The sequence below is a fragment of the Bidens hawaiensis genome, unplaced genomic scaffold, assembly GCF_021521415.1.
Source record: "Bidens hawaiensis isolate Kalapana, Puna unplaced genomic scaffold, B.hawaiensis_p1.1 tig00017953_1, whole genome shotgun sequence".
NCBI classification, from domain to species: Eukaryota; Viridiplantae; Streptophyta; class Magnoliopsida; order Asterales; family Asteraceae; genus Bidens; species Bidens hawaiensis.
The window spans coordinates 280,926-353,014 of record NW_027492712.1 but is presented as its reverse complement, the minus strand read 5'-3'; the positions used below and the strand labels follow the sequence as shown (position 1 = coordinate 353,014).

At 33.5% G+C, this 72,089-nt stretch overlaps 1 protein-coding gene across 1 annotated transcript; it reads left to right on the top strand.

The window, feature by feature from the left end:
• Positions 1-36,206: 36,206 nt before the first annotated feature.
• On the top strand, positions 36,207-39,564 carry LOC143555095 (protein FAR1-RELATED SEQUENCE 3-like). Its single transcript, XM_077044721.1, has 7 exons — positions 36,207-36,237; positions 36,890-37,019; positions 37,759-37,863; positions 38,301-38,316; positions 38,365-38,683; positions 38,804-38,865; positions 39,202-39,564. The coding sequence occupies exons 1-7, from the start codon at positions 36,207-36,209 to the stop codon at positions 39,562-39,564; spliced, it is 1,026 nt and encodes a 341-aa protein (XP_076900836.1).
• Positions 39,565-72,089: the final 32,525 nt, after the last annotated feature.

Sequence of the window (72,089 nt, the reverse complement as noted above, 5' to 3'; positions counted from 1 at the left end):
ACGACATTTTTAATTATACTACATTATATAATACACGTGGTAGAATTTTCGCTACCCAAATTTATTTTCATAAAAACTTCCATCATGCAACCTTAGGCTCATCATAAATTTTCGCAAATAAAAATTTACATCATACGATTTTCCGCGTTTTAAAATTTTTATGATAGTTTTGCCATGATTTCTCAAGAAAGTCACAAACTTATAGCTTGTAATCTTCTTGAAACTCTCATGCAAAACTTCATAGAAATTTTACTTTAAAGACCAAAAATCGTTTGCTCGCGATATCTCGATTTACAATGCCGGTTATTTTAACTTACCATGATATTTCTTCATTACACAATATTAAGTAACAAACTTGGTAAAAAAAAATAAAAATTTAAGCAACTTTGTATTCCCAAAACGACATTTATCATTCAATATCGAGACCTCATAACAAATTTTAACATTCAATTTACTTATTTTAAATGTCCTCATAAGCAAAAAAAAAAAAAAATCTATTGTAATCTTTATAAAAATTTGTGTGATTCACACGCTCGAATCTCAAAAAATCTATTTATATAATATATATATATTCATATATATAATATATTAACTTGTAATTTTTATTATTAAAATTTTCATGGATGTTTCAAACATTAGTTATAAATTATGATATTTTCAATTTATACTTATTACTAAATCTCCCTATACAGAACCACAAGTTCCCAAACACCCGCATCCCGTCTCAAACTACCACCTTAAGTCAAACCACCCTTCCATTTCAAAAGTTTCCCGAGCACTCAAATCTTTCCTCAATATGAACGAAACCTGAACATCCAAAAGTATACCCTCACCAACTCAAGCCCCATGGAAAATCCAAGATGTACAATATTAACTCAACAAAAAGCCTTAAATACCGACACCTTTACGCCATAAAAACCTCTCAAACTTACCATCCAAATGCTTCAAAGACACGACAAACACATTCACCAGATGCCTTGAACATATACAAACCAAAGCTTACCCAACTATGACTCAAATCATTCGACCAATGCTATGTCAATTCACCAAACCATATCGCCATACCGTTCACATCCAGCCATAGAGTTTGATATCCATATAGTAACCCAAACACTCCTTACAAAATACATGTATAAACCAAATCTTAACCCAAACTAGCCAAGATCAAATTATCCAACCCACCAACTTAGCCCGAGCTCAAATGAGCAAAACCTCACCTATTAGCCCAACCACTACTCACACAAATCATCCAAGCCTAACCCACTCAAAAGACCTAAACTCAACAGACCCCATCGATTCAACTCAAGAAAACTCAACTAGGCAAGCCAACCGAAACATACTCACTCTTCACCAAATTTCCAAACCATTCACCATTCGAATCCTAAAAACCTCTCCATACACACGCGAGCTCCATTTTTCCCTAATTTTTTTATATATAATATATATATACACAACTAGTGTACGTATAACAACCTCATGTGTTCGAATAATCACTTTTAAATTTATAAACTCAAAATAATAATAATAATAATAATGGTTTACGTATTATGCTCGTATTCCATGAGGCATTTTTAATATATATATATATATATATATATATATATATATATATGGTACTGTCATGACAACAAAAAATTGATTATGAGGATTTGCTTTCAAAGATTATTAAACACGATTATATGAGTGATTTCAAGATTTATAAATATTGTCACTTAAGGTGATAAATCTCATAAATACTTTATAAATGCAAGGTTTCATTTTGAATGTTGAATGCGGGATTTATTTAGTAACAAATTTCAACTTTCACCATATTGCATAAACTCAATGACCATGGCTTTGTAAATCTTTGGGACGCGTTTATAAATATTCTATATTGTTACACAAATTTTTGCTCAATAACGATTTACGCAAACAATTACTTCTTATTATCGCAAGCATTATTTTATAAATATTTTTTTATCACAACCGCTTTATGTATACAAATTCCTTAATTGGGCTTACAAGATTTACACTTGACTATAATCAAAACGTTTCTCTAGCTACGCGTTACCGCGATATATTGATATAATTATATTCATTTTCTTGGAAACGATTGAACGACTTTACTTGAGACCTCATTTTCAGTTTTAGTCTATTATACGCTATGCGATTTACATATCTCGACATTAAATTCAAGTTTCACAATTATTGCGATTTTATTTTCATTTGATGAGATGTTTCGATGAAAATATTATGCACTTGAGATTTCAATGTTGTGTTTTGATTTTCGGGACCGAATACAAACTATTCAATAACAATTTGTGTAATACTTTCAAACCTTAACTTCGCCAAAAATCTCGTTTATCTTTTAAACGATATTTTTATGACTATGTTATTTATATTTGAGCATTTATGTAAACACGATTCTATACATTATTCTATACCATTTCATCTAATCTATTAACGGCCTATGTGTGGCTGTCTACAAGTTTTGGCGCTATTAGAAACCGTTATTATAATGACGATTATATAAATGGTTTCACAATAGTGGCCGTATTCACGTTTTATCACATTTCATCGATAGTTTTGGTTGTTAACTAAATACTATTTTATTTATATTGATACACGTATGCGTCACCCCAAAGAAACACACCTCATTCTCATGTTATTACATTTCATGTAATCATATCCTCAAATACTTATAACCTCAAGTTTGTTCACGTGGTGAAACTCATCGTATGGCGTTATTGCAAGTTGTATAATCGTTTATCCCAACCTCATGTGATCATTTATTGGACTTTCCATTTCTATTTATCGGGTTTCATCTTATCAATTTTATTTAGTACCTCGATTTATAGACTTTGGTAATTATCTTGATGACTTATGATTTCGAATCTTATTTCATATTATTTTCCCTAAATTTTTTTTATTTAGTTGATCGTCTTTACTTAATTTAAGTCGAATTGTTATTTTCGCTTTGGTTTATATTCTAAGACTTTAAACTGTTTCATTTATGTATCCCATTTTCCTACTTATTAAAAAGTCAATCCCGAAATTCTCAACCGCTAGTACTGTTTTGTCAATATTGGTAAAATCCAACAAATTTATTTACACATCTATGTTACATATTTCAAAATAAATGTCTCTTAAACCACACAATGGACGAACCATGTAGACTATACGACGATCTAAATAATTTTGGGTGCACACTTAATTATCTAAATCCCCGTATGGAAGTCATAGCTAGTACCCTTGTGTGCGATAACTCAGACCCGAGAATGATGGCAGAAAAACGATAGAAAGACGAATCATGATAAGGGCACGGTGGATACGCCACCGGTACATCCTATATATAAGTGCCTTTATTATGTTTCTCATTTGTAGCGTTTTTTCGAGTCATGCAAGGATTTGACGTTATTCTTTTGCTAAAAAAATTGTTCATGCAATTATCTTACTAAAGACAATATTAATTAATAATTACTTTTCCTTGATTTTATTTTAATTTCGGGACGAAATTTCTAAAAAGTTGTGGATGCTGTGACATTCGTCAAATTTGAGTCTCGTTTTATATTCATTTTGTAATCTGTAACATGTCGATCTTTTTTCCGCGTTTTATATAATAAATTATCCTTCATAGTTGTGGTTAGGCTTGTAAACCCGAACCGGCATTTTATCAAATTATTGATAATATAACCCTAGTGTGTGCGAGGTTTGTCAAAATACCGTTAGTTTTAATTTATAAGTTTGGTTAAACAAACTTAGGGACTAAAGTAGATTTTCCTTAAAGCTACACAAGGTTTAAATTATTTATAACTAAATATCAAACTTGAGGGGCCAAAGGGGAAACATTTATACCCACCTATATATACAAACAAATCCTAAACCTAAACCATTAACGACAGCCGCCACCCCCTCTCCTTTGCCGTTTTCCGGCGGATCCGATTCCGGCGACCCCGATTCCGACCACCCTCTCCCCTGTAACCCGACATCACCACACCTTTTCCCTCTCTCGGTTCCCCGGTGACCCCAACCTAGCCGCCGACATCCCCCTCCCTCTCCATTCGTTTTCTGGCGACCTCCGGCGAGCCCTCCTCCCCTCTTGCTCATTTTTCCGGCAACCAACGAAAACCATACATTCTCCCTTTTCTTTCTCTCTTACTCTCGGCTATCTCTATCTCTCTCGTCTCTCCGGCTCACTTTCTCTTCGGCTCTTTCTCTCTCAGCCGCCTCTCTCTCTCTCTCTCTCCGGCTCACTCTATCTCTTCGGCTCTCTCCCTTGCACCCGCTTCTCTCTCTCTCAGACGTTCTCTTTCTCTCTCTCTCTCCCTCCGGCGTCTGTTTTCCGTCTCCGATGGGATCGGCTCGGGTTCTTCCCGGTGTAGAGCCGCGACCTCATATAATAGGTAAATATAATTTGGGTTTGGTATTGTTAGTTTTCGTATAGAGATTATCAGATTTAAACCGTTAATAATTGGTTATATTGTTGGTTATATAATTTGCAACGGGTTGGATTGAGTATGGAGTTGTTTTGATTTGGGAAAAGGATGAACACCCGAGAAATGGATATGTCACTACTAGAAAATAGGTCAATTGTAACTTTTTATTAGCAACTTTTTTCAAATGAGTTGCATTTGACTATAATGCAACTTTGTTGAACTTAAAGGTTGCGTTAGAATATCTAAAGCAACTTTTCTATAAAAGGTTGCAAAATTAAACTAAATTTGCAACCTTTTTATTAAAATGTTGCAAATTTTACTAAAAATTGCAACCTTTTTCTTGAGATGTTGCAAATATCAATAAAAATTACTATCATCACCTTCATCGCTAACCATGATTACAACCATTTCCCACCATCACCACCAACAACTGTCATCCATCTTTGTTGACCACCGCTACCACCAACCACCATTACTGCTCGCCACTCATCGCCGTCACAATCATCTACCATCGCCACCTTTTTTATATTATTTATTCGTCATTTTTTGTCTACCAAACAACACAATTTAATGATTTATTCAAATATCATATGGTATATAACCGAACATCTCAATAAAATTATAGTAATTCATTTCATTTTAAATTTTTTTGTCAATTCCATCTCCACGTAACAAACAAACCTAACTATATTATTATCCACTTAAATTATTTGAATTTGTACAATCAAACCTTTTTTTTATAATAAAACTAATCTGGCAGAGTGACGGTTCTTAATTTAAGAGTATTAGCGGGCTCTTAAGATTAAAATTCATTTTCCCTCTCAATCACTCCCAAACTACAGCATAGCGACCTAATTTCCTGGAAGCAGTTCAATCGCCAAGAGTTTAGTCCGGTAATCGAAAGGAACCGAACACCAGAAGGGTGACTAGAGGTGTGATCGCAACTTCAACTTGCCTTTAATCCTAGGTATGTAAAACAAAACTGATTATGCTCAATTGAAAACAATCTGTGATTGTGTGTCTATGTGCAATGATGGAACAAATTGTTCCAGAAAACATATTATCGTCCACTTGAAAAGCCAGTTTCAAATACAAATTAGTTAAAAATCATCAGTGGTGTTGGAATTGGATTAACCTCCCGCCTGACTGTAACTGAACGAATTAGTTTCTGCTAGTTGTTACACAAGTTCCGTTGACAATGATAGTTTGTCATTGTGTACTATGTATCTGTCTTTGACCTAAAGACACATGTTTTTGATACATATATATATATATTTATAATTGTCGTGTATTCACTTGAAAAATAACAATAGTTGTTGAGCAAAGATCACAGTTTGGGAAGAAAAGAGGGGGATTAGTTATCAGTATATGATAATGCTAGTCACTATAGAAACTAGTGTATCTATTCAATGAATGCTTTTTAGATGTGAATTCTTATTTATGCATTTGTTGGTAACTAGAAATTTGCATGTTTGTGAATTGTGAACATAATGCGTTTTATGTATTGATTCTAGCTTATCGGAATGCTTATTTCTGCATATGTTGGTTATTAACTTAGTATTTAGAAGTTTATTTACATGTTACCAATAGTTTGTGTTAGGGGTGTTCACCGTTTAGTTTATGGTAAGGCCAAAAAGCCGGCCATATAAATCGAACAGGACTGTAAGGTTTGATTATATATATATATATATATATATATATATATATATATATATATATATTACTATATATAATACATATTGGAGAGAGAAGTTGAAACTTAAGAGTTTTATAATAGATAGTGTACAAGTCTTAATGCATAAAGTCTTGAACATGAGTTACTATCCCGCCCAAATCCAGTGCTTACCAGGTCTCGCATGTTCAAATTTTGAACTCAACAAAGTAGTGACAGATGTATATAGAGACCTGGTAAGCACTGGACTTATTGTAGCAGCGGTGGTGTTAATGGTGGCAGCAGACGGTGACGACGACTAATATTTGGGTTACCCAAAATCTGACAGAATCGGTTACATTCCCGGTGGTTGAGGTTAGAGGATACATCATGTTATACCTTTTATTTATTTATTTTGACTGTAAATACATGCTATTGTTAGACCAATGGGATCTGATACATCATGTTATACCTTTTATTTTTTATTAACCAAAAATGCACCAGGTTTACTGTTTTTTGTTGACTATTAGGATTTTTCAAATTGTTCGTTGATGTGTTAAATGTTAGAGTGGTGTTTTTCTGAGATTTTTTATATTGATTTTAGGGTGTCAAATTCATTATTAATTAAGCAATTTTTATGAATAAGGCTAATATATTTAGATCTTAAGTAGGGGTGTGAAAAAAACCAAAAACTGAAACAATCAAAAACTGAACCGTATCCATAACAAAGAACGATCTGAAATTTGTATTTGGTTTTTGGTTAGTATCTGAGTTCAAGATTCGGTTTTCGGATATACATGATTTTGAAATCGGTTTGTTCGGACTTTTTGGTTAATCGTAACCGAATAATGATATGTATGTTTGTAGGTTTCCTTATGAAATTCGGATAATATGAATATGTTTGTTCATTTCATTCACTGTTGTTATGTATTTGGGGCGGCTTGAAAGTTTTGCTTTATAACAAATTTCACATGTTTTAAGCTGCAAAGTTGACTTCATTATTTATTTTCAATAGGGGAATTGTTGGATTTGTTATTGGTTTTAAGAATGCTATGGAGTGTGAGAACTCTTTTGAAGCTGCTCGTCACAGTAAGAAAGACCAGAGTGTTTATGAAAATCCAAAAGGTTCGAGTAATTATGTGTGGTTAATTACTCATCAAAATTTTATATACTAATTCAAAATATTGATGGTTATCCAAGGGTCATGGCACAAAGTCAGCTAAATGGAACAATCCCGAGGATGATATACTAGAATGAAGTCCTGCAGTATGTGTAAGTGTCTAGATCTGGATATCTTATTGTTTGATGATTTATATTTATGCATTTTCACCAAAAAATGATCTTATAATAAGAGAATTGAGGAGCAATAATATGGTAGGAGATCTCTCACCCATTATCTATCAGTAAACGGGCCTGTGGTATTTGTGAGCCACCATCACCAAGGGCTGCTCACATAGCTGCTGTTGTGGGAACCATGGTTGCCTTACAAGTGATAAATGAGTAGATTTTTATTAAATATATTAGATTACACAATTAAATATAATGCATTTCATAATTTTTACAAATTACTATGAAAATGTATGCATAATTTATAATTTTGCTTTTAATTATTTTGTAGGGGTGATGGGTCTTGCTGGGCATTTGACGGATGATCTTTACGTGCTTGAGTTGACCAATGACAAATACCAGTGGCATAGGTAAGGCGTTTAAGGTATTATGTTTTTGAGATGCTACTTGTCCTTAAGTGTTGTTTTTTTTTTCTTTTGTTTGCAGGGTGGTTTTAGATGGTAGGGTCTCGGGCCCGACGGTTTGGTTTCATGTTTTCGTAAAAGCTGAATTTTTGGTTCATAAACAGGTTAGATTTTGCTCATTTTATTTAACATTTGATAACCGCATTCAGGTTTGTATATGGTATTAAAGTCAGATATATTGTTTTTTTTCTCAAAACTGATAAATTCTTAAAAAAAACTGATGGTTTCGTTGACCCACCAGAAGACATTTTCACCAAAATATTTGTTTTCATCTTAATTCAAATGAATTTTTTTGTACGGACACGAACGAACACATAAACAAACACATTACCGAACTAAGTGACGAACACGTTACCGAATGTTCACCAACACAATTGACTGAACACGACCTATGTTAAATGTTTGTTTATATAATTAATTCAATGGGTTTCATGTGAACGTTAGGTTCTTTCGAGCTCGAGCTTGAAAAAATGACTCACAAGCCAAGCTCTCTTAAGAAGAGAGCCGAGCTTGAGCTTGAAAAATGACCCAAGAGCCGAGCCCGAGCATTAGAGAAATGACTCAAGATCCGAGCTCAACTTTTGAAAAAAAAAAAAAGTTCGAAACGAGCCAAACTCGAACTCGAGCTATCATAAGGCAAAATGAGCTAAGCACGGGGCTTGGCTCATTTGCTAAACTAGGGAGTACATCTTTTGATAAATATTGCTAATAGGCAGAGATTGAAGGTCATGCTGAACTAGGGTCTATGCTGATTTTAAGTTTTTGGTGTTCGTTAAATTAAAGAGTAGTTGTAGCCGCTTGACTTCGCGGGGTAGAACCGGTTGCAACCAAAATGAGTTCGGGTCATTTTTTAAAAAAATCAATATTAATTAGGGTCGAAACGTGTTAGTTATAAAATCTAATCCTCCACTTATATAGTTATATTATCTTTGGCTGTTAGTTATATGCTCACAAGTGAAAGACGAATTGGATAATATGAGAGATGTCAGATAATAACATTGTACAACCCGTCTCCAAACTAGATGATGGTAAGTAATTTTGTTCACATATTTATCATGTTTTTGTTACTGTTATTGATTATAAGGATTTATTGAGTGGGTTTTCTTGGGATGGTAGCTCATTGATGAAATCTTAAATGAGAGTTAAACATAAAATAGTCAAAGTTGGACATGCAAGTGAGTATTGTATGTATGGAATATTTTGGTAGATTACATATGCTTGCATCATTGAAACCAATGTAATCTGTAACATGCTGGAAGTATTATATGCATATTGTATGATGAATCATTATAATAATAATTAAATGCTAAACGATATCGAGCCCCGCCGTATAGCGCGAGTCTCCACCTAGTGTGTGTATAAATATATATAACCTTTTAGATGATATTATATTTAATATTTAATTAATTCCATATAGCTTACTTGAATTCTTGCAATAAAATTTCTTTGCCTTTCGTGTTGATATAAAATTAAAGGTTAATAATGATTATGTAAGCAAATGATCCTAAACTTAATGTTACGTTGTTATCAGATTATAGATAACAAAATCTCTGTTATTTTAATTAATAAATGTGTATACTAATATTAGTTTATTGAATGTATTATTAGATAATAATGCATTATAGATGACAATGGATTCTCTGTTTATACATGCATTTTATTTTTTTATTTAACACATTAGTAGCAACATCTTTTAATTAAAACATTTTTATATTATCTTAGTTATTTACGCCTTTATATGTTAATAGATTAGATATTGAACCAAATGGTTTGGTAAATGATGAGAGTGTAGGTGATATCAAGGGATTTCAACATGTTAATTTTCTAACTGATGCATGCATTCATGAATACAGAGAAATGAATACCCAAACAAGGAATCGCCTAGTTTAACCAAATTATTTGAACGCACACGTAAAAGGACCGAAGGGCGTGCATATCGTTATACATATGATGACACTGCAAAGAAAATTGTAAGTTCTTTCTGGTTTTTCTCGAATACGGGTATCGTACTTGTACACCAAACCGATACATACAATACTGTATTCATATTTAATTTATTAAAGTTTGAAGTAATAATAGATTATTTATGGGTCAAAACTGACCCTTTAATAGGTTAATGTAGTGTATTTTTTAATCAGTTTTAACGCGGTAACTAGTAACGGGCTAATTTTATGTACTTGTTTAATTTGAACTTCAAACGGGTTGTTGCGTCAAAATAACCTGATAACTTAGTGTAGTTTAATATCAAAGTTTATCTTGGTAACTAGTAATGGGTCCTACATTATGTCCATATTTAATTTGAACTATTAGCTGATCAAAATTTTGAATTATTAACTAGTTATTTACGTGCCAAATTTCCAGTTGCAGGTTTAGTTAAAAAGCGCAATTGATTGAAATGCGAAAAGATATTAAAGAGTGTCATCAAAGGAAAAAGGATGAGCTAGAAGCTATGTGGAAAATTATAGATAGCCAACAAGCAAACTTTGAAGCTACGATGCAGGATATTATGGACAAGTACGAGAGTACTTGAGGATCGATCTTTTAGAGAAAGTAGGTCTTCAAGACTTTTTATAATTGTAATTGACAACTTTATTATGATTATGTTGGTTGGTTTGTTTTGATTACGTTGTTATTATGAGATTTGACATATCTTAAATTTTGACATGAAATTATCAACTATATTTTATTATCATTGTTTGTGTAATTGAGATACAATTTCATATTAGTAGAAGTTTTAGTACTCCCAATAATGAGCTACATAATTGCACTTTCATGTAAAAAGGTTGCATTTGTTCGAACTGAATTCTTAAAAAGTGTTGCATTTGATGTAAAAGAAGGTTGCATTTGAGGCACTGAAGGTTGCATTTAAAAGTTTAAAAGGTCGATTAGCATGTCAAAAAGGTTGCATCATAAAAAGGTTGCATTTGAATAGTAAATGCAACTCTTTTAAAAAAGGTTGCATTATCTAATAAAAAGGTTGCATTAGGTCTAATGCAACTTCACCTAATGCAGCCCTTGACAAAAGGTTGCTTTAGGCATATTGCAACTTTTTCAAGGCCTAATGCAACCTTTTATGTGGGTTGCAATAGCTTCATTTTCTTGTAGTGTGTTATTTTCTTATGGGTTTAAATTAACAATTGTTATTTTGGTTCGGTTGGTTTGTACATAAGTTGTTGAACTAGAGGTCACGGGTTCGGGTCTCATCCTAGACCGGTTTCGATGTTATTTTTATACTTAACAAAATTTTATTACTATTAATACTAACATTACTCTATAAATTATAGATTTTTATTAGTATTATTTTGTATAACTTACTATTATATTTATTAATTGATAATATTATTATTATTGTCATTATTATTATAAATATTAAAGTTGTTATTAATATTATTAAAAGTCATATTATTATTATTATCTATTAAAATCACATTTTATCATTAATTACTAGCAATAATATTAATATAGTTATTTTGTGAACTCGTTTAGAAATCGAACCAACATCGAGAATGGTATCATTATTTACTATAAACATTACTTATTATTATTACTATTTTTATCAACAACACCTTAAAATTAATACCAAGATTTTATTCTTTAACTATTATTATTACCAACTTATATGGGAGATATGAGGGATGACCCTGGCTTGCCAGGGTTCGAGTCCTGATCTTACCCGGTTTTACCGGCTCCTCGCTGTCGTGCCGTTTGGCGGGCGTGTGGGTCGGGTTTTATCCGGTGAATCCCTCAACAGGTGGACCGCTAGGGGCTCCGTCCGTCCGGACTAGTGGCCGGCTCGGGCTACCTTTAGCCAATGGGGGCCACGTACGGGGTACCCGGCGTTACTTAGCTGACCGTTCAAAAAAAAATTAGTATTATTAATAATAACTATTATTATAATTATTATACTATATTAGTAGTATTAGAAATAGTTATTGTTATTATTATTATCTTATATATCAATATATGTATATATATATATATATGTATGTATATAACATATTTTTAATGTCATTATTATCCTTACTATCTTTATCTTTAATAATATTATGATAAGTTTTATTACCAATTCATTTTTATAAAAACCGAACCCTTAATTTAAAACCTGTCTTGTTTCTACTTAATATTGGTTTAGTTATTTAAAAGCCCAATAAAATAATATTATTTTACTTTAAATTATCAATTAAGTACGAGGCCCCAAATCGTTAACAAATTAACCGGTAACCCGATTAATAACCGAACCTTCTTGTCCAATGTTTCAGATGTAATTTCAACTAAAGTTCAAGTTCATTAATATATTTTATTTATTCATTTTCAATTAGCTTTCAAGTCGGATTCGTTCGTTTCGTTTACAAGCTTTCTATATGTCGATCACTTATTAGTTTCTCAATTCGTCAATCGAGGTGAGTACTTTCATACCCCCTTTTCCATATTTCGTTTTGGGGTGACATTTCATACCTATCAAACTAAATGCTTTATTTACTTGAATCTTAAACCACAAACGTTGTTGTATACTTTACTTGAATAATTGCTCGATTTGGTGTTCTATGCTTATTTGCCTATGTTTTTATCACTTTTGGATGGTGGAACTATAAATCCTAGACCATTTGGCAACCCCTCATGGCAAGGTGTCGTTAACGTAATGCAATTAACGATAACTATTAAATCCTAGACTACTTGGCAACCCCTTGTAGCTAGGTGGTGCTAATGTATTTAGCAATTGTCAATAAAATCCTAGACTACTTGGCAACCCCTTGTAGCTAGGTGCCGCTAACGTAAAACTATTAGCGATATCTATTTTTATCCAAGTTTATAGCTTTTATTTATTGTTTTGTATACAAGTTTTGTGGTTTTTTACTACTATATATTTATATGCTCAATCTTATGAATTGCTCACCAACCTTTGTGTTGATAAACTTTATTTTATGAAATGTTACAGGTTGACTTTTGTTGACTCGAGGAATTGATGAAAAATGTTACCAAGACTATTAGGATATTTGTAAGGCCCCGAACCCGGGCACCCTACTTTAGCGTCGGATTTACTCATAAACACAGTCCTTCAAATCAGAGTTTATTAAAACTTTTCGCGGAATATAAAACATCAATCATTTGTTACAAAACATTAAATCTTTTCTTTGATACCATAACACAAAACTTTATTTTTAAAACATCTTTACTTATTTCTTCAGATGCCAGCCGTTCAATCCATGCCGTGTGTCATCCTCATGCTAGCTCTGTAATCAGCTCACCTGCGTGCATACTAAAAGTCAGCTACGCTGAGTGAGTTCTAGTTAATCGAATGCCATACAATACATACACATACATACATATCTGTAGATACCTATCCATACTTCGCTAGTTGCCCTTCTGTTCTACCTACATACTTGCTACCATACATACAATTTATTCCCATATATTTCTTCCCGTATCCGAAGGCACATATTACTATCTTAACCTCGTATAAATATCCATAGGAGGATCGTCATGTAATATCTATTAAAAGAACCATTACCAATACCATACTATATATAATTTCCATAGGAGGAACACTCTGTATACTTTCCATAGAAGGAACACTTTACTTTCCATAGAAGGAACACTATACTTTCCATAAAAGGAACACTATACTTTCCATAAAAGGAACACTATACTTTCCATAGAAGGAACACTATACTTTCCATAGAAGGAACACTATACTTTCCATAGAAGGAACACTATACTTTCCATAAAAGGAACACTATACTTTCCATAGAAGGAACACTATACTTTCCATAGAAGGAACACTATACTTTCCATAGAAGGAACACTATACCTTCCATAAAAGGAACACTATCTATACGTTATTATTTAATATCCATGTAAGGAGCTAATCTCTTCCCTTGACGATACGTGCAATATCCGAAGATCGTTCACGTACCGACAAGCTTTCATTCATAATGTTCATACATCATCCTTACATTACATGCAATATTAATATCTTTATTTATATCCTGACAGTACGTGCAATATCCGAAGATCATTCACGTACCGTCAGACAATCAATCGTATCTATCACATATGTCATACACGGCATACACCTCTTTTCTCGAATATTGGTATGGTTCGGTTCCCTAGTTCCCAATTATTAGTAGGGTTCGATTCAGTCTTCGTTACCTTACAACCATACATCATACCTCGAGTATTAGTAGGGCTCGGTACCCTTTTCGTAACCATACAACCATACATTATCATTTGTTTCTTCTATTATCTCCATCATGTTCATACCCATAATCATACCTAACATACTTACCTTATACCTAGCGTTACAACCTGACAGTACGTGCAATATCCGAAGATCGTTCACGTACCATCAAGCAATCATTCATACATTTCACATTATCCACATAAGGCATACACTTATCTCTTAGGATAAGTGTATTAACTATCACATTGAGTATGCACACAGCCCCGAAAACATAACAAGGAATGGGGCTAGAAACTCACCTGGACTCTGCTTCTTCCTCTGGTAGCTGTAAATCCTTTCTTTAACTGAGCTCGGCTAACTGTACAAGTTACACGTATCAATACTCGCCTGACCTAATCTGGTGGCCAAGTATTAGCTTACTTTAACTTATCGCTTTTAATTTATTTTCTAAACGAACTTCACTTCAGGCGAAGTTAAACCTTAGGCGAACTTGGCTTCAGGCGAAGTTAAACCTTAGGCGAACTTGGCTTCAGGCGAAGTTAAACCTTAGGCGAACTTGGCTTCAGGCGAAGTTAAACCTTAGGCGAACTTGGCTTCAGGCGAAGTTATCCTTAGGCGAACTTGGCTTCAGGCGAAGTTATTCTTAGGCGAACTTGGCCGTAGGCGAAGTTATCCTTAGGCGAAGTTACGCTTGAAGGCGAAGTTACGCTTGAAGGCGAAGTTCATCAGGCGAACTTAATCTTGCAGGCGAAGTTATCGCGCTGCAGATCTGTTTGCCCATAAATCCTTCGTTTCTTAGCCAAATAACTCGATTTTGGTACCCACGGAATCGTATGATCAGCGCCTACAAATCCCAACCATCAAATCGGCCTAAAATCGACGTTTTAGGGGTCCGATTTGGGCAGTTTGGGTTTCGGGTCCGGTTAACCCGTCCAATCCTAACCATTTTCAGTAATATTAGCTTTGTTGGATTTGTTCTTACCTTACCAACTCAGATCTATCAACAAAATCACGGGTCTCGGCTTCGAATCTTGATCGGTTAGAATGTGTGTGTTTTGAGTGTGTGAAGAGATAGATGTAAATGAAGATATTTTTGGGATTTTGGGGGTATTTATATCCCTGAAATCCCATTCTCATTTAACCCATCTCAATTAATCCAAATCCATAACCAACGTCCATTACCCGACACTAGCCCGACCCATACCAACTCCTACTCTTTTATTTATTCCTGATAACCCGGGTAAACTTTCTCTCTATTATTAAGTAATATAGTTAATATTATCTTGAAATTTCGGGATGTTACAATATTAGTAAAACGAACAATATAATTGTTACTTGCAACCAAATTTGTTGTGTGAACGAGATGTGTTGATTATTGATTTATGAAATAAAATGAGTTGAATAAATATTGTCACTTTAAATAGTGTCTTGTGTATTTATCCAATTACGTTGCATCCCGACATGTTCCGCCGCCTTTGGTCGGGGTGTGACATATAGAGTGTCGGTAGGACGCGATTAAGGTATGCTAAATATTTGATTACGTCAATTACGTGATTTGGTCCGTAAATTTTGGTTCAAGAAAGGTGGGGGGGGGGGGGGCATGTCGACGGTGGTGGTTGAGGGAAAGGAGGGAAATAATATTTTTTTTGTTTATTTGCTAATTGGTCCTTGATCTATGGTTGTGGGTTCAAAATTGAATTAAAGTTAGTTGTGGGGTTGATTTTGTACATGACTCATAGTTATATTCAATTATAAAAAGAAAACAAATAAAATATTAAACAAATACCGAACTTTATTGATAAAATACACGAACCCGAACCCGGGTCGGGTAATGTCTACAAATACGAAAGCTTCGGGAAATGTTACATAGGAGGTCGATGGTAAGGACCTCATTCACAGAGTTAGGTGTGAATTTGGGAACTTGCATACATACTGAGGATCAGACTGAAATGTGGCTTACATCAGGCTACACATTTGAGAGTGAAGAGAGAACAGAGAGGAGACATACAGTTGATTAAACTGAGAGCGGATGCATGGAGATTGTTGAAAGATAATCGGGAAGCAGTGTATAACCCGAGTGTTTCCAAGAGTACTAAGTTGAGGGACCCACTATTCAGCTACATCCATCGTATCCTTAGCTACACCATGACACCCCGCGGTGAGAGCACATGGTTCGTTAGCCTTAAGGATCTGTGGGCTTTGTATTGCATGAAAATGGAGGATAATTGTAACATTGTCTACATGTTGTACAAGATGTGGGAGAAATATGCTAAGGTCAACGAAACAAATGTTTGGGGGATGTTGGATTGTCAAGCTTCATGAGTCATACAGTTTAGATCCTCATGGTACCGAGGGACCAGGGCTGATCCCTTTGGATATCTAGATATGAATGACTATGGAGATGGTGGTATGAGTTCCGGGAACGGGGATCTTTTGGTTTGTAGATACCCGCGATAGGATTTGGGATCCGGAGGCTCCATTTGATGAGGATGATGATATGCCATTAGCCTGGGTACGCTGTACACTCCGTCTACCCTACACTCCACGTACTGAATGTGGTGCCAAGTCATCACAGCCTGACCCGTACTCCTTTGCATGCCTGCACCATCTCATGACCACCCGATTTGACCATATTGATGGGGAAATAAGATACATGAGGGAGCAGATGGACATGCATTGGCCCCCGGAGGACGAGCAGGTGCGGTATGACCTCATAGTGCACGGTTGACCACTTCTTCCCATGTTGCTTAGCAATGTTTATTGTTACACTTTCATGTTTGTGTTGATGTTGGTTATTGAACAATTTTTATTTTCGTTGCTTGGTGTGGATGTTTTAGGACATTATTACTATTACGTAGGATGCCCACCCTACACTATATACCCATACTTATCTTGAGTCTTTATTTATTTTGTGTATTATGTTTGTGGTTGTGGTTGTAGATTTTATGAAGGAAGGATTTATTTAGTACAAGAACTTCCAAACAACCGACATGAAGACAACATATGACAAAAATTTTGTCTCGGCTTGTAGGGAATCTAAATTCCATTTTCGCCTCAATTACATTTATTTTAAATCTTTTCACATTGAGGACAATGTGAGATTTAAGTGTAGGGAAGGGATTTTCACTTGGACAAACCAAAGCTAAAAAGCGAAATTTTTGAACAAATTATTCAAAAATTTGTTTTTGCAGCAACAAAACCTTAAGCCTTTTTAAAATATTTTTGACAAATTAGAAAGAAAGAAACAACGACAAGCATAGGAGCAAAAATTACCTATATTTTAAAATATAATGAAAATATAATTTGTAATATTGATATTAACTTTATACAAAATATGACGTTTTCATCCAATTCTTCCGTTTGTGAGAATTAAGCCTTCATGCATATTATCAGAAAAACAATCATATATTGGATACTTTTGAGTGAGCCAGGTAATTTTTGCGAAATAGAACTTGTCTTGAGAATTTTATTCGAGACTAGACGAAATGCTGCATAACAAGAAATGTTGTATATTTCTAAAAATCACAAAAAACCCCACATAAACCCTACATAGATCACCAAACCAACCCTACCAAATTAGGTTGTGATCTCATCGAAGGCTAAGGAGTTCGTGGTCAAAGAAGAGTCCGACACATAAGTTACGATCAGATATTGATCCTCAATTTGTGTGACGGTTCTAAGCGTATAAAGAACCAAGAAGCAGGAGTAGTTGGGTTTGTGATGGTTTTAAACTATCGACGATAATTGATATTTTCCGGTATTCATCAAATTTCCGGGGAGCGTGAGTGTAATCATCTGTTGTTTTGCTAATTTACGGCTGACAAAGAACCAAGAATGAGTTTCATAGAAATTTTATTGTTGAATTTTGCTTGGGTTTTGTGAAGAGTAATGAGAATCCGAAGAAAAAAGGGTATGGTTTTGTCATATAAAATCAAAAGTCAAATGGTATTTGGTGTTTTATGTTTAAAGGTTACGAGAAAGACAAAACAAGATAATACTTTTTGAGGCCATTAAACTATATTTTTTTTTTTGAAAACATAAAATTTTTGGCAAAAAGAAGTGTTCAAGAAAATTTAAACAAGATTTCCATTTAATACCAAATAACAAGAACAAAAATGGGTGGCAATCCATGTAATTAAGTTGGTTCTTCCTAAGAATCGAGTTCCCTCTGAATTTAATGTCTGATTCTTACGTCCACCAATTACACGATTTGGACGATAAAAATCAAGGTTATCTTCACGGTTCAAAGGTTGTTGGAGGCTGAACCAAGAATGAGAACAACGGTTGACCCGAAGATAGATGGGTTGGCGATTGTGTATCTATATCAAGCCATGCCAGAGGTTCTGGTGATGCAAGTGGCTCACCTTTCTACCACTAAAGAAATCTGGTATGCACTTAAGACTTGTTTCGTTGGGGTTGCCAGGTTCGGGACGCATGGATCGAGTCTATTAAACATGAGTTTGATGTACTCAAGGTGAAATAAATGGACACTATTGATGACTTCTCGACCAAGATTAGCCAAATAGCTTCGATTCAAGCAATCTTGGAGAATCGTTAGATGAAAAGAACCTTGTGAGAAAGCTTTTGAAGTCCGTTCTGAGAAAGAGGTATATAGCGATTGTTTCTACCATTGAACAGTTTGTCGATATAAATACCATGACATTATATTAAGCCGTTGGACGCCTAAAAGCGTTTGAGGAACGATATGGAGACGAAGAAAAAACTGTGTTCGGTAAGCAAGAACAACTCATATATACATATGAAGAATAGAAAGCCAAAGGAAATCAAGAAAGGCAACATGGGAAGAAAATGTAAGGTTGTGAATCGGGAAAAGAAAGAACCTCAGATGAAAAGGATCTGTCAAAGATTAAATGTTATCGGTATGACGAACGAGGACACTTTGCCACGCCATGTCCTAATTGAAAAAAAGAGAAGAACGACCAAAGTAACCTCGCTTAACATGGCACGACCGTCCTAAACATGATGATGGTAACTCGAAGTAAGGAAGATGTCATTTTCTTAAAAGAAGACCGGGTTGATCCGAAGAAATATGCATCAACTCCATGTGATAAAAACATGTGTATTCTTGATAACGGGGCGAGTAACCACATGAAGGGAAATCCAGAATGGTTTTCCGACGTTGATCGCAACATGACCGGTAAAGTAAGTTTCGGCGACGGTTCGTGTGTTAAAATCAAAGGTCGGGGCACCATAGTTGTAGAAGGTCAAAGGGGGAGAAAAGCAAGCCTTGAGTGACGTTTATTATATTCCATCTCTCAAAAGTAATATTATAAGTCTAGGGCAACTAGATGAAGGAGGATGCAAGATCGGGATCCAACACGGTATCTTGTGGATATTCGAACAAGATGGAAGGTTTCTAATCAAGATATCGCATTCCTTTAACCGAGTTTTTAACTTTAATTTAAAGGTTGTTTCTTTGGTTTGTTTACAAGTTAATTTGCATAATCTTGCATGACTATGGCTTGCTCAATTGGGGCATTTAATTTTCGATGCCCTTCGGGGTCTCTTGAAACTCACAGATGAAGTGCCAATAATCAAACCCCAAATGCAAATTTGTGACGCATGTATGATCATTAGACAGACACGTTTGAATATTCTGAAAGATTTCAACTATCCTGAAAAGGTATTGCTTGAAATCATTTGTGGCGCGATTACTCCTGACACACATGGTGGAAATTGGTATTTTCATGATAAAGACGAAAGACCAAGTTACGGGCTTACTCATTGATTTCGTGAACAGGGTGGAAAATGAAATGGGCAAGAAACTCAAAACCATACGAAACGATAATGGGGTGAGTTTACATCCCATGTGTTGGAGATTACTTGTCAAATATAGGTGTGGCACATCATTTTACCCCTTGTACACCCAACATCAAAACGAGGTGGTTGAAAGAAGAAACCGAACCATACTTGGCACGACTCAAAATTTGTTAAAGGCAATGTCACTACCACAAGATCTATGGGGGGAAGCAGTTCATAAGTCGGTTTATTCACTAAATCGGCTACCAACAAAATCTTTAGAGGATTTGACTCAGTACGAGCGTTTTGAAGGAAGAAAACTGAACATTTCACACGTTAAAGTGTTCAGATGCACGGGGTATGTAAAAGTCCTCGGTACTGGTCAAAAGAAATTGGATGAGCGAAGCATTGTGATGAATCACTTAGCAAGCCAGAACAAAAGCCCACCGTATGTTTGATCCAATCAAAATGCGAGTACACTTTACACGAGATGTCAAGTTTACGAGTGTAAACGGTATGCATGGGCTAATCTTGACAAACTAGAGGAGAAAAAGGGTCCATAATGGACCGAGTTTATTGTCGGGTTCGATATTGAACCCGAACCAGAGCAGGTTACAATCGGGTTTGACCCAGGGTCCTTAGACACAATACCATAGAGCCCAACTTAACCAGTTGGCTGGTTCATATCAGAAACATCAGCGAGTCGTCGGGTTCAAAAGATGGCAGTCCACCGGTAATCCCAACTCAGCCCGATTCTGGTCTAAAAGAGGAACCGTTACAAGTTAACTTGCCGTTCGAACTACACGAAAGAATGTGTTGCCCAAGAAATTTAGCGCTTTTTTGTTTGAAGGTATATCGATACCCGCCGAGCAAGACCCGACAACCAGCGAGGTAAATTTCCTATTATTTTCTATGATGAACCGGTAAATTTTTGAGAAGCGAATAATGAATAACAATGGAGAAAGGCAATGGAAGCCCAGATCGATTCGACTGAAAGAAACAAGACATGGCGGTTTGTCGAAGCACCACCCAAAGTGAAAACAATAGGTTTAAAGTGGGTCAATAAAATTTGTAAGGCCCCGAACCCGGTAGCCCAACTTTAACGTCGGATTTACTCATAAACACAGTTCTTACATATTAGAGTTAATTAGAACTTTGGCGAAAACGTTAACTTTAATCATTTGATACAAAACATTCAACTTTTTCTTTAAAACATAATATGCAACATCATGTTTAAAACATCATTTCTTCCATCTTCAGATGCCAGTCGTTCAATCCATGCCATGTGCCATCCTCATGCTAGCTCTTTAGTCAGATCACCCGCGTGCATACTAAAAGTCAGCTACGCTGAGTGAGTTCTAGTTAATCAAGCAACTTACCATACAACCACTACATGCATTTATATACGTGTCCGAAGACACATAGTCGTCTATCTAACCTGCTCACCACACCACTAACCTCTTATTTACCCCTACAACTTAGCTACTTGATTACGGAATCACATTGAGGCTTGCCCTCCCACGTACTTACGTAATGCCACTTAATAACGAAGGCACACAGAGGCTTACTCTACCATGCACTCACGTTATGCCACTTTAATAACGAAGGCACACATAGACTTACTCTACCACGCACTCACGCTATGCCACTTTAATAACGAAGACACGCATAGACTTACTCTACCACGCACTCACGTTATGCCACTTTAATAACGAAGGCACGCATAGACTTACTCTACCACGCACTCACTCTATGCCACTTTAATAACGAAGACATGCATAGACTTACTCTACCACACACTCACGTTATGCCACTTTAATAACGAAGGCACATATAGGCTTACCCTACCACGTACCCACGTTATGCCACTAACACCCTTACTAGACCCCTATTAACTTCTATCACACCCTACTTCTACTTGTCTATAACACACTTCCTATCAGTTCATTATTTACATAATAAGCAAGTCACATCATAGCATTCATACACACTAATAACCACTAGGCAATCACTATCCTTGGTGATACGTGTAATATCCGAAGATTGTTCACGCACCGACAAGCATTATATAATAGCTACCTCGAATATCATCTATAGCATACACTTACCACTTAAGGTAAGTGTATTTACACTTCACATCGAGTATGCACACAACCCCGAAAATATAACAAGGAAAATGGGGCTAAAAACTCACCTGAACGCGATTTCGTTCACCGTTTATGGTTATTCCTTTCCTGAGCTGTGCACGACTAACTGTATAATCATCACATATATTAAATACGGTTCTAGCTCTTCTTATTGTTTACTCAATTAATCTTACGTATCTAAGCCGGTTTTACTTCATTGGTTCTTTACCTGTTAGTTAATCGTTACTCGTTTACCTTTAAAGGTATCTTTCATAAATTATCAAAGTCCAAGGACTATTATGTAATTATCTCATTCTTTTCTAAGTCCAGGGATTGTTCTGTCATTTTTTTAAACTTCCAGTTCGTTACTTGGTTCTTAACGAATTGGACTTATAACAAACTGGACCTTATTCGTTTGGTCTGGTTAACGAATTGAACTTCTTAGCGAATTGAACCCTTACAACGAACCAGTCCTCATAGCGAATTAGACCCTATAATGAACTGGTCCTTTTGTAATGAATTGAACCTTTCAGTTCGTTATCTCCTTTTAACGAACAGTAATAACGAATTTGGGGCTAATTCGTTATCTTTTCCAAAATGAACTTGGACACGAACTAAGCCTAGTTCGTTAAGCTCCCATTAACGAATTACTTGACGAATCACCCCTAGTTCATTAACTACCCGTTAACGAATTAGGGTTAGGTCAGAGAATGTTAGAAACATTCTTTGACATATCCTTCTTCATACCCGCCGCCTTTCCAGCGCCGTTGCCGGAAAACCGCGGCTTCACCGGGAAAAACGAGACCTGACTCGATTTCCACCGTTTTTCGTCCCGTTCGATCCAGATCTGAGCTAGGGCGACCCCTAAGCTCATATTAGGTTCGGTTTATACCAGATTCCACCCGGATCTCGTGACTTTAACGGTTTAACGGTGTCGGCTCGTCGTTTCGTGACTAAATCTAACGGGTTTGAGTTTGTACAACGTCATCCTATCATTACCTTGGATCGGGATCGGTTTTCTATCTTGGTTCGGCTAAAGAAAGGAGAGAAATTAGAGAGAGAGAGCATAAGTGTGTGTTTTGGTGGTGCATGGAATATGTGTAATGAATGAATTAAATGGGTAATTAAGGTTTATATAATTATGGATCATGGGCTTAAGTCCATGGTCTTTTCTTCTTTCCTTCCTAACCCAAGTCCATAACCCATATCCATTTAACCCAACATGAGCCGGACTCGTAATAACTCCTACTTTATTTTATTATTTCCCCACTAACCCGAGTAATCTTTCCCACTAATATTAAATAATATAATTAATATTACTTTTAGAAATTTCGGGATGTTACAAAATCAAAAGAGATGAATTCTGGAAAATAACCAAGTACAAGGCCTGACTTATAGCTAAGGGGTATGTTCAGAAATATGGGATTGACCTCGAAGAGGTGTTCACACAGGTGGCGAGAATTAAAACCGTAAGCCTTTTACTTTCTTTAGCTGCAAATCGAGGTTGGGAAGTGTATCACTTGGATGTAAAATCCGCGTTTCCTCATGGTGATTTAAAAGAAGAGATGTACGTATTTCAACCGAATGGGTTCGCTAAAAAGGGTAAAGATATAAAAGTGTACATGTTGGTTAAAGCGTTATATGGTCTACACCAAGCACCAAGGGCGTGGAATACTAAACTAGACAGGTCATTAAAGGAACTCAGTTCACCCGATGTAAATAAGAACAATCAGTTTAAAAACAGTGTTCCGGTCAAATACTACTACTTGTTGGAGTTTTTGTAGATGATTTGATAGTGACGGGCACAAGCGTGCAAGAGATATCAAATTTCAAAAGATAAATGGAGTCAAGGTTCAAGATGAGTGACCTCTGGTTGTTGCATTACTAAATCGTGATCGAAGTTAAACAAAGAGATCGTGGGATAACATTAAAGCAAAACGGCTATGCAACAAAGATCCTAAATGAAGCAAATCCTTGGAAATGTAACTCGACTCAATTTCCGATGGAACCAGGCTTAAATTTTTCTAACGAAGATGAGAATCTGAAGTTAGATCTGACCTGTTATAGAAAAGTAATTGAAAGCTTGCGGTATTTAACTCATACGAGACCCAGTTTTAGCTACTCGGTTGGTTATGCAACTCAATTCATGCAATAACCAACTCAATCTCATGCTTAAGAGGTTAAATATATTTTCCGATATCTAAGAGGTTCACTAGACTTTGGTATTACTTACTCGAGAGGCGAAAACAATATGTTGCATGGGTATAGTGATAGTAGTCATGCAGAGGATATTGATGATGGTCATAGCACCTCATATATGATTTTTTACTATGGTACATCACCGATATCATGGGTTTCTCAAAAACTAGGAACAATGGCGTTATCATTGTGCGAGGCTGAATTTATGGAAGCTACAACGACTGCATGTCAAGCCTTATGGCTTCGGGGTTTGTTGTTAGTGATGACCGAAGAATAGGAAAAAATCATAACGTTGAAGGTTTATAATTCATAGGCTATTGCCTTGATGAAGAACCCGGTTTTTCACGAAAGAAGTAAACACATCAACACGTCGTACTATTTCATTCGAGAGTGCATCGAGAGAGAAAAAATCAAGGTGGATCATGTTAGCGGAGATTTACAATGAGCAGACATCCTTACAAAAGAGTTGCCACGGTTGAAGTTTAACGAGGTGCGAAGCTTCAACGGTGTCACAAGATTAGGGGGTGATTGTTAGTGTAATATTGCGTAAGTTTGGGGACCTGGTTGTCGTACTTGCAAATCTAGGGTGTTTTTAAGTTAGTTTTTCTTCTATTCTTGTCTAACAAGTTATTGCATGGTTATAAATAAGGTTATTTGTAATCAAGTAAACACAACATTAACAATCAATACAATTGAGGTTTAAACATGAAATCTTATTGTCTTAAAAATGTACTTATAATTTCCTTGCAATGTCATCATATGCATAAGGATATGCACCCCAATTGGTCCCATTATATGTACTTTTATATATTTTGGTAAAGCTAGATAATCCCTTATTTAGGTCTTCATTTCTTTGCATTCACGATAACATACATTAATAAAAAATCAACATCTTCTAGAATATTTTTATTTAGATTCTTCCACATATTTTGTTGCAATTATGTTGTTTGCGGTGTCAATTCTTAAACCACATTTCTGTATCGGCCACATCGTATTTTTCCTTTAGAGAAAGTTCTAATTCGAAAATCAAATATAACATATAGAAGAAACAAAACTACTTATAACCTATAAAAGAAACAAAAACCCACTTACATATTTAGAAAGTCAAATATAACATAAAGAAGAAACAAAATTACTTGTAACATGTAGAAGAAACAAAAAACCACATACATCTTCACTCATCTCCTACAACCACCACTCCACCGCCCACCACCACCACAACCGTCACTCATCGCACCACCTCGGCATAAAATTTCGTCGAAAAAGTCATTGGAATTTTTTGGTTGGAAAAGTCGTCGGGATTTTTTGCCGGAAAATTTCACCGGAAATTCGCTAGAAAATAGTTGTCAGAAAAGCCTCCGGAAAAATCACAAAGGAAAACACAATGTAAAAAACACGATTGTATAACACAATTTGATAAAACAATTTTGTAGAGTACAATTTTGTAAAACACAATTATTGTAAAACACAATTTGTAAAAAAACCCACTAATATTTTAAATTTTTATATAACTATATGGTACTCGTATAAAAGATAAAAAACAATTGTTATTATGGTGATCTTGTTTTGTTTAAAAACATGTAATATAAAAAATTTATGAACGTTTTAAAATGATAGGATAATTAACGTGTGCCTAGCATGTAAGATGAGAAAGTCAACAAATGTGTTATCCCTATTATGCCATTCCCCTTATGTAACACTTGATTTTACCCATAAAATAACCTCAACCATCCATGTCCAAAATCAATTGACGACTAGATTACTTCTCATCCTTCCTATAAAAACTATAATTCCCATTATAACCTAACCCATCCCCGATAATCTCATATGCTTAATCTTCATAGTGATTAAATTAAGCAAAAATAATCACAATAATTGGAATGAATTACAATATGCATAATCAAACAAATCAAATGATGAAAGAAAAACAAACCTGTTCAGAAAGGATAACTAGAATTCCTATAGGTCGAACATTAGCCGGTGAATAGTCTGAAGGCCAAACTTGTAGTTACAAGAACTAAGGGCCTGCTACAGCTGGTAATTCAAGACAACTTTGTTTCAGTCAAAATGAGTCAAACTGTTGTCGGAATCATTTGGTGAGATTAACGGCAACAAAAAACACCATGTTTTTAATGTGATATTTAATGATACCATGATATAGTCTTGTAAATTTTAAACATGTTCAATAATAAGTTTCGATAACTAATTGTTTCTGCATGCAGAAACAAGATCTTGTGATGGCTTCAATGAGGATTTAAAAGGAGAAGTTGAAGGACATGAAAAAGGACACCCAGCTAGTTAATATCTATCTTTCTAGATATTGCTTTTATGCTGCCATAGGCTACACTGCTATAGTATGTGTCATGTGTTTACTTATTGTCACACCCCAACATAAGGCGGAAATGCCGGAGCGAGAACTGATTGCTCACAGGTCACAAGACATTATCATGCAATATTTATGACAATATCTAAATTATTTTATTAAATAGCCCAAGTACACATTATCTCAACAAACACAATAAATCCAAAAGAAAAATAAACAAAATATCGAAACTTGTCTTTTTATTAAATACCCTAAAGTCCAAACTAAGTCTCCAAACTTCACTTCAACCACGTATATAACCTGTATATACGAACAAAATACAATAGGTTTGTTAACATAAAGTTGAGCAAGTAATCACTAGCTGATAAAAATATAATATATGAGAAAAACCGCAAATCATATCATGAGTATCAAAAATTAAATAATGAGCAAATAATTGTTGTTGTTTGACCATGCCTCATGAACACGGGCTATGGCTACAAAGTCGGTGTATGATCATGCTAAATGAGATATATTGTGATGGACTTATCCGAATGCAATAAATAACAATCGAGCAAGTAAGCATGTTACATATATACATTTAATTGATCAACTACACAATATTCAATATTTGCAAGTGTTATAACATGACATATAAAATATTATAAGATACGCATAAGGTCCTAAGAAAAGTTTAAAACAATAAAATATGGGGAGTGATTACTCACCTTAACGAATAGGCGAGATAAATAATAAAATAAGAAAAATAAATGAGTTCCGAGCTCTTAACGCGTTGATTGATCTGACACGAACATACCTGAAACTTTGAGATATTAAAACAAAATTAAAAACGAGAACATAGCCGCTGGAATCTGATCTAACATATGTAGAAAACTCAAGATATGAAATATTTAATGTTCAAGCAAGCTTGTACTTTTTAGAATACTAACTTCGAATCTGGAGTCGGGTTCTGATCAGTGTACTCAAAATGTCAAGACAAACATAAAAGTCTTCTGACCTGAAAGCTAATTTTGAAAAGAATCATTAGCAATTGACTAAACATAAGAATTGACTTTTATAACCCTAAATGGGTCGGGATCAAATTGACCCATGAAACTCCATCAATCACTGAAATTGTTTGAGGGCTTTCGTTAGTTAGATAAAAAAACATTTTTCATTCAGACAACTTACCCGAAATGTTAGAGGAAAAGATGAGAAAGACGAGTCAAAGGTTCTTGAGTCTTGAAAGTCAAACCAAAGGTTGAAGAACTTAAAAGAAATCACCAATATAACACTAATTCATAAAAGTTTGGGATGGAGGCTGAGTTTGCAGTAGGGTTTACATTTTTTTATAAGTTGGTTTAAATAATTAAGTACATAAATTCGTTTATTGGTTGCAACAATCGTTAAAATTGAAAGAAATTATTCTAATACAAAATTAGATTGATATCTTGTTCCCTAATCTTTGTAGTTTGATGAAATATGCTTTCGCATATGCCAGTGCATATTCTAGTTGTTTTATTTAAAAGATATATGAAATAGAACTTCCTAAAAACTTTTATTTTTGGCAACTATAACCCCAGAACTTCCCAAAAACTTATTTCCCATAATGACGACTTTGGTATTGGTTTGAATTAGGGGTGGCAAAAAACTCAAATGGGTTGCTTGGGTCAATATAGATAACTTTTAAAACTGAAATTGGTTATGATATATCAAAAGGATTTTGCAAGAAGGTCAAGATTGGTTAGGAAAATGCTAGTGACTTTTAGTTATATGTTAGAATGGGTTTGTTTATGGGTTAGAATGGATTAAAACAAGCTCTATCCAACTTTATTTCAAACAAAACCTACAAAACTGAATAGAAACTGAGAAATAAAAACCGAACATATATCGAAGCAGACCGAAATAAAAAAATCAAAACCGAACCGAAATTTTTTTTGAAAATTAAACTTGAACCAACACAAAACCAATTTTTTTATTTTATTTTTTTTATAAACGAAAACGATGGGGAAAACATTTTAGTAATTGCACATTTTTCATTTTTAATTTATATTTTGAGCTATTGTTTTTTTAATTATTTTTTAATATATTTTCAGGGGTTTTTAAAAACCTTTGTATTTTAGCATTTACTTGGGTCAAGATGGGTTTACTTTACCCATATTGACCCATACCCATCACAACCCTCTGTTTTAAAAATTTATCCTGATCCATACCCATCCTCCTGACCCAAACCTATTCTAACCCATCACCCAAATCCAACCAAACCCATATTGCCACCTCTAGTTTGAATCGTAGTGGGATGTGTGACGCTTGTAAAACTTCTAGGGCTGTTCACGAATCGAGCATAACCAAGCGCGGGCTTGCTCATACTTGGTTTGGTTTGAAAGCCAGCCGAAACGAGCGGATTGAACTTTATAAAACGAGGGATATTTTTATGCTTGAACATGGTTTGGTTTGAAACCGAGTGGCTTGGTTTGGCTTGATTTCGTACAAAGTTTTTAATTTTAAATATCTAAAAACAAAAAGTATCATTAATTCAAGACTTTCAACTTCAAAATGTATAGACTTCCAACCCTAAAATGTCTAAGACTCAAAGTTAACAAGAAAACATATATAAAACGAGCAACTAGAGTTTAAAACTGAACTATAAAGTCACAAAAGAAGAAAATTTCAAAAGCTTTAAAACATACTTTATATATATATATATATATATATATATATATATATATATATATATATATATATATATATATATATATAGGATAAGGATCCTGAGAGAACCTTTTTGAAATTGAGAACTATAAGAACCATTTTAAACCACAAAAAACCCAAACATAAAAAAATCAGAAAATAAAAAAAATCACAAAAATCAAAAGAGTAAAAAAACCAAAATTCTTATTTTATCATCCCGGTTTCATAAAAACTAAAAAATAAATAAAAAAACTCGGTTTAGCTAAATTATATACACATATGTATAGTATATACATATATGTACATTTACATGTTTTTTTTGTACACATGTGTATAATTTAAGATAAATGATACTATACATATGTGTATATTACGTAACTAAAGATTATATAAAATTATACATATGTGTATATTATATAAAATTATACATATGTGTATACCATTTTAAACCACAAAAAACCCAAACATAAAAAAATCATAAAATAAAAAAAATCACAAAAATCAAAAGAGTAAAAAAACCAAAATTCTTATTTTATCATCCCGGTTTCATAAAAAATAAAAAATAAATAAAAAAACTCGGTTTAGCTAAATTATATACACATATGTATAGTATATACACATTTACATGTTTTTTTTGTACACATGTGTATAATTTAAGATAAATGATACTGTACATATGTGTATATTACGTAACTAAAGATTATATAAAATTATACATATGTGTATATTATGACGTTTTTTTTTATTTTTTTAATGAAACCGGAATGAAATATAAGAATTTTGGTTTTTTTACCTTTTTAAAATTTTTATTATTTTTTGTTTTATGATTTTTTTAAATAATTTATTTAAAGGTGTTTTTAGTGGCCCAAAATGGTTCTAAAATGTCTAAGACTCAAAGTTAACAAGAAAACATATATAAAACGAGCAACTAGAGTTTAAAACTGAACTATAAAGTCACAAAAGAAGAAAATTTCAAAAGCTTTAAAACATACTTTATTTATATATATATATATAATACATATATATATATATATAATACATATATATATATATATATATATATATATATATAGGATCAGGATCATGAGAGAACCTTTATGAAATTGAGAACTATAAGAACCATTTTAAACCACAAAAAACCCAAACATAAAAAAATCATAAAATAAAAAAAATCACAAAAATCAAAAGAGTAAAAAAACCAAAATTCTTATTTTATCATCCCGGTTTCATAAAAAATAAAAAATAAATAAAAAAACTCGGTTTAGCTAAATTATATACACATATGTATAGTATATACATATATGTACATTTACATGTTTTTTTTGTACACATGTGTATAATTTAAGATAAATGATACTGTACATATGTGTATATTACGTAACTAAAGATTATATAAAATTATACATATGTGTATATTACGACTTTTTTTTTTATTTTTTTAATGAAACCGGAATGAAATATAAGAATTTTGGTTTTTTTAGTTTTTTAAAATTTTTATTATTTTTTGTTTTATGATTTTTTTAAATATTTTATTTAAAGGTGTTTTTAGTGGCCCAAAATGGTTCTCAAAGTTCTCAATTTGAAAAGGGTTCTCTTAAGATCCTTACCTTATATATATATATAATTCAAGCAAAAACAAACCGAACCGAACCGAACAGAGCGAGGCTTTGCTCGTGCTTGGTTTGTTTTCAAACCGGACCGAGCCGAACGGCTCATTTCCAAATCGAGCCGAAATCGAACGAGCATTTTTCGAGCGATTTTTGAGCGGGCGGCGAACGAGCGGCGAGCAGTTTGGACATAAGTATAATGGTACTTTTTGTATTGTTGGCCTATACTTTCTAGCTAAATTGCATCATCATTTGCAAGGTTAGCTAGTAACATAAGCTCATCTTTAATACCCTCTTTAATCACTACTCGATCAAAAAATAGACATCACACGCTGTTCTTTAAATTTCACCAAATCTTGTTACAGATAATTTGGCCTTTCTCGGGTCCATAGTCCCAACGAAAATTAACAACTCCAAAACTATAAACAATATTACTCTTTTCCATGAACTAACTAGATTGGAAATACACAGGATCAAGAAATCCAAACATATCTGACTAAGGTTGTCAAATGAGTTTATGAGTTTGCTCTGATGAGACATGGCTTGCAGTTCCAAGGTCAATAACTTCGTTATATGAAAGTGGTTTTGAGGTCTAGAATATTGGAATGGTAGTTGTTGAATTCAAGATGTAAGTGCTCCTTTAACCTTTGTAGCTATTTGTGATTTCATGTTAGAAGAAATTAGGAACATAAAGATGATCAAACAAACAACCATTTGAAACAAAATTCAGAAACGAGCAGTGGGTAAGTCTCTATGATTGAATTGAGAAAGATTGACCACCACGTTGATATATTGCTATAACTGAATTTCATAAACAACTTCTGATTTTTTTTTAATTCATACAATCCTCTCTCATCCATAACATCCCTTGACATACCGTGCCTTATATAGCCTCGTTGACCTAAATTTTGTTCCCATTAAAGTTGTGTGTCATTCTTCATGTTTTTCATGTTCCATTGTTACTGAAAATCATCATTTGAAATTGGAGAATGAGTGAAACAACTGTTTTAATCGAGTCGAGGTTGAAGAATACCTTAATAGGGAAGGATAATATAAAGAATGGATGTGCTGTTTTCTTGATATACATATATAGAGTGCAAATGTACTTCACGGGTGTATCAATGCAGGCGTAGCCCAATGTGCGAATCAACAAATGGTGTACTCATGCGCCACTGGTAACCACTGATGTTTGAACTCGCTTATGGAAAATGTAACACGATTTACTTGTGCTAGCGTTGGTGCCATCTTCTATACGAATGCGTGGTATTAATGTCGTCACATAGATCCGCTCCAACCAGCTCAACTTTCCCAAATTGCGATACTTGAAGTTGTCACCGAAGTTTCCACCATGAAAACGAACACCACTACTAAATGTTACATCATGCCATCAAGTACCAACGCCACCTTCTTCACCCTCAAATCTCACCACCTACGGCCATGCCAGGGAGCAGCAACACTCCAAATTCACCATCGTTGCCGGTTTCATCCTTTTACTGCCCCATAAACGGAATTCTATGCATTCATATAGAACATTGGCACTAGCACTAACGGAGTTCTTGTTACATTTTCCGTAACCTAGTGCGAGCAGCTGCTATGGATGGCCGGTGGCACATATGTTCACAATTTGTCAAGGTAATAATTAAGTGCAGAATGTTTTTGCAACCCGCATAACAAAATACACCATTAAATCCGACAACCGCAATATAATAACCTTAGCATATATCAATCAGAAAGCTAAAACCGTGATCCTACAAACAAGTCTTAGAATTCTAAAATATATGTAAACAAGCACACCACTGACAGGAGTACTCACGTCTTTCATTGTTGTTAATAAGAAGCAAAAGCTACAATCAATTATGGGAAAACTGAATGCATGTGGCATCCATCAGTTATGGCAAGTCTTGAACACCTAACATTTTTTAGCTTATGAATCCATTCGTCCTATGAAAAGTGTAACAATCAATTTAACATGCAGACTAATATGACTATAATTCAAGCGCCTATAAAACCTGTCCATGATAAGAAACTGGGAAAAGTATTTCAGCTTTTGGTTTTAAATTAATGCAAATCCTTTCAACGTAAAATACAAACGAAAAATACCTTGTAGTTACAAGAATTTATTAAAACGATAAGAGAACAAAACATGCTTGTAATATGTCACACTCCAAAAGGATAATGGCTGAGATTGCCATGTTCAAACAACGATCCATGGGAAAGTAAATAACTTTAGGATCAAATTTCGACACAAAACAAACGTAAACCTATTTAACTTGAGTCGGTAGAGCAAACAACGCACTCCTAAAATTACATTATCGTATAACACAATCTACACCCATAAACACAAGACACAAACCGTAGCTCAAATTAAAATCCCCAAAATTTCTAAAATTAAAACGACACATCAACATGACAAAAAGGGCTTTGATAAAGAAGCGGCCATCTGATTTTGCTAGTGATGTTTTCAGACAAATTAACTATGCCCAGATACATTATAAACAGAATTGATATTGCAGATATAAATCAAAAATTGATTACCTGCTCTATTTTCTCTCTTAATAAACATAATTTCTTTTTAAATTTTTATCAGGTTTTAGTGTGAAAGTTTAAGTTTTAACAAAATTAAATGCTCAAATATGGTTTACATGTAAAAAAATTAACTCCATTTATAGTATTTTAAAAACTTATTTTTCACCTCTAATTTTGAGATCCATCTTCTCATATGTTAATAGTCCAATTCAAACGTTTATAGGAGGATAATCGTTTAAGCTTTGTTGATTTTAACTAACTTTGTATGTGTATCGTAGGAGAGAAAAAGACACGTCTAATCAAATTCTACTTTGATGCCAATTTAAATTCTGCATGTATGTTTCCTCGTCTTTGAGTTGTTAATCGTAATGGTATTAGCGTGTTTGAGGTATATATGTCAAATCTAGACATTTTTTTTCAGATAGAATTTAGTGAAAGCTAAAGTTAATGTCAACAATATCCATCGTTATGCATGACGTTTTCTTTCATTCGAGGGTTCATACTTAGTCCTCTAGTTTACTAAAATTGAACAGCGTTCATCGTGATTCAGATTTGAACATAGATCCGGAAAGCTACCGCTACATACATATTTAATAAATTTTTCTTTTATCAGTTATTGCTCTAAATACTAAGACTATCATTTCAAACTCAGATAATCTTGAACACATTTAAAAGATTTGGATAAGTACTAAATTAACATGTAGGATAATAAACTCTTATAACTAAGTAGTTGCACTTTATGAAACTGAGACATTAGAGGTTAATGCTTCGATAAGTATCAACTCACGTGTCCGCATAAAAAGTTAGGTCCGACTGTTTTAAAATAAAACGACAAATTTTGCTGAAAACTGATGAGTTATTAAACAGTTGGACCGACTTTTTAATGTTCTGTTTTCGCCAGATCTAACTGTTTAAAGTTCGGTCAGTTGGTCAATCTAAACGGTTGGATTTTTATAAAAATGATCCCATCGGAATTTTGGGGATTTTCTCAACATTAATTTGTATCAAGGTAACAAAGTGCACAAAACTGAATGCTTGTGTCATCCATCATTGATGGCAAGTCTTGAACACATATCACTTTTAGCTTATGAATTTTTTTTTCTGATCAAATTGACAACTTTATTTAAAGGTTTAAATAATAATAATTAGATTTGCCTTTTACTATAAAACGATTACAATAAAGTGGCTTATGAATCCATATGCCCTATGAAAATTGAAACAATATCAATTTAACACGCAGACTAATACGGCTATAATTTAAACGCCCATAAAACCTGTCCATGATGAGATAATTGGGAGAAGTATATACAACTAACTTATACCTTGTAGTTACAAGAATTTATTTAAAAGATATGAGAACAAAACATGCTTGTAAGTTATAAGTCACGCCACAAAAGGAAAATCATTGCAAAGTTCAAACAACAAAACCATAAAGTAAATTACTTTGGGATTAATTTTCAACACAAAACATATATATAAACCCGTTAAACTCTAGTTGGTAGGGCAAACAACACACTCCTCAAATCACATTACGGAATCACACAATCACAATCTGCACCCACAAACGCAAAATACAAACCCTAATTAAACCTTAAGGGCTCGGAGTGTCTTCCCTCTTTGCTGGTGCCATAGCCCTAACATACATTGGAATGTTCTCGAATGGTGGCCTGGTAGTTGCAGCAGATCTGGATGCGGACGGGGTGTCTTTCCTCTTTGCTGCTGATGACATAGCCCTTACATACATTGGAACGTTCTGGAATGGCAGCCGGGTAGTTTCAGCAGATCCGGATGTGGACAAGATATCTTCCGGAGGTGGAATCCGAGACATCGTCTGGGTAATCATCTCGTTTAGTGCATGTGTGCTTGTTTTAATCTCGATACTCTTGTGCATCAACTTCGTATGGTTATTGGTGATGAAGTGCTTGATGTCAGCCAATTCGTCCATGATCAGATCGACTTCGCGGTTGCAGCAATTGAAGAAGAATCCTAAACACATGCAGGATGGATCAGAACACAAAAACATTGAAATCAGCCAAGTCGACATGTGCACGGCCATGCACATTCAAAGGGTACAGGCCGTATGGCGATCGACTTTCTTGCAAATATACAACAAAAACTTAAGTGATTACCTGATAGACGTTCCATTCGATCGGAAGAGCAGAGTAGGAGTCAGAGAGAGAAATGTATTTTTGATCTTGTCTTGCTTTCTTGTGTTTGGCTTTAATTTAAACACCTCTTCCTCATGTATGTATGATATCTTCAGCATTAAATATTATTAATGTGTCTTTATTTTCTGTCTTAAGTAAACACAAATTAAATGCTCAAAAGTATACATTTAACAACATTAAATGCTGAGATATTTTTTTTTTGAACATTCAATCTTTCCTCCTACTATTTACATTATACCGCCAATGCCAGGAATCGAACCCTGGACCTCTCACCAAAAGGCCAAAGCCTTTACCATCCCACCAAAGTGGTGATGGCAACAACAAAGCCCCGGGCAAGGATCGATCTTAAATGCTGAGATATGGTAAGGTAATTTGACATTCAACAAAATTAATTTCTTTTATAATATTTTAAAAACTTTGTTTTTCACTCCTTTTAAAATCAAACCATTAAATTAGTCTATGTGCAGTGGAGGGGCTACAAAATGAATATTTTGTGTTGTGTGGCGTCCAGTCAGCAAATATGGGTTTTTGTTTCAAGGGTGTAATGGTGTTGTAGCCTATATATATAGGGAATGGATCAAATACAAATTAAAAAACTGTACTAAACGTACGAATCAAAGAATTGGGCGGTGGCAATTTCGTAATTAATCAAACACAAACTATTTCTTTAGCGTTGATCATCTATTAGTTATACGATCTCCATCAATTCAAAAACAGATTACAATGCCATTGCGGAGTAGCTGCCTAGGGTTAATGTTAGCGATATAACTACATCAAGTGTTCTTAATTTCTCAAATCTTATCGTGTATTCGCTTAATTGACTTCTTCAATGGCTGAAGACATGGACACTGAAATTGAAGGTATGTAGTTCTTCATTCGGTTTCAATCAACTTCGATTAATTGTGTAATTAGTTTATTGATTTGTCGAGCTACCTAATTCATTGAATGATTCAGTTAATTTATCAATTAGTTTTTGAATTTATCTAAAAACTGCATTCGTGAAGCTAGAGTAGTTACATTTATACTTAGCGTATTTTGTTCTTTTATTACTTATGTCCAAGTTTTTACTTTATATAACTAGAGTAATTATTTTCACAAGTAGAGTAATTATTAGATCATACGTAGAATAGTTATTTGCATAAGTAGTGTAATTGTTTAATCCTAAATAGAGTAGTTATTTAATCATATGTAGTGTAATTAATTTATCAATTAGTTTTTGAATTTATCTAAAAATTGCATTCGTGAAGCTAGAGTAGTTACATTTATACTTAGCGTATTTTGTTCTTTTATTACTTATGCCCAAGTTTTTACTTTATAGAACTAGATTAATTATTTTCACAAGTAGAGTAATTATTAGATCATAAGTAGAATAGTTATTTGCATAAGTAGTGTAATTGTTTAATCCTAAATAGAGTAATTATTTAATCATATGTAGTGTAATTATATGTTTGATCTTTTTGTAGATATTTTAACTTTGTAGAGTAATTATACGTTTGACTGATCTTAATGTAGATAACATAACAGGAGATATAACTGTTGGAATAAAGTTCAAACCTGTTGTATCTTCTCCATTAAAACCAGTTGAAGGCATGATTTTCCATCTTTGGATGCTTCACTTTTATGTAATAAAGGCGGTTTTTCGGTACGTAAAGGTTCTCAAACTGAAAAGAATGGTTTTATATAATATAAGTATTTTATATGTTCAAAAGAGGGATCTAAGCCACAAAAGAAATTTGATTCTCTTGAAGAAGTTCATCAAGGAAAAAAACAAAAGAAGTGTAGAAATAGGCCTTCTATTCGAACCGGTTGTCTAGCATAGATTGCATTATGTACTGTTGATGGTGGCAAATCATCTAAGATAAACAAGTTTATTGAAGAACATAATCACACTTTAATTTCCGAAGAAGATATGCACTTTCTCCCTTCATCACGAAATTTGACAGTTATGCAACAAAAGAGGTTATATTCTTTATCCACACTAAATCTAGGTCATGTTAAATCATTTAATATTTTGAGGACAGAATACGGTGGTTTTGATGATGTTGGTATAACTGCTGCGGACTGCAAGAATTTTAAAAGAAATATAAATTGCTATATTGGAGAATTTGATGCCGAAATGATTGCTTAACGGTTATTAAACAAGAAAGAGTATCTTCATGATTTTTCTTTTGACTATACCATGGATGAGAGTGGTTGTCTAACTGGATTATTTTGGGCAAACAAAGTTTGTAAAAAGAATTATTTGACTTTTAGTGATGTAATATCCTTCAATGCAACATTCAATACCAATAAGTAAGGTTTTCTTCATTTTTATTTATTTATTGTTTTTTAATTGTAAAACATTTTACATGTCCTTTTATTTTGATTCTTTTTGTCTACAGGTACAAAATGGTTTTCGTTCCATTCACCGGAATTGACAATCATTTTCGCAATGTTAATCTTGGAGCTGGTCTTATTGCAAAGGAGCCGATTGAATCCTATACGTGGTTACTAACATGTTTAGTGAAAGCATTTGGGCGTTAATCAAAGGTTGTTGTTAGTGATCAAGATCCCGCCATGAAGCAAGCAATTGAATCCGTTTTTACTGAGAGCAGGCACAAATTATGCATGTGACATATAATGAAGAAAATAGCTGATAAGGTTAGTATTATTGCTAAATTTCTAAATAGAGTAATTATTTTTGTAAGCAGAGTAATTATATTTTGTTTTTAGTTAGTGAGATTGCTCATAACTTTATACTGTGATTAAAAACTCAAGTTGAGTAATTATTTTAATTGTATGTTGTAGAGTTTAGATTTAGTGTAAAGATTTTGAAATAAAACTACAAATGTTTTAAGTAGAGTAATTATATTTTAAGCATTTTTTTAGTTTCATATTACAAACCATATTCTGTCATGACCTTAAATCTTTCTTTTGTTTTCAGGTTGGGCCCACATTGTGTAACAATGAGAACTTTAAGCGTTGTATTTGTAACATAGTTTGGACAGATTCCATTGATACCTGATGAGTTTGAGGTGACATGGCATGAAATAGTGAATGAATTTGGTCTTATTGATAATTCTTGGATATCTACTATGTTTGGTTTAAGATTAATGTGGATTCCAGCATATTACCATAATGAACCTTTATCAGGTCTTATGCATACTACATCAAGGTCTGAGAGTGAAAATCAAATCGTTGGTCTTGTTTCAAACTCACAACTAACTCTTCTCGAGTTTTTTAGTCATTTTGATATGGCGCTTGAAACTCAAAGATATGCTCATCGAAAAAATGATCATGACACGATGAATACGAAACCCGGTGAATGTACTGAATCAGAACTTGAAGTTGATGCTCTTAAGAGATAAACCCAGACAATTTTCTGGGATTTTCAAGAAGAAATATATTGTAGTATTAACAGATGTCATCCCCTTGGCATTGTTGAAGATGGACCGAATGCAAAAATCTATGTTAAAGATAAAGAAGCTTTTGGAAAAGGCTTCCTTCAGGTACTTTTTAGTGTATTTTTTATGAATAATGTTTTTGTTGTCTTTGCTGTAGACAAATTATATTTATAAGTAGAGAAATTATTATGTTAATTGTGACAGATAAGATATTTTTGTTTTTTTAGTTATAGAGTAATTATAAGTATAATTAGAGTGATTATGTTACTGAAGTTTTTTTTAACTAACTGTTTATTATTAATTAGAGTATAAGAAATTTCTTTTGGTAGTGTACATATTCTTGAAATAAAACCATAATTTTGTAAGTAGAGTAATTATTTCTAAAATTAGAGTAATTATGTTATTGAAGCTTTTTTTAACTAACTGTTTATTATTTCACAGGTATCCGTCATTGTTGCTGATAATGATTTTTCTGCTTCATGTAGCTGCAAAAGGTTTGAGCAATATGGTTTGTTGTGCCGGCATGTTTTTGTTGCGTTTAGCGTTTTTGAGATTGATGAGATTCCTAAGAAGTATATTTTGAGGCGTTGGATGAGGGATGCAGTTTCAAATAATAGCAAGTGTTCGATTTTCGGTAAAGATGTTGCTAATGGCAACATTGATAAGGCTAATGAGATTGTTCGTGACATAATGTTTGCAACTGAAAATATATGTAATATGTTATTCATAGACATAGAAGCATTAAACAAAGTTAGAGATCAAATTAATAGCATGAGGGAAGGCAGAAGAGGGTTCTCAAGCTAAACCGATTTTGAAGAAAATGATATGTTGGCTTCTCTTCTTGGATATGATCAACCGTCAACGTCTACTATTTGAGTTCCAACTAGTATTAGCAAATAAAGTGTGCGGTTCTCACAAAAGATTTAAATCATTAAAAGAGATAGCTGCCAGTCGTGCTGGGAAACGATCAAGGGTTTGCTCGGTGTGCGGTAAGGGAGGTCATGATATTCGAACATGCAATAAAATGCCTGTTTATCCTCCTAAACATCCGCCTGGACCATAGTTTTAAACTGGATATATACTGTATTGTTTTTTAGATTTTACAAAGTGTAATAAAAGGTATAACGAATGCTTGAAAGAATGAAAAAAATACTGCAATTATAATTTTTTTTATAACACGGTAATTGTTTGCAATATAACTTTCTTTTGATAACTAGAGTAACTGTTGTGATGACTAGTGGAATAAACATTTTACCAGTTATTTTTATAAAATAATTTGATATTTGAACAAACAATTTTATAAGTCAACAATCACATGCAATTTCATAACTAGAGTAATAAAAGCAAACAACTAGAGTAATTTTACATGCTTCAAATTCTAATATAATAAAAGAGTAACAAAAGCATACAACTAGATTAATTTTACCTGCTTCAAATTCTAGTGTAATAAAAACATTACAAGCTTCAAGACAATGTCATCACATCTAAATTCAACCTGCCACATCTAAATTTTTCCAGAAAGAAAAACAAAACAAAACAAAAAAAAAAAAAAAAAAAAACAGTCTTCTTAAAAATTCATACAAGCTGTCAAATTCATGCAAACTTTTCTTGCCTCTCCAGTATCTTTTCCAAACAATTCTCATTCAACTTCTCACGTTCCGTTGGATCAACGCTTTCAAATTTTAATGCTTTACTCACGAGTTCATCCTTTGCTTTGTTTATGTCGTATAAGAGTATCTTTGACAAAAACTTATACCTCAATTCATTGATTTGCTTTTGCTAAGCTTTTTCATCATTTGAAAACCTACAAACCCATGCATCTTCACCTTTATATGTCTTCATATGCCGCATTAAATAAACACCACAGTCGATCTTGTTTATTTCGGTCTTTCACGGCATCTCCTTTCTTTTGATTTCTGCAACTCTTAACTTGTTATGAAGTTTGTTTCTCTTAGATTTTATTTAGTTGTAGAATGTATTTCTCTGTAGTATTTTCAAAATATATTAGACTTTAGCTTTGGTAATCAATATAATTTAAAATATTTGTAACAAGTATTACCATGATGTTTGGTATATCTTTATATTTATCCTTGAATTTTTCACCCGTTTTACTATAATCAATCAGTTCAACCTTTCCTACGATCATGTGGAAAACCAATACATAATAGTGATAAGATATCACCATTGGTATAAAAAGCATGCCCATTCCATTTAAGATTTTTACTTTATATTTTCGAATAACTTCATCCATATTGCTTTTAAAGAACTTCAGTCTACTTTCATCATTAATCTGCTCATCATAATGATCGGTAGGCTGCAATTTAAATAGAGTAATTATTGATATAAATAGAGTAATTATTTTTGCATTTAAAATTGTTTCAATTTTTGTAATAGTTTGATCACATACCAACATTGATGTTGTGCAAAAAAGCCTTTTAACTGAGAATCTGCCTCGTCTACTTTCTTCACTGTTGAGTAATTCTATCTAGAAATCTATAAGGTTTGTAGCAACTTTAACACCTCCATGTAAGCTCTCAAACATTACTTTCATTCCAACTAGTGATACAGACTTACAGACTAATGTACTGTGTTTTTAAAATATTAGATAGATGAACAAAACAAAAGGCCAAAATTATTTAATTTGTAGAGAGTACTTACTTTTTTTCTATAGGAGCAAATATATAGTTTGATATAAGTATTTAATCTTCTGAGAGCTTTGGCCCCAATTCAACTTGGCGTTTAATATATGGCGATTAAATGCTGAGGTTAGTTTCGGTATTCTTTTCTGAATTGCTTTTCCCTCTGGAGTCGTCTTTGATTCAATGTTTGTTGTTTGAAGAAATGGCATATTTGTTAACATCCACGCTATATCAACTTCTAATTTTTTGTCACCTAATAACATAATTCAGTTGTAGAGTAATTAGTTTGTATAGTAGAGTAATAATTAGTTGTATAGTGATACATACAAGGGGATTTTTTAGCTACTAGATTCCATGGATTCTTTTCAGCAGCCCATTTAATAAACCCGGAACTTTTATCCTCTGGATTTTAAAGTCATAGAATAATTACCTATTATAAAAGTAGAGTAATAATTTTATACATGTCTTTGCACAACCATCAATAGTTTTCCTTTCCTTGCTAGCACCATCTTGAACATTGCTACCTTCGACTTTATTAAATACATATATTTAGTTTTATAAAAGTTATTGATATTAAACTAGAGTACTTATCTTAACATACCTGTTTTTCCGCATGCATTTTCATTATTCCCACCACAATCTTTACCGTTTGCTCCCGTATTCCTGACATCATTTTTTTATTAAGCTTTATATTCCGCCTCCAATATTGTTTAAATTTACCACCATATTTAACAGTTCCCGCTTCCTCGGGAGGATCTTGAACATTTGTACCTTCGACATTATCAAAATCTTGTATTTTATATTTTGTAGAGTAATTATGCGAATCAAAATATATTAGCTGTTTCATACCTTCCAGTGCTCCACCATGCTCAACATTCATAGCAACAATGTCAATGTTCCCTCCTACATCTCCGTCACCATCATTAACAGTTCCCGCCTCCTCGGGAGGATCTTGAACATTTGTACTTTCGACATTATCAAAATCGTATATTTTTTTATTTTGTAGAGTAACTATTTGAATCAAAACACATTAGTTGTTTTCATACCTTCCAATGCTCCACCATGCTCAACATTCATAGCAACAGTATCAGTGTTTCCACCTACAATTCCGCCACCATCTTTAACAGTTAAATAAGTACTTAGTCTAGCAGGTAATTACGTAAGCTGTAAACAATTAAATATAACACATAAGGTAAACAAATAGACACGTATGGGGTCCTAAGCATATTTATAGGACTTTTCTAACGACCTATCTTAAACCTTCGGCTCTGATACCAATCTGTCACACCCCAACCTACGGCGGAAATATCGGGGCGTGAGCTGATTGCCACAGCTCGCAAGGTACTATCATGCAATTGTAAAGCGACAACATCTAATTAATTTATTTATTATCAAACATTTATATACATCAAAATAAAGAAAATTACAAATACAAAACCAACTATTCTTGTATATGTTTTATCCTAAAGTCATCTCTACGTGAGCTTCAGTTCGATAAGCAAATCAAAATCTATAATCTGCAAATGCGTACATAATATATATTTGTCAACAACACATGTTGAGTGAGTAGATCACCAGTTTTGACACAAACAAAAATGGTAGTACTATATAATGATATAAATGAATAAAAATAGGCAAAACTGTTATCTGTGAGTATAAACAATGAAATCGTTAAGCAAGTAATGAGATGTCGGTGAAACCAGTGCCAATGCGATCGGGCTCCGGCCACTACGACGGTCATATGATCATATTATAATGAGATTATGTTGGACCTCTCCGAATGCGATTCAAGTAAGCAAGTAAGCAAATATAAAGTAACAAACAGTCATTCAATTGATACACAAGACGAAGATCACAGTTTGCGTTTGAGAAATAATAAGATAACTAATTTGATAAATGGTACGCAAGTGTCCCCAAAACATTTGAAAACAAGTAAAATAGGGAAGTGATTACTCACCTCGATAGACGAACAAAACTAAAGGGAAATATTAAGAAGAACGATTAGCGGAAGTCACGCGTTGACGATAAGCCCTAATAAGGAAAATAGAATGCAGATACGCTAAGTTAATGAACTTGATCGGATGAGCGAGTTCGATAATTAATAAGTCATATTATATTCTTAGTTCGTAAAAATCCTTTTTAAATGTATATCATAAATGAAAATATTATATAAGTAAATACACTTTTTAAACATATTATTAGTTTTGTTAATTATAAAGTTTACCTTTTGTATATATATATATACATGTATGTATACTTATACACAGATATATATGTACATGTGATTATAATACTTAACAAGATGCGGGAAAATAAAAGTAATATTGTCTGTTTTAAAGAAATATGTATTTTTTATCAAATATTATTATTATTATTATTTAAATCTTTATAAGTTTAAAAATACTTGAACCATATTTTATTTAAAACTCTCAACCAATTTTAATACTCATATATATAAAAATATACACATATATAAGTATATATACATGTATATGGTTAAACCAATGTTCGGAAATAAACTAGTTATGATGTCGGTTTTACTTTGGTTAGTAACACAAATTAAATTATAAGTTTTATAACATTAGTATTAGTATATTTGTATAATCCTTTATGTAAAAGACGAGAACTAAACAAGTGTTACACGAGTATTACAACCCGGTTTTTATTACAATAAACTTTATTAATTATTATTAAGATAAAGATTAAATGATAAAAAAGAAATAGTGCAGGGTTCGAACCTGTGACCTCTGCCCCTATAGTTCATATGTTTAACCAACTGGGCTGACCGTGACAAACAAATAAAATTGGTTTCAATTTATTATAAACAGAAGCATATACAGGATCAGTTTGCTTATGAACCCTAACAACATCAATTCGATCAATCCCGACACAATCAATCAAACTGATGTTGGGGCTATTGATCAGCACCAACTCTCGAATCTAACCATATATTTAATTACCTGAAACGAAGATCGGACGGGGGTTTACAAGATCAAAACAGGGCCGGCGCTTTAAGGTGATGAACGAGCAAGAAACGGCTAACGATAACTTAATTAATCAATGGGTTTCAGCGGCGAGGGTTAGGTGATGCTAAATGTGGGTTGAATTGAGTTATTATGAACATTTGCTTGTATATTGATTTATGTTGGGTCGGCTTGGTATAAACGCAATGCAGATCTTGATTTGATTTGAATTAACATAATTAGAATTGTCGGTTTAGCCGCAAATGGTAAGTACAACGCGAGTATTGATTCAATTTCCGTGTTTCTAGCGAGGATTGAGGGCCAAGACATTCCCACAGTTAAACGGGTTCACGAATAGGATATCGGGTTTTGGGTTAGGGTTTGAATTTCGGGTTGGATCATGTAAACGGGTTATAACAAACTTTTACATTTCAGCCCCTGAGGTTTGGGGATGGTTACAAAAGAGGTTAAAAGTTTATATTTTGGGTTAAAATGTCAAAACAAGAAAAATATAATAAATATATTTGATATGAATAGTTTAAACAGTAATAAAATAATAATTAATCTTTTCAATAAACGTGAAATTTTAATTAACAAAATAACCCGAACGTCGAAACGAGACGGGTATTTAATAAAAATATATATATACGAAAACCCGAGTTGTTACAGGGAGGATCTTGAACATTTGTTCCTTCAACATTATCAAAATGGTTTATTTTTAATCTTGTAGAGTAATTATGTAAATCAAAACATATTTGTTTTTTCATACCTTCCACTACTCCACCATCATCGTTCAAACTAATCACATTTACATCATCTTCATTAATATCATGGCCAATATCTCCATCTTCAACATTTTCAGTTTTGAAAACTTCTTTCCAAAAAATTTCTTTCTTCCAGTTGTCACACATTTTGTAACATCCCAAAATTTCGAAAAATAATATTTAATATATTATTTAATTTTGGTGGAGAAGTTACTTGAGTTTGTAGAGAAATAATAAAGTAATAAAGATGGAAGGATATTTAGGCTAATTAGATGTAATTAATTATGGACCAAAAAGGAAATATGGGCCTAAGGTCCATAGGCATAAGGGAGTATAAATACACCTTAAAACTCTAATCCTTTTCATTTTCATACATCTCCACACCATAGCCTACACCATCAAAACACACACTTTAACCCAATTCCCTTTTTTGAGAAAACCACCCACAAAGACACAAAGATTCCCGAAGATCTAGCCGTCGAATCGGTCACAAATTTTAACTGAGTATTCATGGTATATAAATGAAGATTTCCACCGATTAGATCTTCGATTAGAGGTCGGAAAGTTTGATTTTTATCAGCAAAACCATAGCAGCTCAAAAGTGAAGATTCCGGCAACTGTAGCGGCGGTTTCCGGAGAAGGTGAGCTGATGGGTTTGTAGATAGGGGCTAGACGGTTCCATGGCCGCTTGAATCACTCAAATCGGAGTTCGTTTGATATGGTTTTGAGCATCTCGAGTGATTTCATACAAAAACCTCAAAGGTACGTTTTTGTTAAAAATGTTTACTTTTCGTGTACGAATTTACATGAAAATTGGTAGGATGATAGATCGGGTCATGATTATTGATAAAGTAACGAACTTGATAGTAAACGAGTTAGTTGGTTCGTTTCGGGTAAAATGAGTAGTGTTCGGTTTATGAAAAGGATGGGTAAACGAAGTCGGTTTCGCATGAAACTTGGTAGGATAGTAAATCGGATTTTATTATGTGAGAAAGATGTAAACTTCAACATAAATAAGTTGTTTGGAATGAAAAACGGGTAAAGGGGTAAGATCCTGGTTTTCCGGCGATGACGGCGCCGGAAAAGCGTATACAAGGGTGAAAAGAATATTAAAACCCTAACCCTAATTCGTTATGTGAAACTAACGAATTAAAGGTAATTCGTTAACGGACTAGCCTTAATTCGTGAACTGATTCGTTATTGAAGGAATGACGAACTAGCTCCGATTCGTTAAATAATTCGTTATGATGATTCGTTAAGGAAGAACAACGAACTAGCTTCAATTAGCTATGCAATTCGTTATGATCATTCGTTAAAGCCAGTTCGTTATAAAAGATCAGTTCGTTATAAAGAGTCCAGTTCGCTATAAGGGTTAATTCGTTATAAAGGCCAATTCGTTATGTGGACATTCGTTAAAGACTAGGATAACGAATCAGATAATGTAAGATAGCGAATCAGATAACGAATCAGGTGATTCGTTACTCACCCAGTTCGATATATTCTGAATAACGAGTTAGAAGTTTGAAAGAATGATAGAAAGGTCCTTGGACTTAGAATAAATGATTTAATTACATATTAGCCCTGGACCTTATTAATTTATGAAAGATACCTTTAAAGGTTAACGTGTAATGATTAACTAACCGGGTAATGACTCAATGGAGTAAAATCGGCTTAGACGCTTAAGATTAGTTAAGTAAGCAGTAAGAAGGGCTAGAGCAATATTTAATATTGTATCTATTAAACAGTTAGTCGCGCACAACAAAGGAAGGGAATAACCTTAAACGGCGGACACAACCAAGATCAGGTGAGTTTCTAGCCCCATTTCTTGTTATGTTTTCGGGGCTGTGTGCATACTCGATGTGATTAGTTAATACACTTACCTTAAGTTGTAAGTGTATGCCTTATATAATTTATGTATGAATGAATGCTTGACGGTGCATGAACGATCTTCGGATTTTGCATGTACCACCAGGTGATAGTTTGAAGATATGATTGTTATATATCGTCACCATTGGGTAGAGCAAGGATTGGAGCTTGCGTGAGTCTCTTCTTTAATTCCTCAAAGGCTTCTTCTTGAAACTTTCCCCAACTGAATACTACGACTTTCGGGTCATACCGGTCAACGGTGCAGCTATCTTGGAGAAACCCTCGATGAATCTCCTATAGTAGCCAGCTAACCCTAAGAAGCTTCGTATATCAGTCGGATTCTGTGGAGTCTTCCAATTCGTTATTGCCTCAATCTTAGCTGGGTCCACGGTAATCCCTTCAAGATTAATCACGTGACCAAGAAATTGCACTTCTCGCAACCAGAACGCGCATTTCGAAAACTTAGCATACAACTTCTCTTTCTTCAGAGTTTCCAATTCTTCTCTCAGATGCTCGGCATGGTCAGACTCGCTCTTTGAATAAATCAGTATATCGTCGTTGAAAACAATAACTGACTTATCCAACATGGGCTGACACACCATATTCATCATGTCCATAAATGCTGCGGGAGCATTTGTTAGACCGAATGACATTACGAGGAACTCGTAGTGTCCATACCGCGTTCGAAACGCTGTTTTAGGGATGTCTGCCTCTTTCACCTTTAGCTGATGGTAGCCTGATCTGAGATCTATCCGTGAGAACCAACTTGTACCCTGCAGTTGGTCAAACAGATCGTCAATCCTTGGCAAAGGATATCTATTCTTTACCGTAAGCTTGTTCAGCTCGCGATAATCTATGCACATTCTCATGCTTCCGTCCTTCTTCTTCACGAATAACACTGGTGCGCCCCACGGGGAAACACTTGGTCTAATAAAACCCTTATCGAGGAGTTCTTGCAGTTGGGACATTAATTCTTTCATCTCGGACGGCGCTAGACGGTAAGGCGCTTTCGCGACAGGCTGGGCTCATGGTACTAAATCTATTTGGAATTCTATCTCTCGCTCCGGTGGCAACTCCAGAAGATCCTCAGGGAATACTTCTGGGTAAGTCGCACACAATAGGAACATCTTTCATTTCTTTCGTCTCGGCCGTAGCGTTGACGACATTCGCCAGGTAGGCACCGCACCCTCGCCTTAACAATCCTTCGGCTTTTATCATCGAAATGACATTAAGCCCATAACTTTCCTTATCACCATAAACCGTCACCGCACTACCATCCAAGGACTTTAACCTTATTATCCTACTCTTACACACTATCTGAGCTTCATACTCAGACAGCCAATCCATTCCCAAAACCGCATCGAACCCTCCTAAGGTCATTACATACAAGGTAGCAGGGAACTCATGTCCCTCTAATTCTATCTTACAATTTTTAACCACTTTCATTATTTTAATCGAAGTGTCACTAGCGGTTTCTACTATAAAGGTTTCGGATACTCGGCAACATTTCATTTTAGCTAATTTACTAAACGGCGTGGCTACGAAACATTTGTTCGCACCCGAATCAAACAATACTGAAGCGGAAATACCGTTTACTAGAAACGTACCTGTGACGACATCGGGAATCTGCTTGGCTTCCTCTTGGGTCAACATGTAGGCCCTAGTCCTCGGCCTTGCTTGGTCAGCATCTTTCTTCTCACTACCTCCAGCCTCACCATCGGTGCACTCTCTCGCCATGTGTCCTGTCTTGCCACATTTGTAACATGCTGGCTTCGCACTGCACTCATTGGCATAATGCCCTACCTTCCCACACTTATAACACACATTAGACCCCATCCGGCATTCTCCACCGTGAGTCTTTCCACATTTGCTACAAACCTTAGAACTCCTACTCCACTTACACTCACCACCATGCATCTTTCCGCAGGTCTTACACGATCTCTTCTCCCACACTTTCTGCTTCTTATCTTTAGAGTTCCATAACTGAGTACCGGGTCGCTTAACAGGAGCAACCCACTTCTTATCTTTCTTTTCGTCTCCCACCACCACATCATCCGCAGCCAGGTCTGCATAGACCATCTCTGCGAGTTCGACAGCAGAATCGAAAGTAGCAGGTTTACTTGTTCTGACTAACATGCGGACTCTCTGTGGTAATCCCCTCACATAACACTTGATTCTCTTAGCCTCAGTGTTGACCATATCGGGCACCAACCTAGACATTCGATTGAACTCGGTGGTGTACTCACGATGTGTCATTGTCCCAGCTTTCAAGTTCAGGAACTTCATCTCCGCCCTCTCAACCTCGGCGTCAGCACATAACTTCTTCATCACTAACTCCTTCAGATCCTCCCACTTCATCGCTTTGATCTCTTCACGGGTCTTCCTCTGCTCTACACTCTCCCACCAATACATAGCCTCATCCTCGAATGACTGAGTAGCATAACCTACCGCTTGGTCGGGACGGCACTCGCTAATTATCCATGGCGGTTATTCATTTAAGAGTAGCGATTGCGTCTCCTAAACCAATCAGCTTAGGCGGGTCACAACCTTTGAAGGACTTATAGTTGCAACCGCCTCGGCCCCTCTTCCTATCATCAAATTTCACAGACCTTACCTCACTTGAATCACTCTTTTCCCTCTCATCATCTTTCCTTCCATCACCACCTGCGTCTTCAGCAGTTCTTTCACGACTTCCAGCAGACCCTCCAGGAGTTATATTCTTCACAGCAGTAGCTACGGCTTGAACAATAGCTGCTTGAATCACGGGATCCAGTTGGACTCCTTCGTTGTTCTCTGGGTTTCTTCCAGCTGCGCTTCCTTCAGCTTCGGTGTCGGAAGCTGTTTCTACCGAAGGTCGTTGGGCACGACGAGGCCTGCCGCGTCTTCGACCTCCCGCTTCCACATTTCCTCCTGTTCCAGCCATCGTATTCTAAAAGGGAAAACACAAACATCATCACTCAAGGAACTATTTAGTACAAGGATAGTAAGGCTAACAGGTAATAACAGTGGCCAGCTGTGATTAGCTGATCACGTTACTTTCCGTTTCCTATACACTTCCCTTTATGAGTCTATTTGTGCTTGTTCTACTTAAACAGTTAGTCAATCAAAACAATTGATTAACCCTATCCCTATCGTTCACATATCCTTTATTTAGCAATTAAGCTAACATTAACATACATATTTAATCATATTCACTTTACTTTTACTTGAGCTTGCTTGAGCGACACATGTCATTCTTGAACTGACATCTTCTTTCTTTTCTTACTTAAATCCCATTCTCTGTTCAAGTCTAATCATGTAGGATGCTTAAATCTCTCGAACTTTGCTCTGATACCAACTTGTAAGGCCCCGTTACCGGTAGCCCTACTTTCGTGTTGGATTTACTCATAAACGCAGTTCTAAATATCAGAGTTAATTAAAACATTCGCGGAACATTAAAAACATTCAAACCATTACATTCCATAACCATAATTCTTGTCTTATCGAGCATTCATAGTCATTTAAAAACAAAACATAGTCTTTTAAAATAAAACATCATAGCAAAATCTTCAGATGTCAGCTTCGTCCAACTCTGTCATGTGTCCTCCTCAAGCTACCTGCCTCATTCTACTCACCTGCGTGAATACTAAAAGTCAGCTACGCTGAGTGAGTTCTAGTTAATCACATAATCATACAATACCTTCTTACATTTCATACTTAACCTCTTAACTTTCTTTCATACACACATAAGTGCATATACTTTCATTCTTACCTTCATACTTTCTTTACATACATAATCATATGTTTTAAAGAGCCTTTCGCCCTATAACCTCACAGATATTATAAGGGTCTGGTCCCTAACATCACAGATATTATAAGGGTCTGGTCCCTAACATCACAGATATTATTAGGGTCTGGTCCCTAACATCACAGATATTATTAGGGTCTGGTCCCTAACATCACAGATATTATTAGGGTCTGGTCCCTCTTCGTTACCGTACAACCATGCCTTTCCTTCGTTTGTTAACTTTATCGCATTCATACATATAAGCAAATACATTATACTTACCTTATACGTAACACTACAACCTGACAGTACGTGCAATATCCGAAGATCGTTCACGTACTAACAAGCAATCATTCATACATTTCACATCATTCATATAAGGCATACACTTATCACTTAGGATAAGTGTACTAACAAACATATCGAGTATGCACACAGCCCCGAAAACATAACACAGAAGTGGGGCTAGAAACTCACCTGAATCCTGTTACGCTCTCCGTTAATTGTTATTCCCTTCTTGAGCTGTGCACGGCTAACTGTATAATATTTACATGTATCAATTAACTACTACTCCTCATGTTGTATTTCTATCTTTATATAACCCACAACGAACGGGGGTCCGGGGGCAGCGCCCCTGGCACCGGGGTCCAGGGGCGGCAGCCCCTAGCAGGGTCCAAGGGACAGAGCCCCTGGCTGGGGCCGAGCTGCCAGGTCAGCTTGGAAAAATTTTATTTACATTAACTGTCTTAACACATTTTCCATTAGGTTTTTAATTTATTTTCTAAGCGAACTTAACTTTAGGCGAAGTTAACTTGGCGAAGTTAAACCTTAAGCAAACTTAGCTTTGGGCGAAGTTATATAGCAGCGTACTTTTATAACCAGCGAACTTATGTATCCAACGAAGTTAACTAGGAAGCGAACATATAGGGCGAACTTAGCTGATGGCGAACTTTAAGCCAGGCGAAGTTAGGCTTGGCGAACTTGGCCTTAGGCGAAGTTAACCTTGACAGCGAACTTGGCCTTAGGTGAAGTTATCCAGCTGCGGCCTACTGTTCGTCCCCAAACCCCATAATCATCATCGTTTCATCACGAAAGCCTTGAACGCGAGTTTAACCAAACCCGCAAACATTCTTATGTTCATTTTCTGATAAAACTTAACACGTAACAGCATAAAGCATGAATCTTTAAGGCTTAAACGTTTACTACTAGATCTAGGGTTCATTTTACACGAGCCGCACATGTTTGCAGGTCTAACGAGTTTGTTTTAGCATCAAGTTCGCAACTTTACATTTCATTTGTATCCGATCTATACCCGTTCTAAGTTTCAAGGTTAAACGTTACTAAAAACGTAAACTTTATAGTAAAACGGCTTACCTTTCGGTCTCGGTTAGCTTGCTTATGGACTCTAGATCTTCGTGTATGGCTCGTATACCAAAGATCTACCACAAACGGATGTTTGCTCGATCTCGTTTTCCCTCTTCCCTCTCGGCCGTAAGGTTTATGGTGGTGTAGGGTGTGTGTGTGTTTTGAGTTGTGTAGAGAATAAGATGGAAATGAATGAGGGTTTAGGGTTTTAGGTTGGTTTAGGGGATATTTATATCCCTTAAAGCCCATGGACCTAAGGCCCATTCCCATTTAACCCACCTTAATTAATCTAAGTCCATGATCCGTTCTTTACTCGATATTACTTAATTAATAACGCGAAATCACTAAACGTAACTTTCTTTATTTATCATTATAATATTCAGGATGTTACAGAGGGTGACCGGACCCTAATAATATCCAAGGATGGAAGGTGACCGGACCCTAATAATATCCGAGGATGGAGGGTACCGGACTAACAATATCCGAGGTATGTAGGGGTGAAATGCTCTTTATAATGTAAGGTTAGTTATGTGTGTATTGTGTATGTTAAATAAAGAAAGAATGAAAGTATGTGTATGGAAGAACGATGAATATGTTAAGTATGTAATATGTATCTTCGTATAAGTATATAAGTAATTATGCGAATGTACTGTATGTTGCCTGATTAACTAGAACTCACTCAGCGTAGCTGACTTTTAGTATGCACGCAGGTATATATGTTTATTGAGCTGGCATGAGGATGGCACATGGCATGGATTGAACAGATGACATCTGAAGATGGAAGAAATGATGTTTTGAATACGATGTTTTATGTTATGGTCTTAAGGAAATGATTAAATGTTTTATAACGAATGATCAAAGTTAACGTTTCCGCGAATGTTTTAAATAGCTCTGATATTTAGAACTATGTTTATGAGTAAATCCAACGTCCAAAGTAGGGCACCGGGATTGGGGCCTTACACATTTCTTTGATCTCATCGTTCCGCAAATAGTTAGATTCTCATTGTTTGACCATTTCCTTTATATCACCAACTATCTTCTTGAATTCTCCAAGATTTTTGTTCAGATTATTTATCCATGTCTACAAAATTAAATGTAATCATAAATATATTTTTTACATTTCACTCGTAATTATGATATTAGTTAATGTAACCATTACCTTTTCTTCTTTTGTATAACTCTGATTGCACCGCTTTCTGTATTTTGAGCCTAAATAGGCTGAGATTCCTTTTAATTTTAATTCCATTGGTATAGTAATCCAGCCATCGATATATTCTTGGGTGCTTGTTCCAACTTGAAATCCCAAGTGGAAAACGAGAATGAAGTGGAACATGAGAATGCAGTGGAAAATGAGATTGAAGATGGAACTTATAATGAAAATGAAGGTACGTTATTTGTACACAACTACACTATCATTTAACATGTTAATGAGTGTTGTTTCACTTAATAAACAAAAAGTTAATTTTGTAGATGATGATTTCATGTCACCCTAGCTCAGATCTGGATCAAACGGGACGAAAACGGTGTAAAATACGCTTTTCCGGCCACCGCACGTTTTTCCGGCATGACGGCGCCGGAAAGGCGGCGTACGAGGTTGAAGGAATGTCAGAGAATGTTCTCTGACCTAACCCTAGGAAGTATAATGAATTCACTATGCTAATTCGTTAAGAAAGATTGGCGATTTAACCCCATTCGTTATGCAATTCGTTACGAAGAATTAACGAATAAGCCCTCATTCGTTAGGCTTCTTCGCTATGCTAATTCGTTAAGAATGAATAACGAATGAGCTTCATTCGTTAAGCAATTCATTAACGGAGAACTAACGAATGAAACCTCAATTTGTTATAAAGACCAGTTCGTTATAAAAGACCCTTTCGCTATGAAGGTTCTTTCATTATGAGGTAACGAATGAGTCCATTCGTTATGAAAGAACACGCGAGTTAGTAAGCAAAGAATCAGTCCCATTCGTTAAGAAACTGATAACGAATTAGAGTTTGAAGGAATGACAGAAAGATCCCTTGACTTGAATAAAATGATTTAATTACATAGAAGCCCTCGGACTTTATTAATTGACGAAAGATACTGATGTGCTAAAAACAATCAATAAATATTAACTAAATTAAACAAGTAATAAAAACTAGACTTAAGACTCAACTAAACAAAACACCGGCAAGTGAACCGGTCAATTGTACTAAATAAAGTAAGTCTGGAATATCGAACCCCCAGGACTCTATAAATTACGTTAATTAACTAATTAGACCGACTTACGACACGACTATTTATTATTAATGTTTTAAGGGTGTTTTAAAAACTAATACTAAACTAATATTAAACTAAGAAAACAAATAAGCAAGTAAACGAGAAACAAACAACCAAACACAAGATCAGAACCAAATAGAGAAGGAATCTACCTAGGTAAGAATCCCATGCATCAATAATCATCAAGCAATGAAAAAATAACATGATTATGGAAACTGATTTCTAAACGTATTCATTTAACAAACCCTAAAGGACCCTTGACTGAATCAAACGACATCCCAAAGATAATTATTAGATTATTAAGCAATCAGTTATATTGATTTCCGAAAAGTTATCAATTAGGGTTAATTAATAGTATCTTAGGCAAGCAATCTTACGAAACACTAAACCCTAGATAACTTGATAAACTAAACATGACATCATGAACATGGATCAACACAATAAGCAAGAATATTGTCACTAACTATCCTAGCATGCAATTGACCAAGACACATGAACAATTCCTCACCTTACAGCTATTGGAATTTAGCAAAACATTTAAAACCCTAACCAACTATCAACAAGCTTCTATGATCTAAAAGGCCTATTTAACCATAATAATCAAAACACCAAGTAAAGATTAAACATGAACTCTAAGATCTAAAGAACACAATCAATAGAAAACAAAATCCATGTGAAGCAATAGTTAACAATCAATCAAGATAATAAACACTCATATGCATTATGAAAGAAAAATCAAGTCTTTTACTATTAATAAAACGAAACCATAATCAAAACATTATCCAAAGCAAGAATCAAGTCAAAAACATGTTCATCAAACCTAGGTAGACATGAAGTCTAGCCTAGAATCATTATTAAAAACAATCCTAAACAAGTCTTAAAAGCAAAGAGGAAAGACATGACAAATAATGAACAAGGAACGAAAGTTAGAGCGATAAAACCCTTTGCGATTGATCCTTGAACACCCGGATGAAAGCTCTCTTGATCCTACTTAGTTCCTAGCTTCAAATCACCTTCAAATCCTTGGTTTCTCTCTTGAAATCGGCTGCCAATGTGCTTCCAATCGGCTAGGTTTGCAATCCTTTATATAAAACAAGAAACAGACTTGGGCTTTGCAATTTTTGGCTGACCAGAAGGCCTAGGCGCTGTGCGGACCCTTCCTTCGCGTGCGGCGGCGCCCTAAAAAGGGAATTTTCCTTTTATGCATTTTATTTATTATTTAATCATGTTTTCTTGAACTTCAAGTAACGTTTAGAACCTTATAGACCTTCATTTTCTTGACTTACAAATCACCATCTACATGAAAACAAATCGAAACACTAAATGGAACAATCATGTAATCATTAACGGGCAAAACGTGCTTAAACTTCGCATGAAAAGATAGAAAGAATTAAGTAACACATGCAAGACATCAAAAGAGTTAAAACACGATAAATATATAAAACTTGACTCAAAACCTAAATTAATAAAAGATAAACAAAACTCGAACTTAAACGAACTTAAAACATTAAGTAAACATAACTTTACAAGGGATTCGAGATGTATAAATAGATGTATATCAGATACCTTAAAGGATTAACGAGTTAACAATAAAATATTATTATAGAATTCTAATGGAAAATTTGTTAAGGCAGTTAATGAAAATGAAATTTTCCCAAGCTGACCAGGCAGCTTAACCCCAGCCAAGGGCTCTGCCCCTTGGACCCCGCTAGGGGCTGCAGCCCATAGAATCCCGTTGCTAGGGGCGCTGCCCCCAGACCCCCGTTCATTAAGGGCTATAATTAAACTGAAAACACGATATGGGTACTGATAGTTAATTGATACGTGTAATTGTTATACAATTAGTCGCGCACAGCTAAAGAAAGGAATAACCATTAACGGTGAACCTAACAGAACGCATGTGAGTTTTTAGCCTCACTTTCTTGTCTTGTTTTCGGGGCTGTGTGCTTACTCGATATGAATGTTAATACACGTACCTTAAATGGTAAGTGTATGCTATAATTATTGATGTGATAGTATTTATTAATGAATGCTTGTCGGTGCGTGAACAATATTCGGATATTGCATGTAACGACAAGGGAAGTAATATGTATTATGCCTAGTATGAAATATGTATGTATGAAATTACGTAATTAAACGAGTATGTACGAAAGTATGATTATATAAAGAAAGGTATGTATGGTTATAGTACGGATGAAAGGTATGATTTAAGTAGGGAACATATCCTAATAATATCCGCGAACGTACACTACGTGAATATTGACCTTCAACCACACATTTGGTCTGGGCGATTTGCCACACTTCGGCTTAAATGTGTGGCTAAAAGGTATTTGACCATGTTTGAAAACCTTCCAGAATATTTTGGCCACACATGTTATTCTTCATGTGACCATTCTATACCTACTCAGGTACTTTTCGCCACACTTTGAAAAAAACTGTGACAAAAGCTAGCCATATTATAAAAACGTGTGGCGAAATGCGACCTACAGTCATAGTTTGTTTGATCTTTGATACATGTGACCAAAAACACATGCATTAGCCACAAACTGTGACATTTAACTAGCCACATGTTTTAATAGTGTGGTCAAATGTGACGAACGGCTACTGTATTGATAAGAGGTGTGTCTAAAAGGTAAAAGATATAGCCACTTATATTACATTATTGGCCTAATGTCACATTTGTTAGCCACATTTTTAATAATGTGGCGAAATATGACGAAAAACCATTGTATTTATTAGTAATGTGGCTAAAACGCTTAAAATATATGGCCACTTATACGAGGTTGTGTGATCAAATTTTATTTGGCTAAAACGCTTTATTTTTCCTAAGTATCATCACCTTCACCTCCAAACAATTACAAACCTAATCCATAAACATCGATTGAAGCTCATTACTCTTCTTCATCACTTTGATTCTTGCTCCAAACTTCATCAACCATCCTGCGATCAAATCTAACGGGGGTTTTCAACATGATTAATTAGAACCCTAGAGATATCAAAAAAATGTTAGGGTTTGAGTTTTGTTGAGATCAGTTGGTTGACAGATTCGTTCTCGTTTATTGATTGGTCTGTAACTCGATGTTAAACAACAATTATGTAACATCCCAAATTTCAAGATTTTTATAAATATGGATTTTAAACCAAAGATGGGTCAAAGAGGAAATAAAACAAAAGGGTGGGTGATGTATATTTTTGGATGTTCTGGATGTGTGTGTGGACAGAAGAAGAAAACAAGCAAGAAGAAGAGAACGAGCAAGAAGGAGAACAAATGATTTCACTTCTCAAATCGATTATCAAATCGAGCATTAGAAAATACATAATCATCGTCCAGTAGATCGATTATTGGGTAAGTGTTTCTAACCCTAAAGTTGGGGCTTTGTTATCTAGACTTCATGCATGATGATCTAGTACGTGCCTTATGTGATTATTGATCAACTGATAGTGATAATATTGATTATGTGATCTATTACTAGTTATAATTGTTGATTCTATCATAGTAGTGTCAAACTGTGTTCAAGAGATACCATATTTGATGAACACAGTTGATAAATTAGAGATCTTTTATGGATGTGGTTATATGATTATAATCTGTACACATAAGTTGATTGCTGTAATGCATCAAACATAAGAGGTCATTGTTAAAATGTGTGAGCAAATAGGCATTTCTGATCGTGCGTAGAGATTTAAAGTAATGATTTCAAATGAATGCACACAAGGTGTTTGTGAAAATGTCTCAACCAACAAGGAATTAAAAGCGTTGTTAAGATGTGAAATTCATATTACTGTTGTCAATAAAATTCGTATAAAATCATAGAAAAATTGGGTGAATGTGTATTATACATGCTTGAAAACCTCTTTTGATGTACTAGGTTTCATCTTTGAACACGATAAGCTAATTCAGACTTAAAACGGATCAAAGCAGTAGATTAAAATGATGACAACATGCTGTTTGAAGTTAAATTATGTTGTTGTCCTGTTCTTTGAATAATCATATAAAATAGTATAAAAATCCGAGAAAGATGTATTTTATATTCTTGAAAAGCTCCTTGAGTCTACTACGTTTTATATGTGAATATGAAAAGCTGTTTCGGATGAAATATTGTTCAAAACAGTTAGTTTCTAGAGCAATACAGCAGATTCAGCATGCTGTTTTGACTATAAATATGTTGCTGACCTGTTTTGCTAAAAATCACATATAATAAACCGTAGCTCCGATAAAGGTGAGCTTTATATGTTTGGAAACCTCTGTGAGTTTACTACATTTTACTTTTGAGCATATTAAGTTAGTTCTGACTTTTAACTGGTCAAAAGTTGAGGTGAATAGGTGCTGCACAAAAGGTGCAGTACTGAAAATAGTTTTTTTCATAATAATAATTGGTATGCGCACTTGTTTAGAAGAGATTATGACATAACTGCTTTAATGTAAATTAATGCCATAATGTATGAAGTTGCTAAGTAGAGCCTAGTCGTATATGTACTGAGTTAACCGTTAAAACGGGGGAAGTGGATAAATGACTTGAAAATGTTTAACTGATAACTTGATGAACACATTGATGATTCTTGGCTTGTTAATTATTCGGTATGAATGAGAATGGTATGAAAATATAAAGAATACTAATGCCAAGTGTCCACATTATGTATTCTAACTTGTTGAAAGTTGACTTTAACAAGCTAGGTATGTTGAAGCTTGGAAGCCAACGAGTCAAATGGACGAAGTGTAATCAAGCTCCTACGAACAAATGTAAGTTTATCTTACATCTATTTTAAGAAGTTACAAGTCTTATTAGTATGTTTTGATTTATTATGAATATCAAATGGATACGGGCCGCCTTGACCCATTAATTGAAAGTTGATTCTTTTGACTATACTTAGTGCGTACTGGTTGTTTTAACTCGTTACATTTTGAAGGTTACCCTACCAAATGTCTAAGTGGGAATTACTCGTGTCTAGAATATAAATAGTACTAGCATTGTGTAGTACGGTTTGATTTGGGTTTCAGACCAGCTTGTCGATTATAATAATAATATAGTAACTAGATGAAGATTTGACTCGTTGGTGAATATTAAATTAGTAGCATGATTTAATTAGAGAAATGATTCGTTAAGTTGTTTAAACGGGTTGTAAATAATATGTTGAAAAGTTGTAACCGTTTCTAAAGTTGAATTTTAGTTGAGACATGAAATAGCATTAAGATTAATTTAAATGGGTTGTAATTATGTTGATGGGTTCTAATCATGCTGATTAGAAACAGGTACGCAAAGCTTATGATCAATCGGGCGAGTTAAGATACATAATAAATTGAATCTTTGGAGTTGCATAACGGTAGCCGGCATAGACTATGTTGGACCTGGTTTGGCTTAATATTTTGACTAATGTTACTCCGGGTTTAATATCTTATTTATATATAATATTTAAATATTGGCAATAACTAATATTTGGTATTGGATTGCTTTAGGCGAAGCCCACAAATGGAAGCGAAAAGCCGAAGATCAAGTGCTCGGATTTGGACACCAATACACATCAAAGTGCAAGTTTCTAATATTGATAATGAATTATGAATAAGTTTTAAAATATGTACTATCTTTGATTAAAATACAAGTTCCTACGGATATTATACGTGATGTTCGGATATTATATGTGATGTGTGGATACATGTTAGGACTTTTGGTACTGTTAACATTACTTATTATCACCAACGATTTTTTTTAATTGAGTCGTTACGACCCTGACCTGTTTCGACCCTGACCCGTTCCGACCCATAACCCATTTCGACCCAACCCAACCCATTTCGACCAAATCCAACCCATTTGCCACCCCTATGTTTAATGTATATTGACGGGTTAGGCGAGTTGTACCTCTTAAGACACAATTTAAGAAAATATTTAAAAATAATAATAAAAAAATCATAAGTCAAATTATAAATAGAAAACGGAAAAAGTAAACAAACTAAACATTTCCTCCGTAGTCCTTGTTCAAAAAAAATCGACCCGAAACCCGTTTTGACCTGTTCCAACCTTAAGCATTTTTGACCCGGACCCGTTATGACCCTAACCTTATGACCCTGACCCATTCCGACCCGAACCATAACAACCCCTTTTATTGACTCGTTTGGACCTGACCTGTTTCGACCCATAACCCGTTCCTACCCATAACCGGTTTCGACCCAACCCAACCCATTTTCCACCCCTATGTTTAATGTATATTGACGGGTTATGCGAGTTGTACCTCTTAAGACACAATTTAAAATTATATGCATAATGGGCCATTAGAGATTTCAAGGCCCAATATGATCCATTAGGACATGTATGAGTTGATTTTGTCTATTATGGTCTAATATGACTCCCTATAACACGATATAACCCTTAAATATCTAATGTTACATATCACATGCCATAATAGACCACTAAGAGATTTCAAGCCCTAATATGACCCATTAGAGCGACTATGACATGAAAAAGGCTATAATGGGCCACTAACACCAACAAGGCCCAGTAAGACCTATGATGAAAGTATCACATGTTATCGGCCATTAACATCTAACTATGACTAATGACATTCCTATACAACCTTCTTAGAGCAACTATGATGTGATAAATGCTATAATGGGCCATAAACACCAGTTAAGATCCAATAAGGCCCATTGATGAAAGTAAGACATTTTGTTGGGCGTTAACCAAACTATGACTCACTAAACTCATATTCAACCCTTTTAGAGCAACTATGATATGATACAGACTACAATGGGTCACTGACTACAATGGGTCATATTCAACCCTTTTAAAGACGGCCCATTAATGCAAAGTATGACGACCAACTATGCCTATGGCTCACTACACTCATATACAACCCACTTGTAGCAACGGGGACATGATAGATGGTATAATGGCCACTAGTACCATTCAAGGCACATTGATGAATGTATGACATGTTTTGGGCGTTAACATCTAAGTATGACTAATGATAGTCATATACAAACTTCTTAAAGCAACTATGACGTAACTAAGGGACACTAACATCTAACTATGAGTCTATTACTAATGATAGCCAAATAAGGCCTATTGACGAAAGTATGGTGTGTTTCGGGCGTTAACACCTAACCATGACTAATGACACTCCTATACAACTCTTTTAGAGCAACTGTGACATGATAGATGCTATAATGAGACACTAACACCGATCAAGAACTAGTATGACCCACTAATAAGCGTATGGTTTATTATTGGACGTTAACACTGATTACTACACTCTTATACAACTCTTTTAGAGCAACTATAAATATCACTTGTATTTATTTTATATGTTTTTATATTTAAAATACAATTTGTTATATTATTTAAGGTTTAATTAGTTGTTATACACACACACACACACACACTAACAACTCTTTATTTTAATTAAAAATAAAAATATTTAATTCTATTTATTTCCTATTAATTTTACTTTCCTCAAAATTTCAAATTAAATTCACCCCTCTTTTCTTTAAAAAATTTTGAATTACCCTCTCATTCTTAAATCTAATTTCATATTAACCTACCTTTTTTTCTTTTTCTTCTTCATCTCTCTACACCCACCATCTTTCATCTTTAATTCTCTAACTCACTCAATTTTTAACCAAATCCTTTTATTCTGGGCTCTAATCTTATTATTTTTGCGAGAGGAATTCACGCTGGTGTCGGTTTCCATCAATTCTATCTCGATTTTTGCCGGATTCGTGTTGAGTGTGAAGAACCCTAAGAACCAAGTTTGGGGATTTTCAAATTTAAGTGTTATTTCTTGTAATTGAAGCTTAGCACATATTCTTTCATCGCTAAAAAGGTATGTATTTCACTTGTAATTGAAGCTTAGTACATCTTCTTTCATTACTGACAGATTCGTTTTTGTTTATTTATTGGTATGTAACTTGATGTTAAACGATGATTATTGAACGATTGTTGATTCTAGGATATAGTATTATGAGTCTAGTTTCCAGAAAGGTAAAGTTTGTAATTTTTGGACGAGTTTCTGAATAGTTTTTATAATTTTACAAAAACACTGGTCAAAGCTGATTTGGTGAGTTATATTCTGGTCTGTCTTTCTGACACGATAACTCCCTAATGATAAAACCAAACGGGTTGGTTCCAGTTCTGAAAATTAGTATTATGAGATTTGAAGACAACCCAATTGGTCTTGCATAATTTGGATTAATGAGTTGATAGAACCATTAAACAAGTGTTTGTTGTGTAATCTTCTGAATTGTTGGTACATATCTTTAATGCTTGAATTATTGTGAGTTTTGTATGCATAAGAAAAATATAATAAAAATTGTTTGAAAAACCTAATTCAAATATTCTAATGTGGTAAATTTTGTAGAATTTATATTTCATCTTTTCATAGTGAATAAAATAAGTTTGTACATGTTATAATCTGTCTCGTGAACTAAGTGATCATAAGTTAAGTTGTATGATGAATGTTTGGTTGATTTGCCATGATACGATGTGTGAATACATGTTAGGACTTTTTAGTACAGTTATCTAATGTGATTGTGCGTGAAGGTCTCTTTATAGGGTTGGAACACAGAAAAATGGCTAAAGAAGTCCGCGAGCGGGAGAGACAACCGCACGAAAGAGGGTAATGATCGCAGTATATCTCAGCATACGGGCGGCTCAATAGGGTTTGATAAGCATCGTATCCGCTTGGTAAGCTAGTTTTATTTGTAAATTCAATCTTAAAAAATTAGGTCAAAATTATAATTGTTTGTGCTTTAACGTTTATTACATTACTTCTTATTATGAAAAAGAACATGGTCAAAAAATTAAGTGGATTGAAGTATTCTTAGATACCCACCTCAGCAAAGAAAGCAAGAAAAAGTATTGGGTGGGCGAGCTCAACATTAATAGCCTTGTTGGATTTGAATTTGTACGGAAAAGTCAGAACACGCATTTGTAAGTTATCTTTATCATTTTTTGTTTTGTTATATAATTAGGTATAACATATCAACCAGGGGCGACCAAATGAAATAGACCGTTTCATATTACATATACATGTGGTAACATAAAAACTGATAACACTATAATTTAATATACATGTGGTATACTCATAAACGGGTTGGTTCGGTTTATAACTAAAAATTTAAATGAAAATTACATACTGATTTTGTGGGTGTAATATATAAACGGGTTGGTTCGGGTTCAGGTCCATGAAACCAAACCGGAACCAAACCGTTAGTAACGGTTTGGTTTGGTTCGGTTTAAAAGTAATACGGTTTGGTTTTGGTTTACATAAATTAAAACCGTTACCAACGGTTTGGTTTATAGTTTGACGAAAAACCGCGAAAACCGGACCGTGAACACCCCTACTTGGCTTTGAGGTTTCGCCTTACGTTAACCCTTTATTAGTTATGATGCTAATATTTTTAACAATTTTAGGTTCAAAAAGTTAGAGCCGAAATGGAAAAATAACTAGAAAATGAAAGGAAGTCAAGAAACGAGTTGGAAGAACGAGGAACGAATGGAACAAATGGAAAACGAACGTAAGGAAAATGAAGAAAGGAGGCCAAAACAATCTGATGAGCTTATGAGAAAGTTTGAGGTCAGTAGCAATTAGTAGTAGTTTCAAATATTTTGAATTTATAACTTATTAGTGAAGGTTTGGTAATGTAAACCTGTTTGGAATTTATGTTGTTGGGTTTGTTAAACTTATGAAAAAACATGTTTTGAATTTATGCTAATGTGTTTAGTTACATTTTTAGCCACATTAACAATAACCTCCAGTGTCTATATGATATGATTGGCCATACAATACATCACTATGTGTGACGAAAAGTTTGACATTAGCCATACTTTAAATTAGGAAAAACATTATGTGTGTCAAACGGTAAGACAATAGCCACACCACAAACTACAAAAGAGTGTTTGACTGGCAAGTTCACATTTTTTGCCACATTGACAATAACCTCCGGTGTCTATAAGATATGATTAGCCACACAGTACCTCACTATGTGTGACGAAAAGTTTGACAATAGCCACACTTTAAATTACGAATAGCATTATGTGTGACAAACGGTAAGACAATAGCCACGCCACAAACTACAAAAGAGTTTTTGACTAGCAAGTTCACATTTTTAGCCACATTGACAATAACCTCCAGTGTCTATATGATATGATTAGCCACACAGTACCTCACTATGTGTGACGAAAAGTTTGACAATAGCCACACTTTAAATTAAGAAAAGCATTATGTGTGACAAATGGTAAGACAATAGCCACACTATAATCTACAAAGGAGTGTTTGAGTGGCAAGTAAACATATTTAGCCACTTTTAATGTAATATCCAGTGTCTATATAATATAATTAGCCACACTATTATTAAATTTAAGTGTTCATTGCTTTGCTATATCCACACGGTATAGGTCACAATGCAGGCTTAACACAACCCTATTGGCTACATTATTATAAAATTCATGTGGCTGAAACATTAATTCATGTGGCTCTATACGTGCAATGGTCACTCATAGTAAATAGTCATGTGGCCATTTTCTACCGTTTAGCCACACTTATTGGAGAGGCTTCTTGATGGCCAGCAACTAATGCATGTACCCTTTAGCCACACTTATTACCACATAAGGCCACTAAAAACTGTGTGTGGCCATATCATACCCACGGTGTCGCGACCTTTGGCCACATATGACCTGAACCAAATGTGTGTGGCTGGCCTACGGCCACATTTTTTTCGTGTGGCTGAAGGTCAATATTCACGTAGTGGGAACATACCCTAATAATATCTACAAACGTAGGGAACAGATCTTAATAATATAGGCGAATCTAGGGAACGAACTTTAATAATATCCGCGAATGTACGGAACAGACCCTAATAATATCTGCGAAGATTATAGGCTGAATGCTCTTTAAAACGTACATGCATGAATGAAAGTATGTATGTAAGTATGAAAGAAAGAATGAACGTACGTATATATGTAAGTATGAGAGAAAGAATGAAAGTATGTATATATGTAAGTATGTAAGGAATGATGAGGGTGCATATATTCGGATACGTATGTACGTAAGTATGTGAATGTAATGTATGCTGCCTGATTAACTAGAACTCACTCAGTGTAGCTGACTTTTAGTATGCACATAGGTTAATAGACTGAGACAGCTGGTTTGAGAGGACACATGGCAGAATTGAAGAGGCTGGCATCTGAAGATTTGTCATGATGTTTTGAAAGCTATGTTTTAAAAGACAAGTTACGAATGTTCATAATGAATGGTTGACCTTTACTAATATTCCGCGAAAGTTTTAATTCACTCTTATAATTGGAACTGTATTTATGAGTAAATCCAACGCTAACGTAGGGCACCGGGACCGAGGCCTTACAGTGGGCGATAGTTTTTTTTAGCTAGGGGGTGAGGCTTTTAATTATAGCTAGGTGGGGGTATTTTAGTTTTTGAGGGTTTTTTAGTTTAATAAAGTCACGTGAGATGTAGATGATCAAAGAACACAAAAGTGTCTCATAAGATTAGATGGATGATAGTTATTTTGATAATTAAAGCATTGCATTGTTGACGATCATACTCTATGTGTTTTATTAAATCCAATGGTTCATATCTCTTCCTAAACTTAGGAAATATTAATTTTTATTCTAACATTGTTCTCTCTCTCTCTCTCTCTCTCTCTCTATATATATATATAGGTGTGGATCCTAAAATAACTTTTTAAAATTGGGAACTTTGAGAACCATTTTGGGCAAAAAAAACCCTATAAAAATTATTAAAAAAACAAAAACTTTAAGAAAGTAAAAAAACCAAAAAAATAAAATATTTTAATTCCGGTTTTATAAAAAAAATCTAATTATACACATATGTATATTTTATTTAATCTCGATTTACTTAATGTACACATATATACATTATCAATTATCTTAATTGTACATGTGTATAAAGAATAACTTATATAAAATTAAAAAAAATACATATTATATATATATATGTATAGTTTTGCTAAAAAAAGAAAATCTTTTTTGGTTTTTTACTTTTTTTATTTTCGTTTTTTTTTATTTTTCTTGAAAGGAATTTTTTTTGTCCAAAATGGTGCTCAAAGTTATTGATTTCGAAATGGTTCTCACATGATCTTAATTATATATATATATATATATATATATATATATATATATATATATATATATATATATATATATAAGGTTGGTATCCTTTTCAAAACTTAAAAAATGTAAGAAGTTTTAGGAACTCATAACAACCAAACATTTTTTAAAATTCTATTTAAATATTAACATTATTTGAGTCTTGTTTTATCATATTTATAAAAAATTTGATTACATATATAAATCACAAGTTTACACATGTGTAAAATTTATGTAATAACAAATTTACATATGTGTACAAAAACAAAGATATTTGTAAAAACTGATGTTCATAATTATAATCGGAAATATAGATTTAAAAAGTGATAAAACTACACTAAAATAATATTAGCATACTAAAAATTTTTTAAAAAACATTAGTCATTAAAAATTCCTTAATATTCTTAAATTATTTAAGAGTTCTTTATTGATCCGTCTCTCTCTTTGTCTCTCACATATATAGATAGATAGATAGATATTATGAATGATTTGTAGAAAAAAAATATTTAAAGGGAAAAACTAAAAAATGTTATTTAATTATATAGAGATACTAATAGAAAATGGAATGTGGAATGTATAACAAATAAAAATTTGGCAAAAACAAGAAAGAATTATAATAATTATTTTAACTTGCTTAGCAAACAAAAGAAACATAGAATATTAATAAAACCAGTTATTGAAAAACAAGTAATAAAATATTTAATGAGTAGCATTAAATGTTAAATAGAAACAATCAAACAATTAATTAAAGTTGGATAACATTAAATAATCAACAAAATATAATCAAGAATTAATTGATAGATGAGAAAAAGGAAAAGGGTTGATGATAAAAACTTTAGTTAAGTGCCATTTTAGTACTTGTGGTTTGGTTAATTACGCAACTTTAGTACTTATTCTTTATTTTGTGTAAATGGCTTCCCCAGTTTTAAAAAACTTTCAGTTTTAGTACTTTTTATCTAACCCCGTCTATTTTTCCGTTAAGTTATGGTTAATTTGGTAACTTTGTTATTTTCTTTATTTTTTTCTTTTCTTTTAAACGCTTATATCTTATAAATCCTAAATCCCGAAATCATAACATCAAAATCCAAATCATAAATCTTAATTTGTTGTTCATTTGCCCTCTATTTTGATGTAAACGTTTCATATTTAGTTGGATTGCTTATATAAAACTCCTTATAAATACGTAAATTTGATGATGATTTAATCAATTATCAAAGGTAATGTTATAACACACATACGTGCCTTCGTTACTAGAATTTTATGTTGGTGATTACTTGATCACTTGGATCATTTGAATCCTATCAATTACAAGTTGTCATCTCATTCTATCACTTGATCATTAAATCACTTGCAACACCCATTATTTGAACCGTTTTTCTCACATTATTTTTTGTTCTAAAAATTAAAATAAATTTAATAAAACAAACTTTTAATACATATTATTATATATGAAATTTAAATAAAGTAAAAATGCATTTTCATTATTTAATAAAAATCTACAACAAAAAAAAACCAAAAGCATAAAACTTTATAAAAAAGTAAAAATAAAAAAAATCAAACTTAAACTTAAAGGGTCAATGTTGGGTTGGAATGATTCTTCTTGTAAATTAAATCTATTTGTTTCGTCTTAGCTAGCTAGCACGAATGTTCATAATGAATGGTTGACCTTTACTAGTATTCCGCGAAAGTTTTAATTCACTCTTATAATTGGAACTGTATTTATGAGTAAATCCAACGCTAACGTAGGGCACCGGGACCGAGGCCTTACAGTGGGCGATAGTTTTTTTTAGCTAGGGGGTGAGGCTTTTAATTATAGCTAGGTGGGGGTATTCTAGTTTTTGAGGGTTTTTTAGTTTAATAAAGTCATGTGAGATGTAGACGATCAAAGAACACAAAAGTGTCTCATAAGATTAGATGGATGATAGTTATTTTGATAATTAAAGCATTGCATTGTTGACGATCATACTCTATGTGTTTTATTAAATCCAATGGTTCATATCTCTTCCTAAACTTAGGAAATATTAATTTTTATTCTAACATTGTTCTCTCTCTCTCTCTCTATATATATATATATATATATATAGGTGTGGATCCTAAAATAACTTTTTAAAATTGTGAACTTTGAGAACCATTTTGGGCCACAAAAAACTTATAAAAATTATTAAAAAAACAGAAACTTTAAGAAAGTAAAAAAACCAAAAAATAAAATATTTTTATTCCGGTTTTATAAAAAAAATCTAATTATACACATATGTATATTTTTATTTAATCTCGATTTACTTAATGTACACATATATACATTATCAATTATCTTAATTGTACATGTGTATAAAGAATAACTTATATAAAATTAAAAAAAATACATATTATACATATATGTATAGTTTTGCTAAAAAAATCTTTTTTGGTTTTTTACTTTTTTTATTTTCGTTTTTTTTTATTTTTCTTGAAAGGAATTTTTTATGTCCAAAATGGTGCTCAAAGTTCTTGATTTCGAAATGGTTCTCACATGATCTTAATTATATATATATATATATATATATATATATAAGGTTGGTATCCTTTTCAAAACTTAAAAAATGTAAGAAGTTTTAGGAACTCATAACAACCAAACATTTTTTAAAATTCTATTTAAATATTAACATTATTTGAGTCTTGTTTTATCATATTTATAAAAAATTTGATTACATATATAAATCACAAGTTTACACATGTGTAAAATTTACGTAATAACAAATTTATATATGTGTTCAAAAACAAAGATATTTGTAAAAACTGAAGTTCATAATTGTAATCGGAAATATAGATTTAAAAAGTGATAAAACTACACTAAAATAATATTAGCATACTAAAATTTTTTTAAAAAACGTTAGTCATTAAAAGTTCCTTAATATTCTTAAATTATTTAAGAGTTCTTTATTGATCCGTCTCTCTCTTTGTCTCTCACATATATAGATAGATAGATAGATATTATGAATGATTTGTAGAAAAAAAATATTTAAAAGGAAAAACTAAAAAATGTTATTTAATTATATAGAGATACTAATAGAAAATGGAATGTGGAATGTATAACAAATAAAAATTTGGCAAAAACAAGAAAGAAATTATAATAATTATTTTAACTTGTTTAGCAAACAAAAGAAACATAGAATATTAATAAAACCAGTTATTGAAAAACAAGTAATAAAATATTTAATGAGTAGCATTAAATGTTAAATAGAAACAAACAAATAATTAATTAAAGTTGGATATCATTAAATAATCAACAAAATATAATCAAGAATTAATTGATAGATGAGAAAAAGGAAAAGAGTTGATGATAAAAACTTTAGTTAAGTGCCATTTTAGTACTTGTGGTTTGGTTAATTACGCAACTTTAGTACTTATTCTTTATTTTGTGTAAATGGCTACCTCAGTTTTAAAAAACTTTCAGTTTTAGTACTTTTTATCTAACCCCGTCTATTTTTCCATTAAGTTATGGTTAATTTGGTAACTTTGTTATTTTCTTTATTTTTTTCTTTTCTTTTAAACGCTTATATCTTATAAATCCTAAATCCCGAAATCATAACATCAAAATCCAAATCATAAATCTTAATTTGTTGTTCATTTGCCCTCTATTTTGATGTAAACTTTTCATATTTAGATGGATTGCTTATATAAAACTCCTTATAAATACGTAAATTTGATGATGATTTAATCAATTATCAAAGGTAATGTTATAACACACATACGTGCCTTCGTTACTAGAATTTTATGTTGGTGATTACTTGATCACTTGGATCATTTGAATCCTATCAATTACAAGTTGTCATCTCATTCTATCACTTGATCATTAAATCACTTGCAACACCCATTATTTGAACCGTTTTTCTCAAATTATTTTTTGTTCTAAAAATTAAAATAAATTTAATAAAACAAACTTTTAATACATATTATTATATATGAAATTCAAATAAAGTAAAAATGCATTTTCATTATTTAATAAAAATCTACAACAAAAAAAAAACAAAAGCATAAAACTTTATAAAAAAGTAAAAATAAAAAAAATCAAACTTAAACTTAAAGGGTCAATGTTGGGTTGGAATGATTCTTCTTGTAAATTAAATCTATTTGTTTCGTCTTAGCTAGCTAGCACGAATGTTCATAATGAATGGTTGACCTTTACTAATATTCCGCGAAAGTTTTAATTCACTCTTATAATTGGAACTGTATTTATGAGTAAATCCAACGCTAACGTAGGGCACCGGGACCGAGGCCTTACAGTGGGAGATAGTTTTTTTTAGCTAGGGGGTGAGGCTTTTAATTATAGCTAGGTGGGGGTATTCTAGTTTTTGAGGGTTTTTTAGTTTAATAAAGTCATGTGAGATGTAGACGATCAAAGAACACAAAAGTGTCTCATAAGATTAGATGGATGATAGTTATTTTGATAATTAAAGCATTGCATTGTTGACGATCATACTCTATATGTTTTATTAAATCCAATGGTTCATATCTCTTCCTAAACTTAGGAAATATTAATTTTTATTCTAACATTGTTCTCTCTCTCTCTCTCTCTCTCTCTATATATATATATATATATATATATATATATAGGTGTGGATCCTAAAATAACTTTTTAAAATTGTGAACTTTAAGAACCATTTTGGGCCACAAAAAACCCTATAAAAATTATTAAAAAAACAGAAACTTTAAGAAAGTAAAAAAAACCAAAAAATAAAATATTTTTATTCCGGTTTTATAAAAAAAATCTAATTATACACATATGTATATTTTTATTTAATCTCGATTTACTTAATGTACACATATATACATTATCAATTATCTTAATTGTACATGTGTATAAAGAATAACTTATATAAAATTAAAAAAAATACATATTATACATATATGTATAGTTTTGCTAAAAAAAATCTTTTTTGGTTTTTTACTTTTTTTATTTTCGATTTTTTTATTTTTCTTGAAAGGAATTTTTTTTGTTCAAAATGGTGCTCAAAGTTCTTGATTTCGAAATGGTTCTCACATGATCTTAATTATATATATATATATATATATATATATATATATATATATATATATATATATATATATAAGGTTGGTATCCTTTTCAAAACTTAAAAAATGTAAGAAGTTTTAGGAACTCATAACAACCCAACATTTTTTAAAATTCTATTTAAATATTAACATTATTTGAGTCTTGTTTTATCATATTTATAAAAAATTTGATTACATATATAAATCACAAGTTTACACATGTGTAAAATTTATGTAATAACAAATTTACATATGTGTACAAAAACAAAGATATTTGTAAAAACTGATATTCATAATTATAATCGGAAATATAGATTTAAAAAGTGATAAAACTACACTAAAATAATATTAGCATACTAAAAATTTTTTAAAAAACGTTAGTCATTAAAAGTTCCTTAATATTCTTAAATTATTTAAGAGTTCTTTATTGATCCGTCTCTCTCTTTGACTCTCACATATATAGATAGATAGATATTATGAATGATTTGTAGAAAAAAAATATTTAAAGGGAAAAACTAAAAAATGTTATTTAATTATATAGAGATACTAATAGAAAATGG

Bases quoted from the DNA above. Each gene is read 5' to 3' on its own strand.
- LOC143555095 (XM_077044721.1), top strand. From the start codon at position 36,207: ATGGCTGAAGACATGGACACTGAAATTGAAG. The intron at 36,238-36,889 runs GTATGTAGTTCT...ATCTTAATGTAG, and splicing joins CATGGACACTGAAATTGAAG to ATAACATAACAGGAGATATA. The intron at 37,020-37,758 runs GTACGTAAAGGT...TTTTGTCTACAG, and splicing joins GTAATAAAGGCGGTTTTTCG to GTACAAAATGGTTTTCGTTC.